Source organism: Poromitra crassiceps, assembly GCF_964638095.1.
Source record: "Poromitra crassiceps genome assembly, chromosome: 2".
Taxonomy (NCBI): domain Eukaryota; kingdom Metazoa; phylum Chordata; class Actinopteri; order Beryciformes; family Melamphaidae; genus Poromitra; species Poromitra crassiceps.
The window spans coordinates 97,803,637-97,875,725 of record NC_139624.1 but is presented as its reverse complement, the minus strand read 5'-3'; the positions used below and the strand labels follow the sequence as shown (position 1 = coordinate 97,875,725).

Below are 72,089 nucleotides of genomic sequence, written 5' to 3'. Positions count from 1 at the left end.
TGCTCTTGGTTTAGCATCATCATGTCTAAGACGTACGTTTTGTCACACATTGATGACATGCCTGTTGAAGTAAATGGGCCATTTCTCAAATGTCAAACGAAAGGCTGTAACCTTTCAAAAGGTTAGGCATAACAGCAAGTGGCCTACTGTACGGTACAAACCCCACTGCTTGACAATCAGTGTGGCCAACACAAGATTAGCCTCCCAGCAAACTGCCAGTAAGATGATCAAGATGCAATATCAGAGACGGCACGGGGAGCGGTCGTAAATTGTCTCAGACGAGTCTTCATCATAATGACAATGTTAATGTCCCCTCAAAGTATCAATAAATCATACATTACGCCAATTTATTATTTAATATTCATGCATAATTCGATTTGACTAAACAGCTGCACAGGGTAATGTGGAGGATTTTACAGGAAGGTGATGGAGTGAGGTCTGGAGAAATCAACATGGTAAGGATAACCAAAGATCGCCTGCAGTTTGATCACAGCCACTGGAACTCCGGTCTGATTTAATGAGTTTTTTAATCAAGGGATATGGTCCAATCGATTCGCAGCCGTCTACCTGTTGAATGGATGCTGTTGTTTTGGAGGGGAAAGAGGATGTTTTAAATGAGATGGGATTAAGTTGCCTTAGTTGAAATGACTGAATGCTGAAGGTCAAATGCTTGCCATAATGCCATTACCCTTCCACTTTCAAAACAAACATGCCTGAAATCATTTTCAAGTGTCATGGGAGATAATTAGGTTTGTTTTCCACTTGATTACAGTGGTGATGCAACGCCTCACCAAAAAAGAATTGTTTCAAAAAGGAGACATCCACCATTTGAGAAATATAGCTTAGGTATAGAATTAGAGTAAAACAATCATATCAGCAATTTTAAGACTTTTCCCCCTACCAACTATACATTTTGAAGCTGTAAACACCTACAGTATCTTTGAAGTAGTATTATAAATTAAGCTACATAAATGATATTATGCAGCATTTTGGAGTGAAACAAAATTTTTACAGCAAATAATCTGTTTCAAATCAGACAATTTACCCAACAAATATAATCACAGCCCTATGATTCACTTGAGATAATCTTGATTATGAAGAACTGATTTTCTGCCATCATTAAAGATCAAGTTTAATCACCAATCATCCAGATGAAGGGCAAGGGGATGACTTGATGCATCGGGGAGTGAGGTTTACTCACGGCACAGCACTACCCGCTGGCTATCGCTAACTTCCCAGTTGAGTTCCTCTTCTATTCCAGACAAACCACTGTTGCTGCTGTGCTGTCAGAGACATCAACGCATATCACATCCAGAGCACAAGAGGATTTTTCCCTGGAGAGACATATCAGACAGCAAATGTAAAAGCTTTCATCCGCTGAGTATAGGCTGAATCACTATTGTCAGACAGCAAATGAGAGTAGCAAAACAGGCATATAGAAAATGTCACAGATACTTTAACTTTAACCAGGACTCACCTTGGCCCAGCACATTTCCAACAGCTAAACTGGCTCCCAGTTCAAAAAAGAATCATCCAAATTAAATTAGGACTTACCCATAAAATCATACAAAATGCAGTTCCCAAATATCTTTACAACTACTTTAACCGTTTCAGGGACATCCACAGCTATGCCACTAGAGGCAGCTCAACTAATATTAGACTTTTTAGATTTAGGACTCTAGTAGGTAAAAATACCTTTCTGTACTCTGCTGCTATTAAGTGGAACAAAGTTCCAGCATCACTGAAGCTCATTGAGGCACAGAGCAGTTTTAAGACGGCAAATAAAAAAAGGCTAGCTTCCAGTCTCTTAGGCCATGTTCACATTACAGGCAAATCCCATTTGCTGCTAAAGTCATTATCTTGATTGGTTTCCCAAATCTGATTTGGGAGAGTGTCCGCACTGCCACAAATCTGATTTGGGCAAGTGTTCAAGTCGGATCTGTGTGTCCAGATACAATGAGGCAATGAGCCAACATACAATGTTTCTGCAGTGTTTGCATGTCTGCACTCTGCTCTTCAAGTCCCCGCCCCGTGCAAAACACACTCTCAAATCTGATTTGGGTGATCAGCACGTCGTCCACACTGAAGTCACATCAGTCGAAAGCAGATTCGAAACTACCTCCATATGTGGTTTGGGACAAGTGACACAAATCAGACTTGGAGCGTCCAGACTCATAAAACCAATCTGGATAGAATCATTAATAGGTCATTAAAGTTCACAAATCGGATTTGGCCTCCTAGTCTGAACATGGCCTTAGAATAGGTAGGTACCTAACACTGTATCAGGGCTTGTATGTATATTGTACTTTGTAACTTTGTACTTTATTATGTACATTTCTATATGTATTTCTGTATTGTGAGTTTGTGCGTATTGTATTTGCATCTGACAATGTTGTCAGCCACCCCCCCCCCCCTTCCCTTCCCTTCCCCCAGAGGACCACAATGGAAATAAGACTGTGGCTTTGTTGTGTTTTAATCCTCAGCAGTTGTTTATGTTTCATAATGTCTGTCTTCTGTGAAGCAGCATTATGTGTGTTTTAAATTGTCAAATAATAATTACTTACTTAAATGATTGTAGCTCAACTGAAATTTTGGCTGACAGAATAGTCACACTTTCACACACTGGATCATATATTTTACTGAATGACAAACCCCCAAGACATTTCCTCCTTAAATGGATATAGGTATCTTGAATCTCTTTGAGAAGTAATTTCAGACTTTAGAATGTTTAATTGTAGTGGAGATAACTCATTATACAGTTGCATCTCAACAGAACAGCTGCTAAATGCCCTGTTGGCTACATGGAGTTATTCAACAACTTTTTTGAGATTCTATGTCGCAGGAAGATGATGTAGTGCATGTCATACTTGATACAAACGTGTCTGAGACATCATCAATACCAATGCAAAGATGTGTCAAGACTGAAAATGGAGCACAGATGGGGTGTTTAACACAATACTTGCATTGCCTTCTGAGGACAGAACTGTTGAAATCCAGTGTGTGCATTGAGTTATATTGTATAGACAAAACTTAATCTGTTGTAGCTCTGAATCTCTGTTGTCATGTGGAGAATCAATAACGATGCTGCTGTAATGGTGTTCTCTTTCTGTAGGTGTTGCACAGTGACAGAAGCTTTTACAAGACTACACTTAAACATCTGTGCAGTGGATTCTGTATCAGATGTCCTATTGATAATTATATTGCCATTGGTGTGTTGTTAACTAACGGCTGCTGAAAGAAAAGTGCGATCAAATCTGAAGGGTTAAATTTCAAAATTGCAACGGGGAAAACTCAGGGACTGGACCCAAATGCAAAAGCCGGCAGACAAGAGAACTTGGCTGAAGCAAAAGGCTTTAATTGAAGAACGGAGGCAGTACAGAACAAAACAGGCAATGCAAAAGGCCAAAAGACACAAACAGGATGGCAAGCGGAGGAAACATAGAATCAAAACCTGGCCGGGAAGAAGTCTTAGGAGACTTTCACACGAAACAGCGCAGGTAACAGAGCAATCCATCAGAGAACTCCAACTGAAGAACACAGACAAAACTAATGTGAAAGAGGGAGCAGCTGGGTGGATAGGATGAGTCCAGGGCCTGATTGGCAGATGACAGGCAGGTGAAGGCAGAACCAGATAGGACTAATAGGCTGATGACTAACAGGTGTGCAGATGCAGGACAGGAGGAGAGAACAGGTGATGAAAGGAGGGAAAGTCCAATGACACCTGGTGGATGTCCAGAGGATGGCAGCACTGGGGAGTGAAGGAGAGGACGACTGGAAACAGAGAAGCGAGCAACAGATTGTGACAGAATGTATGTGAATGTATGTGAATTTGGAAAACGAGTCCTGAAATTCAATATTTAATAAACTAGAATGACCGCAACGCGGACTTATGCCTCCGCCATTAGTTAATTCTACACAAATCGCCATTTGAGGCAAATTGGAAGAAATTCCGTCAAGGCGCTCGTGAGATGTTGCGTTACAGAGCTTGAAAATTGGGTGTGTGAGGTCACAGTGACCTTGAACTTTGACCACCAAAATGTCCTTGAATCCAAGATGTTGGGGCCATATATAACGAGCACAACAAAGTGGACGTTTGAGGCAAATTCGAAGAAATTCCATCAAGACATTCCTGAGATATCGCGTTAACAAGCTTGAAAATGGCATTCGAGAGGTCATAGTGACCTTGACCTTTGACCTTTGATAACCAAAATGGAATCAGTTCGTCCTTGCGTCCAAGTCGATGTTTGAGCCAAATCAGAAGAAATTCTATCAAGCCGTTCTTGAGATATTGCTTTAACAAACTTGGGAATGGCGTTCATGAGGTCATAGTGACCTTGAAGTTTGACCACCAAAATGTAATCAGTTCATCCTTGAGTCCAAGTCGATGGTTGAGACAAATTTGATGAAATTCCGTCAAGGCATTCCTGAGATAGATCAAGATTTCAAGATTTCAAGATTCAAGATATCACGTTAACAAGCTTGAAAATGGCATTCGAGAGGTCACAGTGACCTTGACCTTTGACCTTTGACCACCAAAGTCTAATCAGATCATCCTTGAGTCCAAGTCGATGTTTGAGGCAAATTTGATGATATTCCGTCAAGGCATTCCTGAGATATCGCGTTAACAAGCTTGAAAATGGCGTTCGAGAGGTCACAGTGACCTTGACCTTTGACCTTTGACCACCAACATCTAATCAGTTCATCCTTGAGTCCAAGTCGATGTTTGAGGCAAATTTGATGAAATTCCGTCAAGGCATTCCTGAGATATCGCGTTAACAAGCTTGAAAATGGCGTTTGAGAGGTCACAGTGACCTTGACCTTTGACCACCAAAATCTAATCAGATCATCCTTGAGTCTAAGTGGATGTTTAAGGCAAATTTGATGAAATTCCGTCAAGGCGTTCCTCGGATATCGCGTTAACGAACCTCGTACGGACGGACGGACGGACGGACAACCCGGATCCATAATGCCTCCGGCCTGGCTATCGCCGGCGGAGGCATAATAAAATCACACCCAGGTGTTGCATAGGCATAGACTACTCCTGATTGGTCTGTCCTCTCATGCTACAAATGGACACACATGTCACATATAGAAGCGGCTGTACCGCTTAAAAAAGGATGAATTCCTCTTCAATAATGGTCTGCTCTGTATCGTGACATGAAACACACACTGCTCTGCATCGTGACATGAAACACACACTGCTCTGCATCGTGACATGAAACACACACTGCTCTGCATCGTGACATGAAACACACACTGCTCTGCATCGTGACATGAAACACACTGCTCTGCATCGTGACATGAAACACACACTGCTCTGCATCGTGACATGAAACACACTGCTCTGCATCGTGACATGAAACACACACTGCTCTGCATCGTGACATGAAACACACTGCTCTGCATCGTGACATGAAACACACACTGCTCTGCATCGTGACATGAAACACACTGCTCTGCATCGTGACATGAAACACACACTGCTCTGGCATCGTGACATGAAACACACACTGCTCTGCATCGTGACATGAAACACACACTGCTCTGGCATCGTGACATGAAACACACTGCTCTGCATCGTGACATGAAACACACACTGCTCTGCATCGTGACATGAAACACACACTGCTCTGCATCGTGACATGAAACACACACTGCTCTGTATCGTGACATGAAACACACACTGCTCTGCATCGTGACATGAAACACACACTGCTCTGGCATCGTGACATGAAACACACACTGCTCTGCATCGTGACATGAAACACACACTGCTCTGCATCGTGACATGAAACACACACTGCTCTGGCATCGTGACATGAAACACACTGCTCTGCATCGTGACATGAAACACACACTGCTCTGTATCGTGACATGAAACACACACTGCTCTGTATCGTGACATGAATCACACACTGCTCTGGCATCGTGACATGAAACACACACTGCTCTGTATCGTGACATGAAACACACACTGCTCTGGCATCGTGACATGAAACACACACTGCTCTGCATCGTGACATGAAACACACACTGCTCTGCATCGTGACATGAAACACACACTGCTCTGCATCGTGACATGAAACACACACTGCTCTGCATCGTGACATGAAACACACTGCTCTGCATCGTGACATGAAACACACACTGCTCTGCATCGTGACATGAAACACACTGCTCTGCATCGTGACATGAAACACACACTGCTCTGCATCGTGACATGAAACACACTGCTCTGCATCGTGACATGAAACACACACTGCTCTGCATCGTGACATGAAACACACTGCTCTGCATCGTGACATGAAACACACACTGCTCTGGCATCGTGACATGAAACACACACTGCTCTGCATCGTGACATGAAACACACACTGCTCTGGCATCGTGACATGAAACACACTGCTCTGCATCGTGACATGAAACACACACTGCTCTGCATCGTGACATGAAACACACACTGCTCTGCATCGTGACATGAAACACACACTGCTCTGTATCGTGACATGAAACACACACTGCTCTGCATCGTGACATGAAACACACACTGCTCTGGCATCGTGACATGAAACACACACTGCTCTGCATCGTGACATGAAACACACACTGCTCTGCATCGTGACATGAAACACACTGCTCTGCATCGTGACATGAAACACACACTGCTCTGTATCGTGACATGAAACACACACTGCTCTGTATCGTGACATGAATCACACACTGCTCTGGCATCGTGACATGAAACACACACTGCTCTGTATCGTGACATGAAACACACACTGCTCTGGCATCGTGACATGAAACACACACTGCTCTGCATCGTGACATGAAACACACACTGCTCTGCATCGTGACATGAAACACACACTGCTCTGCATCGTGACATGAAACACACACTGCTCTGCATCGTGACATGAAACACACACTGCTCTGCATAGTGACATGAAACACACACTGCTCTGGCATCGTGACATGAAACACACTGCTCTGCATCGTGACATGAAACACACACTGCTCTGCATCGTGACATGAAACACACACTGCTCTGTATCGTGACATGAAACACACACTGCTCTGGCATCGTGACATGAAACACACACTGCTCTGCATCGTGACATGAAACACACACTGCTCTGGCATCGTGACATGAAACACACACTGCTCTGCATCGTGACATGAAACACACACTGCTCTGCATCGTGACATGAAACACACACTGCTCTGCATCGTGACATGAAACACACACTGCTCTGCATCGTGACATGAAACACACACTGCTCTGCATCGTGACATGAAACACACTGCTCTGCATCGTGACATGAAACACACACTGCTCTGTATCGTGACATGAAACACACACTGCTCTGGCATCGTGACATGAAACACACACTGCTCTGTATCGTGACATGAAACACACACTGCTCTGTATCGTGACATGAAACACACACTGCTCTGTATCGTGACATGAAACACACACTGCTCTGTATCGTGACATGAAACACACACTGCTCTGGCATCGTGACATGAAACACACTGCTCTGTATCGTGACATGAAACACACACTGCTCTGGCATCGTGACATGAAACACACACTGCTCTGCATCGTGACATGAAACACACACTGCTCTGTATCGTGACATGAAACACACACTGCTCTGGCATCGTGACATGAAACACACACTGCTCTGCATCGTGACATGAAACACACACTGCTCTGCATCGTGACATGAAACACACACTGCTCTGCATCGTGACATGAAACACACACTGCTCTGGCATCGTGACATGAAACACACTGCTCTGCATCGTGACATGAAACACACACTGCTCTGTATCGTGACATGAAACACACACTGCTCTGTATCGTGACATGAAACACACACTGCTCTGGCATCGTGACATGAAACACACACTGCTCTGTATCGTGACATGAAACACACACTGCTCTGGCATCGTGACATGAAACACACACTGCTCTGCATCGTGACATGAAACACACACTGCTCTGTATCGTGACATGAAACACACACTGCTCTGCATCGTGACATGAAACACACACTGCTCTGCATCGTGACATGAAACACACACTGCTCTGCATCGTGACATGAAACACACACTGCTCTGCATCGTGACATGAAACACACACTGCTCTGCATCGTGACATGAAACACACTGCTCTGCATCGTGACATGAAACACACACTTCTCTGGCATCGTGACATGAAACACACACTGCTCTGGCATCGTGACATGAAACACACTGCTCTGCATCGTGACATGAAACACACACTGCTCTGCATCGTGACATGAAACACACTGCTCTGCATCGTGACATGAAACACACACTTCTCTGGCATCGTGACATGAAACACACACTGCTCTGGCATCGTGACATGAAACACACACTGCTCTGCATCGTGACATGAAACACACACTGCTCTGGCATCGTGACATGAAACACACACTGCTCTGCATCGTGACATGAAACACACACTGCTCTGCATCGTGACATGAAACACACATTGCTCTGCATCATGACATGAAACACACACTGCTCTGGCATCGTGACATGAAACACACACTGCTCTGCATCGTGACATGAAACACACACTGCTCTGCATCGTGACATGAAACACACACTGCTCTGCATCGTGACATGAAACACACACTTCTCTGGCATCGTGACATGACGTCTTATGTCATCACTTCCAACGACGGAGGGTCTGAATCACAAGTCAGCCTTTCTGGGTTTTGGTGCAAGAAATGTTGCAGCTCCAATAGTATCCTGGGGCAAGTCCGGCTCTCTGCGTGCATTGGTGCATCGTTCAAAATGTACTGCCCCACGAGGTGCGTCACATAAATAAGGAGGTCCGTGGTTGGTCAATTCACATGTCTGTCACATACTTTGTTTTGGTCTTAGGAGGCAGTCGACCACTTTTCTAGAGTTGTGCACCAGATGCAGGTGACCGCCCATAAGGGGGGGTAAAGGGGTAAGCTTCCAGGGGCGTCGCCACTATATCGCCCATCCTGAAAATGCGGCAACTAATTAATTTTTTTGCAAGGAGTCGAACAAATACACACACTGCTTTGCATCGTGACATGAAACACACACTGCTCTGCATCGTGACATGAAACACACACTGCTCTGAAACACACCCTGCTCTGCATCGTGACATGAAACACACTGCTCTGCATCGTGACATGAAACACACACTGCTCTGCATCGTGACATGAAACACACACTGCTCTGGCATCGTGACATGAAACACACACTGCTCTGCATCGTGACATGAAACACACACTGCTCTGCATCGTGACATGAAACACACACTGCTCTGCATCGTGACATGAAACACACACTGCTCTGCATCGTGACATGAAACACACACTGCTCTGCATCGTGACATGAAACACACACTGCTCTGCATCGTGACATGAAACACACACTGCTCTGCATCGTGACATGAAACACACACTGCTCTGGCATCGTGACATGAAACACACACTGCTCTGCATCGTGACATGAAACACACACTGCTTTGCATCGTGACATGAAACACACACTGCTCTGCATCGTGACATGAAACACACACTGCTCTGCATCGTGACATGAAACACACACTGCTCTGCATCGTGACATGAAACACACACTGCTCTGCATCGTGACATGAAACACACACTGCTCTGGATCGTGACATGAAACACACACTGCTCTGTATCGTGACATGAAACACACACTGCTCTGCATCGTGACATGAATCACACACTGCTCTGGCATCGTGACATGAAACACACACTGCTCTGCATCGTGACATGAAACACACACTGCTCTGTATCGTGACATGAAACACACACTGCTCTGCATCGTGACATGAAACACACACTGCTCTGCATCGTGACATGAAACACACTGCTCTGCATCGTGACATGAAACACACACTGCTCTGCATCGTGACATGAAACACACACTGCTCTGCATCGTGACATGAAACACACACTGCTCTGCATCGTGACATGAAACACACACTGCTTTGCATCGTGACATGAAACACACACTGCTCTGGATCGTGACATGAAACACACACTGCTCTGCATCGTGACATGAAACACACACTGCTCTGCATCGTGACATGATACACACACTGCTCTGCATCGTGACATGAAACACACTGCTCTGCATCGTGACATGAAACACACACTGCTCTGCATCGTGACATGAAACACACACTTCTCTGGCATCGTGACATGACGTCTTATGTCATCACTTCCAACGACGGAGGGTCTGAATCACAAGTCAGCCTTTCTGGGTTTTGGTGCAAGAAATGTTGCAGCTCCAATAGTATCCTGGGGCAAGTCCGGCTCTCTGCGTGCATTGGTGCATCGTTCAAAATGTACTGCCCCACGAGGTGCGTCACATAAATAAGGAGGTCCGTGGTTGGTCAATTCACATGTCTGTCACATACTTTGTTTTGGTCTTAGGAGGCAGTCGACCACTTTTCTAGAGTTGTGCACCAGATGCAGGTGACCGCCCATAAGGGGGGGTAAAGGGGTAAGCTTCCAGGGGCGTCGCCACTATATCTCCCATCCTGAAAATGCGGCAACTAATTAATTTTTTTGCAAGGAGTCGAACAAATACACAAAACACAGCAGCAGTAACAAGCTTGGGCAGGAGTGCTCCTGTGGAAAATAGTGCCATTCTGATGTAATCCCCCATCCGACCAGTGCAGTGAGAGGCAGCAATGTGCCGCAAGGCATCTAGTCTGCCGGAAAGCCAAAAAAAGAAGAAGAAGAACAAGGCAGGCTTGGGGCGGACCATTTTGCTTAGGGCAGCAGCAGCTAGAGGGACCATTTATGGTGTAACACACAACACAGACAGGTGATAGCAAACAAAACAAGACCGGTAATAGCAAAATGCCAGGAGCAAAACAAAAGTCAGGATGCCAAAATCGCAAGGCAAAAAAAAAGCGGGAGCAGGCAAGGGCTTTAGAGCCAAATAATAATCTGTTAACAAACTTTTTTCAGTCAGCTCCGAAAGCTGCAGCGTTGATATCTCTCTGGGCGGCCCTGACCAGATGTATATCTATACGGCTGGCTACTACGCAACTAGACTGTAGATGGAAATGGAGTGTAACAAGTTGACAATTGTTTCTGATACGAGGCAAGTGAAATAGCTTCCACTGGCAAAATGAAAATGACCATACAGTAAGTGCAACACAAATGCTCTGCTCTCAGAATAGAGTAAAATCTGTTAGAAAATGAATCCTAAGAGATGGAGTCAATCTAATGTACAGTAATATTACAAGACTTTAATCTGTTGAGTAGATTCAGTAAGGCCACATCCTTTACAGTACTGTGCTGTGAACCATCAAGCTCATATTTCATTTTGCAATATGAACTTAGGAAACTTGGGAAGCTTGCAAAGGTTGGCAGTGTTAGTGATTGTCATTTGATAGATTGTCTACATCTGATTATCTTCCACTCTCTCATTTGATGGCTGATAAATTAAGACTCAAACAGGCGCCCTCACCGAAACACAACATTAATCAATATAACTTTGAGCTGCAGAGTGACTTGGGGATCCAAATTAAAGCTGCCATCAATTGATTTTACCTCTAAAGTCATCGTGATTATGCAGGTCAGACAGATGGATAGGCGACAAATTAAAGAGGGATTTGCAATCCTTGCTACAACTGAGACATTAATTGTGCCAAAGGAGCGCTATTCAATGTGTATTCTGATTTTGCGCCTGTTGATACCTCGTATCGATCTCCAACTTTCTCCTACAGTGTATCCTCCTCCTACCTTGTCTTTGTTACTGGTCATTTTCCTGGATTTTAGTCTCTTCTCAGTGCACAGCCCTGCTCCTGAAATCCATTTTCTCAGCACTCCTCCCTCCCTGGGGTGAGGCCGGCCCCGCTGTGATCATCTTTTCTCTGCTTGTCTGCAGGTGGAAACTGTCCCTCTTTTATCTGCATGGTCCAAGGAGGCATGAGAAATACTCCGTCCCTCTTTAATCTGCATGGTCCAAGGAGGCATGAGAAATACTCTGTCCCTCTTTTATCTGCATGGTCCAAGGAGGCATGAGAAATACTCTGTCCCTCTTTAATCTGCATGGTCCAAGGAGGCATGAGAAATACTCCGTCCCTCTTTAATCTGCATGGTCCAAGGAGGCATGAGAAATACTCTGTCCCTCTTTTATCTGCATGGTCCAAGGAGGCATGAGAAATACTCTGTCCCTCTTTAATCTGCATGGTCCAAGGAGGCATGAGAAATACTCTGTCCCTCTTTTATCTGCATGGTCCAAGGAGGCATGAGAAATACTCTGTCCCTCTTTAATCTGCATGGTCCAAGGAGGCATGAGAAATACTCTGCTCCTCTTTTATCTGCATGGTCCAAGGAGGCATGAGAAATACTCTGTCCCTCTTTAATCTGCATGGTCCAAGGAGGCATGAGAAATACTCTGTCCCTCTTTTATCTGCATGGTCCAAGGAGGCATGAGAAATACTCTGTCCCTCTTTAATCTGCATGGTCCAAGGAGGCATGAGAAATACTCTGTCCCTCTTTAATCTGCATGGTCCAAGCAGGCATGAGAAATACTCTGTCCCTCTTTTATCTGCATGGTCCGAGGAGGCATGAGAAATACTCTGTCCCTCTTTAATCTGCATGGTCCAAGGAGGCACGAGAAATACTCTGCTCCTCTTTAATCTGCATGGTCCAAGGAGGCATGAGAAATACTCTGCTCCTCTTTTATCTGCATGGTCCAAGGAGGCATGATAAATACTCTGTCCCTCTTTAATCTGCATGGTCCAAGGAGGCATGAGAAATACTCTGTCCCTCTTTTATCTGCATGGTCCAAGGAGGCATGAGAAATACTCTGTCCCTCTTTAATCTGCATGGTCCAAGGAGGCATGAGAAATACTCTGCTCCTCTTTAATCTGCATGGTCCGAGGAGGCATGAGAAATACTCTGTCCCTCTTTAATCTGCATGGTCCGAGGGGGCATGAGAAATACTCTGCTCCTCTTTAATCTGCATGGTCCGAGGAGGCATGAGAAATACTCTGTCCCTCTTTAATCTGCATGGTCCGAGGGGGCATGAGAAATACTCTGTCCCTCTTTAATCTGCATGGTCCAAGGGGGCATGAGAAATACTCTGTCCCTTTTGTATCTGCATGATCCGAGGAGGCATGAGAAATACTCTGTCCCTCTTTAATCTGCATGGTCCAAGGAGGCATGAGAAATACTCTGTCCCTCTTTTATCTGCATGGTCCGAGGAGGCATGAGAAATACTCTGTCCCTCTTTAATCTGCATGGTCCAAGGGGGCATGAGAAATACTCTGTCCCTTTTGTATCTGCATGATCCGAGGAGGCATGAGAAATACTCTGTCCCTCTTTAATCTGCATGGTCCAAGGAGGCATGAGAAATACTCTGTCCCTCTTTAATCTGCATGGTCCAAGGGGGCATGAGAAATACTCTGTCCCTCTTTAATCTGCATGGTCCGAGGAGGCATGAGAAATACTCTGATAAATCAGGAGAGTTTTTTAAGCTCCCTCAGGGATAAACTGCAGTCAATACAGCTTGTATACTGATAGAGGAAAGTTGAACATGTTACAGGCTTGCCTAGCAGTGTTGGAGCACCAGCAAGTTCTGGCTGACTGATGTCGGTGTCTGTATTGTAATATTTATGTTGTAATATATTGTATTTGTGATTTAATTGTTGTATTGATGATGGAGTATTTCTATCTTGTAATTTATTGATTATTTTGATTTTTATTGTTTGGACCCCAATATTTTAATATTGTGTCAATACAGTAACTAACTAACTAACTAACTATACACAGAATACACAGACCTCCGTTCTCCTCTGGCAGAATAACTGATTTGCATTACAGAAACCAGTGGTTAGTTAAAGCAGTGGAAGCTACAATATCTATCTATCAATCATCAGTATATAAATGGGAGCTGAGGCTCTGTCTGTCTGTCTGTCCCACTGATGACATCATCAGTGATGTCAAAAATCCCACTGACATCATCAGTGATGTCATAAACCCATTGATGTCTGCCCCACTGATGATGTCATCAGTGATGTCATAAATCCCAGTGATGTCATCAGTGATGTCATAAATCCACTGATGACATCATCATAGATGCCTATAGTCATGAAATTGAGTAAGGGCTCTGTCTGTCTGTCTGTCTGTCCCATCCAACTGAAGATGTCATCAGTGATGTCATAAATCCACTGATGACATCATCAGAGATGCCTATAGTCATGAAATTGAGTAAGGGCTCTGTCTGTCTGTCTGTCCCATCCAACTGATGATGTCATCAGTGATGTCATAGGTTGTGATGTCATAAAAGCAGTTGTGACATCATCAGTGATGTCATAAGAATCCCACTGAAGATGTCATCAGTGATGTCATAAGAGCAAAATCAAGTCCCAGGGGCAGACACTGAAAGAAGGGGGGGTCTACCCCGTCTTCAGCCATGGATAGTTGTATGTTGCCAGCTCCAGGACAGGTGATCCAGCATCCCTGAAGTATGCCATCAAGGAGCAGCCAGGGCGAGGCCCCATAGCGGCCGAGCTGCGTCTGTGAGCTGCAAGGCCAGCTCGGCAAGGTGCAGGGGTGGGCGAGTCTAGGAATCGAGCGCGAGTAGCGCATGAGATGCCTCGTTTGATCAAATTGCCCTGGAAATGATCCAAAATGCCCCCGAAACAAACAATGTGCGGCGGCCGACGCCCAGCTAACACTGCCTGAGGAAGACCTGCGTGGTTGAAACGCGTTGCGTTTTGTTTGCCCGTAGTATATCGAAGATTTATTCTGTTTTGTAACTGCTTGTACACAGATATATTACTTCTTATTAAATATTGCCTTAAAACTCCAAGTAGCTCCCCCTTTTTTCACTTTGAATACAAAAATAATAAAATCAAACTGCTTCATCTCCACTTTAAACTGGATTGTGCAGTCCTACTGATAATCCCATAAAGCACATTAATGTGAACATAACATATAGCCTACATGTTTCACGTTATGCTCTGAAATTATAGCCTACCTGAAGGTTCCTGATTCTGATAAGTTCAACACCACCTCCAGCTCTGCAGGAGCACCTGCTGCAGTGCTAGTGCTGCTTCTGCCTCCTTCTCCACTTTTGTGAAGAAAACCCCAAAAGCAATCCAACCCATATTTTCAGTTTAGCCACTACTGTTTACATTTGACCAATGGGATTTGTTTTATATAGCCTAATGTAAATAAATAAATAAATAAATAAATAAATAAATACAAATTAGTGTTATTAATTTAATTTCTCTCGAATATTCTAGAGGCAATAGACAATTGTCTACCGCTGATATTGTAGTTTAGGCCAAGACACAACATAGGCTCCTTGCTTTCCACCTCTCTGCACCTCTTTTCTTCTCCATTTTGGCACCATTGAACAGCAAGCCCTGCCCACCCACCTGGGGTCTCAGCAGCTTCTGACTGAAAAGTTAACTCATTCCTCCCTGCCTGCCTGCCTGCTATCTGTGCAACTAGGAACACTTATACATACTGGCCTGCTGTTCAGTGGCCTGGCCTGCCAAAAAAAAGAAAAGAAATTGCAGGCCATGCCAGGCCAGGCCACCGGGCATCTGCCCGAAGCACGCGATGGTGCAGTCCGCGCCTGGTTTCCAGTAACCTAGTCCTAGAACACATCTGCATCTAATCCAGAGGATTTTTCCCAAGAAAGATCTAGTTTACTTGTGCTTACAGTAAATCGAAAAACTTTCATGGGCTGGGCATAGGCTTCAGTATTTATTACTATCGATATCAATCAACGACAGAAGCAAAACAGACATATATGACAATGTTGTGAATTGTTACTTGGAGAATACTGTTAGAGCCATTCCCAATGGAAATAGTCCATGGAAGAGGCCAAGAGATGCAGTTTTCAACTTTATTGTGGCTTCTAGGTGTAAAAACTACATTCGAGTAATATACTGTAGCAGCTGCACGATGACAGCATTACAGAGATCATCAAAGGAGTTGCTGGGTGTTTTGGTTCTGTTTGCTTTCTGCCTCTACCCTGTTGAGTGAAATGTCTTTTGATTCCACAAGTTTGATTATTTCTTTTGTCACCGTCGAGGCCTAGTTTCTATGTGGCATCATGCTAGTTTGGAGTTTTGCTTTGATTTATGGCGACGAGACACATGACAAGTAGGCCTATCTATTTATTCAAGCAATCCATTCAAAGAGAAGCACAACTGCTGCAGTCATAGTGGATGATCAAACAATGAGTCATCAACAAAATGCCAACAGCGGTGTAATGATATCTCTGTGGGTGGCTATCTTGAATATTGTATTGTTTATTATGCCTAGAAGCGGCAATAAATATTACTGTTTTTTTTTATTGTCTTTCAGTAGTGGAAAGCTTTGCATCTATCCCCAAACAACTTCATTTCCAATCATTGCCAGCAGAAACATTGATGGCTTCCAATTTCTTTAACTTTCATCTGAAACACTCCCAAAGGACTTGTTTTTTCATCAATGTTCTCTATTATCTTTGCAGTAATGATGCCATTCATGTGCTGAACATCAGATTGCATGCTGTTTATAGGAAGTTGGAGCCTGAACAAAAATAGAGAAAATTTAAATAATTTAAATTAGATTCACAAGCCGGCGAGGTTGCTCAGGGAGGTGCATCACCTTACCTCCAGGCTATGGTCCAGGCAGACTCTCCAGTCAGGTCTCTGTGTTGCCTGTCTCCCTTTCCCTGCGGCAGCTTCTCGGCTGCTCCTGCCCCTCCTGGATCCCCAACAGTACCACGACCTTCCCGCCTCAGTCAGAACCAGCCAGAGTCTCTCCCCATCTTCCGTCCTGAAGCCTCAACAAACACTTCGCATCTCTCCTTTCTCCCCAGAATCACATGCCAGCCAGTCTCCCACAGTGTCCTCCTCTGCTTCCATTCAAAATGCAGCTGTCTTGTTAAACTCTGTGTATATTTAGAGGTAGATCTAGCTTACACCGGGTGCTTACAGTAAATCTAAAAACTTTCATGGGCTGGGCATAGGCTTCACTATTTATTACTATTGATATCAATCAACGACAGATAGAAGCAAAACAGACTTTAATGTTGTGAATTGTTACTTGGAGAATACTAAATAAAACGTTAACTAAATTCAAACTATTATCTTTTTTTGCCACATCACACTAGTTGGACTCACTCAGTGTACAGTATGCATGGTGTGAGAGATGTGTACTGGTACACACATTCTCATGGCCCGTGGATTTGTATTCATTCTGAAACCTCAAAGTGGTGCAGCACACTATCCGTGTGGACACATGGTTTATACATTTGGCCCCAGGTGTTGAAGTAAACAGTGCGGGTTAAGGAGCACGGAGCGCTCATCTGAGAAAATATAATGGAAGCTTTGTGGAAAAGCCATCACATTATTTCTGTTGTTTACCTGTAGAAAAACAGTGACCTCTGCGACCTTCCTATCCCTAGCTATGGCCCTTTTCCCCTAGCCCCGCCCCTTCCTTGCCCCTAGAACTTTTTCACACCGAAGGTTACATGTGCCACAAGGACAAGTGAAGGTACTGTAGGTAGCAAGTTCACTAGCTTAACACGTTTACTAGCTTAACACGTTTACTCACTCGCTGTATTGATTCCACCATTACGATCATTTCTTTGAGGAATGGGAGAGATGCTTTTAACAGCGAGGGAGGAGACCTCGCTGTTGACCTGAAGCTGCTGAAGACCCAGGAGCTTCGTTATAGAGCCGAACTTCACAACCAGCTTAGAGAAGAGGTGAAAACAGCAACATAGTGGTTTATCCTCCTATGTCTGAATGAAATCTCCACAGCACACGTTAGTTTCAGGAGGACTGGTCATAAGGCATCGCTTAATGCAGGTTCAAAGCTTCTTCTTACTGTTACACTAGAAGAAAGGCCTTGCTTTTAGAAGGGATTACCACTCGGGATCAGCTTGAACTGCCATGAGCTGACCTCATTTACATGTTATTCATTTAGCTGATGCTCTTATCCACAATGACTTAGACTAAAATACACTATTACTAAAAAAAATGTTTTAGCAGACTAAAGAAGACACTGCTGAATAATACAAGACAACAACAAAGCTTTCCATGATTAAATATCAATGCACAGACAAACTGGAGGCTAGTAGACCACAGCCTTTCTATTGGAGCCAATTGGAGCTGAGAGATAAGAAGCACAATTTTTTTTTTTTATTATTATTTATTTATTCAGGGAAGGGTTTTGCTGAGCTTGTATGATATTTTTCCGCACACTATCCTGCTTCACATTCATTCATACATTTACATTCATAATTAAACTCCTTGAAGTATACTACCGTTTCCTGCTGTACTATAGGATACTGTACTGCGGCTCCACTGGAACAACTGTGATTTACGTTGCTCAAAGGCACCTTGGTGGCTGTTGATGGAGGAGGGAACATCACTACCGGTTCTTCACTTCCTTGCCAAACGTTTTCCGAGCCAATGCAAGAATTCAACACATTGTGACGCCAACGAAATTATCACAACCCCAAAACACTTTTTGTAACATGCAAATGAGTCTAAACACATGTGAAAGAAGCAATCTGGAGCACATGGTCAAAGTTAAGCAATTTAATAGGTGCAAACAAGCAGACTAACGCTAACACAAAAAGACACGTTTTGCGTCGTAACGTTAGTCTGCTTGTTTGCACCTATTAAATTGCTTAACTTTGACCGTGTGCTCCAGATTGCTTCTTTCACATGTGTTTAATCAGTCCCACTTCTGAGAGGCACTGGTCTGGCATAGTTAATCAGCTGAAGCGTGGATATTCCCTCTGTGAGTCTAAAACAGTGTAAAGAGCAGGGAGTTATGTAAGTAAATTCTGAAATAACAAAGAAACTTGATGACGCTGGTATACCGTGTTATAGTGTACAAAAACACTGCAACCATAAAACAACGCATAAAACATTTTACAATGAATGAAGGAAAATGATGAGACAACTTTCTCTTATGTAGGGATGCACCAATATATCGGCCATATCGGTATCGGCCGATATTGGCCTTGTTGACTGCAATCAGCCTATCGGCAAAAAAGGTGGCGTTCACCGATCAGTTGGGTCACATCATTTCTGCCTGGCTACCATATCGCACCCCTATAAATACAGAAAAAATATTCTCATTGAGTAGGTATATGGTAAAAGACTTCAAAACAGTTCAGTTATTTGTTTATAATGAAGATTTCTTTCTTTCCCTGTCACAAAAGGGGTAATAAAACAAAATCGGTATGGGCTATCGGCCAAATTGTTATTTTAAACATCTGTATCATCGGTCCAGAATTTTGCAGTCCATGCATCCCTATGGGTGCATGAGAAGAATGAAACATCAGTAACAGATCTCATCAAAAATGTTCCATCTTAGCAAGTCAATGAGTCTCAAACGTCTTATCTTATGTAAGAATGCATTTTTCACATAAAACATGCTCAAAGAAAAGTGAGGGTGGAGATCAATTTCAACCAACAGGGTGAGATAGCTCCTCGATTCCAACGCACACAATGCACTTGTTTCAGGGATTTGAGGGAAAATGTGTCAATATCTTCAAACAAGGCAGGAAATCCACAGAGCAAAATAAGATTGCAAGACTCTCATTGCAAGAAAAAGTATACAGCAACTGTTGTGGAAGAGAACGGGCATGTGAATCAATGATTGACAAATTAGTGTCTCTCAAATGCGTATGCAGGCCTATACATACATATATACGTATGTATACATGTACATATACTATGTATGTGTATATACTGTATGTGTTTTTGTCTGTGTGCGTGCATACATGTGTGAAATAAAGAGACAGCCAGGCGGAGACAGGCAGAAATAAGTGTGCTGTGTTTTTAGAAGGCTGTGTTTTTAGACAGTGACATCTGTCGAAGGAGAGGGAGGGGATGTGTGTGTGTGTGGGGACGGGGGGGGGGGGGCAGATGTACTTTGTTCATGCGTCTGACAGCCAGGTACCCAAAAAAAGCTCTCCACCCCATGCATACACTCCTCTCCCAGTCTCCCCGGAGCCGCACGCCTCTCTCCTCTCTCCAAAGCAACCTTCCTGCAGGTGGAAGCTCACCGGCAGCCGAGTGGCGAGCCTGGGATCCTATTAAAAAAGCAAGTCTATTGCTCTGTGTTCTCTCAAGTGTAAAGCCTATTTCTTTCCCGAGGAGCCAAACAGCTTGCAGTGGCTTGACGCTCTGGTGGTTTGTTGCAGATGGAGAACAGAGCTGCAGAGAGGCTGGGGTTTGTTTGTTTTGCCGTTTGGTGCACATCCAGATATGTGACATGCAGTTGAGGGGTTTCTTGGCTCGGTTCACAAATGAGGCACGCACCCAGGCCTATAATCTTCTGTCGATCTTTCCCAAGCAGTGAGTTGAACCAGTTTTGCCCAGTCCCAAAGTTGGGATTTTCTGTTCAGAGAAACTTGAGGATCAAAGATTCAAACGTTTTCTAAAGGTGGAAACTTTCAGAACAAAATCTAAACTTGACCAATCATGATCATTTGGGAATGATTTATTATTTAAAGGTTAGTAAAGCATAAGATTTTAAAGGTTGAAACGTCAATCGATATGAAGCGGTAATCCTCAAAAGATTGTTTGGTGTTCCTCCAAAAGTTTTTGCTGCAATGCACTTCCCAGAGTTCACCTGTCAATCAAACAGTGTGGGCGGGACTGTGATGTCTCTTACAACACTTCTACTTGCAAAATGAAAACAACCTTAAATGTTGTCACCAATGCGATATCTTCCCATAACCAGCCTAATTATTAATGCTTCCAAGAAATATTTCACTGGACACCAACATTTACACGTCGCATCTGTCTGATCAATCCTTCCACGACCAGCAAATCCAAGACAACCAAGAGAAAATTGCTCTGACAGGCTACTGTGCGTTCACCCTTATTAAGAGTTCCACCATCTCAAGAAGACAGCAAAGGAGGATCTGGGAACGACTCAATGATCCCCTTCTAACACTATCACACCTTTGTATCTCACCACACATCGCTAATAAACTCACAGCACATGCAGTGGCTCCCTTCTGTTCTCCTGAAACGTCAACTTTGTGGCTCTAAAAATGGAGAAAACAGGGCCATGGTGAAATTATATTTCTAATTCTAAGAAGTTGCACCATGTCTTTCAGTCATAATGTAAGTTCTGGGGGGAAATACCCAATATCACTCACTCACTGCCCCAAATACCCAATACAGGGTTCAACACAATGTAAAGAATAACTGTTAATAAATGACAACAGAATCTGACAGAATGCAGAATTATGTTATTTCTGAGCCACAAATAAATCTCTTGAGCTTGTGAAATTGTTAGGGGCACGTCGACATATTTGTGACTGCTACACCAGAATAAAATGGAGCAAATAGCACAATTCATTTTTCTACCCCCACAATATGCATTGCCACATTTATGTTTTGTGATATATTTAATATCGATACACAGTATATTGTCCCATCCCTATACCCAAATCTCATGTTGCAGTGTAGTGCAGTAAACCGTTGCAATTGCCATGTCAAGATAACTATTATATCTAATTTTAATACATTTATATTTTTTCATCATGACTAATAGTTTGAATGGCTTTCTGACCAATTGCAACCCATTGAAATCCACATGACTCTTTTACAGAGTGCTCAGCTTTTGAATAGTTCACCATCCAGCATCCACTCTCCTTAAGCCTGGACAGAACAAGTTAAACTTGGCTGGTAGATAACATGTGTCCTTGACACCTAACAGTCCTTTTAAAATGGAGAATGGGGCAACCGCAATAAAAGGGTCTATCAACCTCAAGTCTTTGCAACATCAATGTCCAGGAGAGGCTTGTGCAAGCAGCACACACACACACACACACACACACACACACACACTCGTCTCGCACAGTGATTCTTATTGCTGTCACAGGGAGGAGGGCAGGTGCCGTAACCTTTTGCTGCTAGACCTGTCAGAGTGAAAAAGCCAGCTGTGCAGTGCGAGTGACATACTGCAAATGGGCCTTCAGCCTCTTATTGGCATTCAGTGAGCCTAACACATCTCTGTCCCCAACACGTCACACACACACACACACACTTCCTGCTTGTCACAGTGCATAATGATAAGCCCATCCAGAGCACCATCTTGTGGACATTTTCAACTTTGGTGGGTGTCTAAAATGTCACTTTAGTTTACTTTCAATTAACCATCTGACTAATCAATTTCAATCAAATGCGTTTGGGGGTTTTATTGTCATTTTCCCCCGTTCTTCTTTATGACGTTTTTAATTGCTAATTTAATTTATGATAATCAATTATCTGTTGTTTACTCCTAATTATGGAGCATACAGTAGCATCATTAGTGCTGTGTCGTTGACTGCCTCTCCTGGGCATTTGGTTTAGTGACTGAGAAAAGCTATGACGTTTCTTTATATGAAGTTGAATAAAATAATATTTTTTCTTCTTCTCCCCAATTGCACTTGGCCAATTCCGTTAGCAGGGATGCAAACTGATGCAGAGTGAAAAAGGTGACAGATAACAGGGCAGACACAGGACCACTCAAAAGACAGATAACAGGGCAGACACAGGACCACTCAAAAGACAGATAACAGGGCAGACACAGGACCACTCAAAAATCATTCTAGTTTGCATCCCCGTTAGGATGTCCCGGTTGTTGCTCCACCCCCTCTACCGATCTGGGGAGAGTTGGAGACTAGCACATGCTTCCTCCGACACATGTGCAGTCGCCAGCCGCTTCTTTTCATCCGACAGCGAGGAGTTACACCGGCAGGATGTAGCGTGTTGGGGGATGATGATCACATTACTCCCCCCAGTTCCTCTCCCCCCGAACATGCACCCCGATCAGCCAGAGGAGGCACTGGTGCAGGGACCAGGACACATTACACCGGCTTCCCACCCGCAGACACGGCCAATTATAATTGTGCCTGTAGGAAAGTCTGACCAAGCCGGAAGCTCTCTACCGAATGAAACCCGGTGCTTTTACCACTACACACTTCCCACACGCCCTAAAAGGATTACGTTTCAGATCATGCAGCATAACTTCAATATCTTTTAGGACTTTTTGTACAATAAAGATGAACAGCAACACTCTATGGCCTGCGACACACACACAACCCACCCATGGATCCTGCTACCCCCTACCAGCTCATGTAGATTATTCAAAATTGTGTGTGTGTGTGTGTGCGCGCGCGTGTGTTGGCATGACATCCCCCCCCCGGGGTGTGCAGTGGGTACCACGCTGCTGCCTGTGCTCTGGTGCAGCCATCTGGATCACAGTAGGAAGCACCTGCTTACGGGCTGACACCTTACGGGCTGACACCTTTACCCACATCTGCTACGTTCTCCTTGCTTACCATTTCCCACTGAAAAGCCTTTCCTAAATAAACGTCCCTGCTCAAAAGAAGATTGACATTAACATGTAACACGATGTTTCACAGCAAAGCTGCTTCCCTGTGATTCTCTTTTATTGGTCCTAGAAAGCAGTGTTGGGCTAATTCATGAATTAAGTCAATTCCAACTCAATTGAGGAAGTAGAATTAGGTAAAGAAAGAAAAGGGCAGAAAACGGAACTGGAATTAAATTGCAGTGACAATCTGTGAAATTCCTTGTTTTGTTTTTTCCTTTTGACTGTAGTTTAGTTTATTTGCCCATAGTAAAATCAAGAACAAATGAAAGGAACTAAGTGGATAAAAAGATTGTGCAGGTAGAGACAAGAACTTTATACGAGATAATTTCATCAAATACATACTTTTCTTACCACATATCTGAGATTATGAGTGTTAATATATATTATCAATACTGAATATCATAAAATGTTAAAGGTACCATTCACGTGGAATTGATGCATAACACGTAATCGTAATACATACATTTAAGATTGAATGTATTTGATTTGTTGAACTGTTTTATTTGACTCATGTTTGGCAAGTCAAAACCAACTTGAAATGGAAATTCTGTCATTCCAATTCAATTCACATCGTTTCCTTGGAGATGGGTGACATTCCACTCCAACTGCTGGAACTGAATTGGATTTTTCCATGCATTCTCAATTGTTGCACTTTTTCAGCAACACTATGCTTCACATAAGACAGTTAAATAGGCTACAGTGCATCTTCCCCTATTTATACATAATGGTGGATTAAAACCATCCATTAAGTAAACACAGCACTCATTTGATCTTCATCTTTATTTAACCTTAAAGTCACATGAATGTTTGCTTGTATGTTTTCCTGGCAGAGTGAAGTGTTGGTTTGTTTACCAATCTCACTTTGCTTTTCAGCTTGTTCCAGAATTATTGACCACCTAACTCAGTCAGAAGTCACCACGGAGACAAGCAATCAGCTGGGCCCTGGTATAGCACGACCTCTGATGTCAGACCGCTGCTGCAGGAGGCACCGGCAGCATACTGATAATCAGCTCAGCGGCTCCAGGCACAGCTGCTAAATCTATAGTCCATCCTCAGGTACACTCTAAAAACGATCAGTGAAAACTCTAAACAACGCTCAAACATATCTGTGTGCATGACAAACCAAGAATTAATTGATTGCTGTAAATTAATCATCAACATTAGATACTACATGATTTCTCATTTGTGCTGTGAATTGAGTTTTGAGGAAAATGGGTAACACTGATGCTTGCTAACACTTTCACCATTACAAACGGTAGCCCCAACCATCTCATTGCTGCCTTTATTTGCACTAACTCAGAAGTACTTTGAACCTAAGAAATCCCTGCTATAGGGATGGGGGCGGGGGGATTCCCTCACAGAATGTATCACATGGAGGATATAATATACTGCCAATGGTTATATAAATTGTTTCTATTTTGCAAATAACTGCAATAGGTTACCTTTAAATTAATATTGATTCAAGATAACAGAGACCCAGACAACCATATTAACAACACATTATAATATAGAGAGCAAAATAAGCGTAAGTATAAGATTTCTAAACAAAAGAAATGACTCTTCCATAAAAGAAGAGTCTGCCATCACCTGGACACAATATCACAATTGACAGTAGGCCACGCTCTGCTGTCGACTGATCACATTTCTTTGCATTGATATGCTGCTGGATGCTTCAAATCATTTTACCATCATACATGCAATATCTTCCATTGTTCAGCACATCATCTGCACTCCTCAGTTTGGTTTCAAATGTCCAGATATGTGGCGAGTGAGTTGAAAGTTGTTAATTTAGGACTCTTTCTATTATTTTACATTTCCAACATACAGAGACATCGGTGGTCACTCTGTCCGTCCTCAGTATTTGTGACAGTGCCATATTTGGTTATAGCTGAGAGAAGAGTTGGGCAGCATTGTCCACGTTTACAGATTCTTTTGGTGGCTCTCTGACAACCTAATAAGCCAAAGGTTGACAGAAGATTAAAATGTTGAATGCTCAATATAAGAGTTTCAAAATGTCTGCAATTTTGATGAGGAGGCTCCACCTTTACCTTTGCTGGTTTCTTGGGTTCAGGCGCAACAGATTTGGAAACACTCTTCACATCCCTTTGCACTTCTGTGAACATCTGGTTGAGGCTCTCCACCTTCTCCTTTTTCACTGCATTGATCTGTGAAGCCACAAATGATGCTAGAGTATGTGCAACAACAACCACTATGATGCTAGAGCATGTGCAACAACAACCACTACGATGCTAGAGCATGTGCAACAACAACCGCTACGATGCTAGAGCATGTGCAACAACAACCACTATGATGCTAGAGCATGTGCAACAACAACCACTACGATGCTAGAGCATGTGCAACAACAACCGCTACGATGCTAGAGCATGTGCAACAACAACCACTATGATGCTAGAGCATGTGCAACAACAACCACTACGATGCTAGAGCATGTGCAACAACAACCTCTACCAACAAATGCACACAAAAAAAGACATAACCATTGCTTACGTGTTTGAGTGTTGTCCTGACGGGTTTGGTTTTAGTCTTGTGCTTTGTTTGCTTGTTTGCCACTTGAAAGACGTTCTTCTGTTTCTTCCCTTTTTGTTTATTCTTCGCCATGTTTACCTATAGGGAGAGAATGCAGATCGTCTTGATTAAGTTAAGTTCATGTGAGAGTTTTGTGCTTGCTTGCTTTCTTCCTTTCAGGCACCGTGTACAAATTGATGGCACCCAGCTCACCGCTCTTCTAAGCAAGCGAGACAGATATTGAGGGTGTTCTTTTATTCCACCTCCACTCAGCGGCCACTTCATTAGTTACATACAAACAGGACATCAGCACTCACAGATCAATAGTGTTCTTATTTACTGTGGGCAAAAGGCATCACGCTGGCGATGGCATCATGCTGGCGATGGCAATGGCATCATGCTGGTGATGGCATCATGCTGGTGATGGCATCACGCTGGCGATGGCATCACGCTGGCGATGGCATCATGCTGGCGATGGCAATGGCATCATGCTGGTGATGGCATCACGCTGGTGATGGCATCACGCTGGTGATGGCTTCACGCTGGCGATGGCATCACGCTGGCGATGGCTTCACGCTGGTGATGGCTTCACGCTGGTGATGGCATCACGCTGGTGATGGCTTCACGCTGGCGATGGCTTCACGCTGGCGATGGCTTCACGCTGGCGATGGCTTCACGCTGGCGATGGCTTCACGCTGGCGATGGCTTCACGCTGGTGATGGCTTCACGCTGGTGATGGCATCACGCTGGTGATGGCTTCACGCTGGCGATGGCAATGGCATCATGCTGGTGATGGCATCACGCTGGCGATGGCATCACGCTGGCGATGGCATCACACTGGCGATGGCAATGGCATCATGCTGGTGATGGCTTCACGCTGGTGATGGCTTCACGCTGGTGATGGCTTCACACTGGCGATGGCTTCACACTGGCGATGGCTTCACACTGGCGATGGCATCGCACTGGCGATGGCTTCACACTGGTGATGGCTTCACGCTGGCGATGGCATCACACTGGCGATGGCATCACGCTGGTGATGGCTTCACGCTGGCGATGGCATCACACTGGTGATGGCTTCACGCTGGTGATGGCATCACACTGGTGATGGCATCACACTGGCGATGGCTTCTAGAAACCTGTTTGTTTTTGCCCACAATAAATAAGAAGAATATTGATCCATGAGTGCCAGTGTTCTGTTTGTTTTGATCCTTGCCACAACCGTGCACCCCCGATACAGTTAGGGACCAATATCAGTATCGGTAGTGAAGTTTGTGGCAGTGCCATGCTTGCTCAGGAAAAATGTTAAATGTCAGCAACAGCATCATGTTGTATATTTAATTTGTTACAGTTAGAAAGTGAGGAGGAGCATCTGATGGAAATAAAACATGTTTTCAAAGTCAATGTTATGGTAATAAGTACTCATATCGGTACTCTGTATCGGCAAGTAACCAAAAGTCAATACGTGTACAGTACTTGGTCTGGGGGGAAAAGTGGTATTGGTGCATCCTAACTATTCATAGCTTTCAAGGGGCGTTACGTGCTGCCGGGAACGCCCATCTGACGGTCAAAAAAAAACTTGTTCATTCCGCTGCGAGCCGAGTCGACTAGTTTCTCACGCTGTGTTTGTTCAGCCGTTTGTACACACGTCTTTGCGGCCAACATTTCATCAAAGGTAAGCTCAAGTAACGTTACAATAATGATTAAAATACCCCGTTAACGTTACTTGAGCTTACCTTTGATGAAATGTTGGCCGCAAAAACGTGTGTACTTTGATGGTAGAAAAAAAGCCATTTGCCCTCCCCAGCGACTGAACCACGTCTAATCGCACAAATCCACAACCTCCTCCTGTCTGAGTTTTCTTTCTCCGATGGGATTCTGTAAAAGCACAAGCCAGGCGTGTCTCCTCGTCAGTTAGTGCAACCGATAGCACAACAGGTATCCGGCATTTTGGCTGAAGAAACACAGCGTGAGAAACTAGTCGACACGGCTGGCAAGTTTTTTTTTTGACCGCCAGGTGGGCGTTCCCGGCAGCACGTAACGCCCCTTGAAAGCTATGAATAGATACAGTGTTCAAGATTTGGAGCTGTTGCATATGAAGTATAAAGCATACAGACAGGGATGAGAGGTTCAATTATTGTTTGACTAAAATGTATGTTAGAATACATAATAGTTGTGATTGAAGCGATTTTGAACACGGTGGGATTGCTTGTGAAGTTGAACGGCCAACCTCCTGGGATTTTCATGCATTAACACATTCAGTGCCACGGGGTTTGCCAAAAGGTTGCTATAAAGTGCCACATAGGCTCCAATGCATTTTAAAACAGTCATATAATTTCTTGTGCTGTTCTGATATAGGGAAGCAATAGCTTATTTGAAACTTTGGACCCTTCTGTTTCATTCAGAACTAGAACGACCGCAACGTGGACTTATGCCTCCGCCATTAGTTCATTCTTGAGTCCAAGTGGATGATGGAGCCAAATTGGAAGAAATTGCATCAAGGCGTTTCTGTGCAGAATTGGATATTTGAGCCAAATGTGAAGAAATTTAGTCAAGGTGTTACTGAGATATGGCGTTACCGAGCTTGAAAATGGCATTTGTTAGGTCACTGTGACCTTGACCTTTGACCTTTGATAACCAGAATGGAATCAGTTCATCCTTGAGCCTAAGTGAATGTTTAAGGCGAATCTGATGAAATTCCGTCCAGGCGTTCCTCAGATATCGCGTTAACGAGCTTGAAAATGGCGTTCGAGAGGTCACAGTGACCTTGACCTTTGACCTTTGACCACCAAAATCTAATCAGGTCATCCTTGAGCCTAAGTGAATGTTTAAGGTGAATCTGATGAAATTCCGTCCAGGCGTTCCTCAGATATGGCGTTAACAAGCTTGAAAATGGCGTTCGAGAGGTCACAGTGACCTTGACCTTTGACCTTTGACCACCAAAATCTAATTAGATCATCCTTGAGCCTAAGTGAATGTTTAAGGCGAATCTGATGAAATTCCGTCCAGGCGTTCCTCAGATATCGCGTTAACAAGCTTGAAAATGGCGTTCGAGAGGTCACAGTGACCTTGACCTTTGACCTTTGACCACCAAAATCTAATCAGATCATCCTTGAGCCTAAGTAAATGTTTAAGGCGAATCTGATGAAATTCCGTCCAGGCGTTCCTCAGATATGGCGTTAACAAGCTTGAAAATGGCATTCGAGAGGTCACAGTGACCTTGACCTTTGACCTTTGACCACCAAAATCTAATCAGATCATCCTTGAGCCTAAGTGAATGTTTAAGGCGAATCTGATGAAATTCCGTCCAGGCGTTCCTCAGATATCGCGTTAACAAGCTTGAAAATGGCGTTCGAGAGGTCAGTGACCTTGACCTTTGACCTTTGACCACCAAAATCTAATCAGATCATCCTTTAGCCTAAGTGAATGTTTAAGGCGAATCTGATGAAATTTCGTCAAGGCGTTCCTCAGATATGGCGTTAACAAACATCCGTACGGACGGACATCCGTACGGACATCCGTACGGCCGTACGGACGGACAACCCGGATCCATAATGCCTTCTGCCTGGCTTCGCCGGCGGAGGCATAAAAACCCCTATGTTTATAAACAGTTCCATCTTGGCAATATATGCCTCTGAAAAAGTGTGTTTCAGTCGAAAATTGCATCCAGAAATTAGTTTCCGAGATAAACACATATTTATGAAAAGAAAGGCCACAGAATGAATTCTCCTTTGAGTTGAACATCATGGTATACCTCAAATGAAAGGTTATACTCTCTCCTATAGTTTGCAGAAAATAGGATTCAAAATAATGTTCATTTTATTTTCTACAAATATTTGTAAAGAGGATGGTCCAACAACAAAATGCTCACATTTATGGGGTCATGCTGGATATTGAAGTCTCTATTTACATAGGGAAACAAGATATCACTTTTTTTTTTTTTTTTTATGAAACTACACATTGAAAGCTTTCATTTGATGTGTAACATAATAACAATATTCAAAACACAACATGTCCTGCACTGTTTTATCTTCTTCACATGGACCTTCAAAATAGTTGGAAATCAAGACAACTTTATGTAAACATAGGCCAAATAATGAATTCTCCTTTGAGTTGAACATCATGGTATACCTCAAATGAAAGTTAGACTCTCTCATATAGTTTGCAGAAAATAGGATGTCAAAATAATATTTTGTTTATTTTCTACAAATATCTGTAAACAGCATGGTCCAACAACAAAATGCTCACATTTATGGGGTCATGCTGGATATTGAAGTCCCTATTTACATAAAGAAAACAAGATATCAAAAAAAAATTTTTTTTGATGAAAGTACACTTATCTTTCAATTGCTGTCTAAAAAATATGCAAAGCACGACAGCCCACCGGACTATAAACAATAGACCTCATCAACTTTTTTTTTTTTTGCGGGGGTGGGGGAGGGAGTGGGATGGGGGGGGGTGGGGAGAGGATGAAACTGTCACTGTGCATGATACTCGAAGTAGCAGGGGTACAGGCAGAGAGGGAGGTAGTCACATTTGGGGCAAACATATTTTGTCTCTTTTCTATGTCCTTTGGCTGCGCAGTGGGCACATCTCCTGTACGCCTTGTCCTTTGTGGGTGGCACTTCCACTGGCAGTGGCACATGTCCATCGAAGTCCACAGTCAACCTCGCGGAAGCGGACCGTTTGCGCGGGTGGATTGGCGTGGCTTGGCGAGGAGGAGGTTGGTCATCTGCCGCCGGAGGAGGAGGGGGGGGGGGAACAGATGCCTCCGTCCAGGACTTGATCACCGACAGGGTGAAGTCTTTCAGGGTTTTGCAGCTGGCCGTTGGGTTGCGTTTCCTATATATGATGAAGGCGTTGCTCATCGCGATCTCCATCAGGTACGCCACGAATTTGGAGCTCCATTTCGCTGTCTTCCTGATGAATGGGTAGTAGCTGATCTTCTGGTCTAGCCGATCTACACCATTCATATACTGGTTGTACTCAACCACGCATGCTGGTTTTCTTTGGGGGACTCTCTCACTTTGCCCTTTCTGTCTCACCTCTACGGTCCTCATCTCATCCGTGTGGAAGGTGGTGATCATCCTGACGATCCGCTTGTCTCGCCACGCCAGGACCATCACTGCATCGTTGTGGAGAGCGCGTCGTTCACCGACTGCCAGATCCGACATGGTTACCTGCCGGATTGACGGTGGTTCTCCCCTGTTCACACGGAGTGTGCCGGCTGAGTCTATGTGGAGGCTGAGGAGAAGTCGACACATGGACTCACTATTGTAAAAGTTGTCCATCCAGAGGCGGTGGCCAAAACCCTCAAGGCCGTCGACCAGGAAGCGCACGGTGTCCTGCAGTGTATTGCTAGTTCCACAGTATGGCTTCATGGAATAGCAATAGCCGTTTTCAGAATCACACAGGATGTAACTCTTGATCCCGTACTTGACGGGTTTTGCAGGATTGTAGACTTTGAACCGCAGTCTCCCGCGCCAGAGAAGCATGCCCTCATCCACACTGATGTTCTGTGAGGGCCGGTACATCTCCCTGAATTTGCAGAGGAGCAGGTCCAGGACGAGACGCACTTTGTGCAGCGGGTCGCTGCCATCGACCTCCCGGTTGTCACTAAAGTGAATAAAGCGCCAAATTAGCTGGAACCTGTTCCATGGCATTGTTTTCCTGAAGTATGGCGTTTCAAGTGCCACATCAACAGACCAGTATTCTGCAATGCTGGGTTTCTTTATGAGGCCGGTGAGGAACAGCAAACCCAGAAACCGCTTCAGCTCTACCACCGTCAGCGGTACCCAGGCATTTACCCTGGAGAATGGGAGACGCAGCTGATGGAGGACAGCGATGCACTGTTCTGCATAGGTGTTTGTCTGCTCAACAATGAGCAGCAGCAGCTCCTCGCAGAGGTAGAGCTCCAGGAAGTCGACAGGCTGGTCGGACTGGAGTGATGCCGCGTTGCTGGGACCTGCCACTCCAGTGAACGGCAAGCTCTTGGGGCTCCAGTCACCCGTTTCCCGCCAGCTTGGAGGATCCTCCTGATGACGAGACTTGCCAGCTGAATTAAAATAAAATAAAATAAAAATAATATGAAATAAAAGGTTTTTCTTCAGACAATTGTGATATGTAAACAAGCTGTCTTTTTGACAAAATCCAATAATTAGAAGCCTTGTGTTGACAAAAATAAACTGAATAAAAAAGGTTCCCACCTCTTTTGCGCCCAACTGCACTTGAAGAAGAAGGTGGTGGTGGTGGTGGTGGATCCTCCGACTCTTCTGTCGTAAAAGTGAATTTATAAAAATATGAAATTGAAATTTCTTGAAGGAAAAAAGTTTATGTTTTCATTCACTATCAGATTGAATTGGAATTCTAAAATGGCCTTCATCTCACCTTCATCACTGGACTCCAAACGTGCAAGACGTGGGAAGCTGGAGGAAGCCCCTTGCTCTTCGTCATCCTCAGAGTTGTCCTCCAACTCTGAAATTGTATATTTTACATGGTATTAGAATAGGCTAAATAATTCAGGATTGTTATTCTTACCAAGCTTTTTTCTCCTGCTTCTTTTTAGACACAGTACTCTTGTGTATGTTTAGCTATAAGTTTACATTGTTCTGTTTGTCCTGAAATGTAGATTTAGCTGTATACCTGACACATGAATTTCCTGCAAAGGATCAATAATAACGTATCTATATCTAGGTTCTTACCTCTAGAAGACGACGCCACTGGGAACTCAGGGGTCTCCTCCTCCTCATCTGTAGCCAAAGTGAGAGTTTATAAAAATATGATATATATGATTGAAGGAAAAAAGTGTTTTCAATATCAGATGATCGTAAATCGATCTCACCATCGCTGGAGTCCAAAAAGGCACAACTCTTAGGTGCAGGCGGTTGCCAGTCTGAATCCCTGGTGTCGTCGTGTTCAGACGAAGAGACCGGCTCGTCGGAGTCTGTCTCCGGGAGTCCTCTCGACTGAACAGCACGATTCAGGGCTTGCTGTAACGTGAGCTGCCCAGCTGCAGGCTGGGGACGCTTGCGCCTGGGCATCCCTACCAGCTAAACTAGCTCTAGACTAGCGTTAAAACTAGCCAACTAAACACACACACAACACACAGAGACAGACACAGACAGACAGACAGAGACGCACAAACACGTATTTTTGGGTTTTTTTTTTTTTTTTTTTAAACACACACTACACTAACTAATTACTATACACTAACGCTACTACTGCTGCCTGCTAAACTAATCGACCTAACGCTATCACAAACACTCACACACACCTCAAATACACCAAGCACTCACCTCAAATACACCAAGCACTCACCTCAAATACACCAAGCACTCAACACTCACCACAATCTCACAAACTAATCTATCTGATGCTATTGATCTATCTATCTATCTACCTATCTGATCTAAATCTACCGCTAATAACTATATGCTAATGCTCAATGCTAATGCTCAATGCTAATGTTCGCTAATGCTATCGTATGCTTACCGTATGCTATCGCTCTATCCCAAGGACTGAAGCGATCTCACAAACTCAAGACAAAGGAGTCGGGGGGAGGGAGGCGCGCTTTGATCACGTCGATTTTTTAAGGTGGCGCCGTGAGATCCACGCCATTTGGCGTCGCTGGCACTCAATGTGTTAACGGTGTCTGTCTGGAGTTTAAAGGAATGATGCCATAAACAAAATAAATACCGTCAGCTGTGCGGTGCTGTGGGTGGAGGTGCTGTGGGTGGAGGTGCTGTGGGTGGAGGTGCACAGCTGGGCTCAGAAGACACAACTCTTTAAAGATGCAAGAAGCAGGTGGGCTGCAGCAGCAGAAGGTCACGCCGGCTTCCACTCCTGTCAGCTGAGAACGAGAAGATGATGCCAAATTAGATGACTTAAGACTGGTGCATCCATTAACTCATTCAGGGCCAGTTTAGGACTGCCAATATTTAGCACAGGCCAAAGATTTTCATAATTGTTGGTCATCTTTCAAGACCCACAGTAAATTATCTATTAGCACCAGAGTGATTTGCAATACCTCAAAATGAAGATGTACGTCTCTGGGTTCACCAGGGAAAAAAAAGTGAGCTTTTAGCATGTTCTGTACTCTACTTATAGCCATTTATATACACCCTGTTTTCACCCAAAATGTCTCTCTGAGAAAAGAAATTGCAGAAAATGGCATTTATGTACACAGCACACAATATCAGGCAGAACTCGCTCTCAATTCTTTTATTTTGAACTGTATTGACATCAGACATGTAAATATTATTCATTATGACACAAATGACAAAAAAAAAAATATATATATATATATATATATATATATGAAGTGCTTTTTTTACATTCAACAATACAGTTTGCTCAGTGTGAGTGAGTGTACAGACAGACACACAGACAGACAGACACACACAGACACAGACACAGACACAGACACACACACACACACACACACACACACACAGAGAGAGAGAGAGTTCTCTCCACAGCTGCTGCTAGATCGCACCTCCTTCCCCCTCCTTCCCCATCAGCGTTTTGCCTCCTCTGCTGCTCGTTTCCCTCCTCTCGCTGGGACGAATGCTGCGACACACACAGGAACGGGTCCGCGGCTTGGCTTTGAACAGGCGCTGCTGGAACCGGATCGATCATGTTCGTCACGGGTTTGACTAGGCAATCCAGGTTCGCCCTGCAGCAAGGCTGGCACATAGGAACGGGGTCCAGGGACCAGGATCGATCATGTTGGTCACGGGTTTGACTACCGCGGTTTCGATGTCCGCTGCAAGTCGATCAGCTCTGCAGCGCGGCGAGGGGGCATTTCAATGGCGTTTCTCCTCTGCAACAAGGAAGCGCGTTTCCTTTCCACCTTCTTCCTAATTTCAAACAACAGCTGCGGTATGTGTTTGATAACGTGCTGTCGGCTTGACTTTGAGGTTAGGGACCCGAAACTATGTCACAGGCTGGGTAAGTGTTTCAACTATGCGCTGCACTCATAAAAACAAAAACACGTCAAACACGTCATTGGCGGGGAGGGCTATTTCTGATAACACGTCAAAGACGTCATTGGCGGTGAATGAGTTAATCGCCATTAAGAATTTGATCGATCAAACATATATTAACCAATTAATCGACAATGTAGGCTATGTGCTATTTTATTTTTTGCTGAAATGATTTAACACCACAAGGGTGAACTTTATCTTTCATTGCGTATACAGAGAGGAAGAACAAAGCAAAGCAGGCAGGCAAAAAGTCCAGTGTAGGAGCATTACACCCAAAAAGACGACGGTATTCATTGTAAACATTGTAATACAATGTTGAAATACAGCACGTTTACAAGCACAATGAGAGCTAAATACAGGGTGTTTTGTTCGTAGATTTACTTGTCGAGTATAGGCCTAAAGACAGGTGTAAAAACACATATGTCCACACGGAGACGGAACCGATCTTTTTTTTCCGTTTAAGAAAAGTTTTCCATAAACACGGAATTGTTTCAAGAAATGTGTGTATCCACATGAAAAAGACAAATATGCGCACATCCAAAAAACGTACAGGTTCTGGACAAAAGGTAACTATAACAAAAAGTGCTTGACAAAGATCCTGTGAAGATCGAAACGTTGCAAATAAAAAACCATTGATGGAGCCTCAGTGTGCGGACTTCATCTTTTTGTATCCACATGAAACCAGTGAAACCGCTATGCCAGGCTGGTAAGTGGCACTGTAACGCTGCCACAAAGTACACCAAAAACAGAGAATAAGACAATCTCGTCAAAAATGCATTCAACCACTAGGGGCGCAGAGTAATTCCAGCCTTGTTGCAAGCCATCAGAAACAACATACATTAAATCTATGAATCCTTCCTGGCCAGATGCATTGCTTTATGGTCACAGTCTATCCTGTTTCAAATGGATATGTCCAGCAGGACCACCAGGTCATGAAGACGCAAAGGGTCTCAGGATGGTTCAGGAACATGATAGTGACTTGACTTCACTCTGATGACCTGCACAGCAGTAGCAAGAGTACAAAGAGTATTAAGTTGATTATTTTATTGATTGATTGATTTTATTTTATTACAAATACAGCAGTTCTGCATATAAAATTGATAACACAATAAAGCACAGAGGCTTATTTCCATTGTGATCCATTTATACATATACTAGGCATCTCACGCACTACACGCACTCAATTCCTAGGCTCGCCCGCTACTCTGCCTCGCTTGCCCTGCAGCTCGCATACGCAGCTCCTTGATGGCATACTTCAGGAATGCTGGATCACATGTCCTGGAGCTGGCAACATACAGCTGTCCATGGCAGAAGACGGGGGTCCACTTCTTTTTTGTGACATCACTGATCACTGATGATGTCACAGTGGGATTTATGACATCACTGATGATGTCACACATCACTGGGATTTATGACATCACTGTTGATGTCACAGTGGGATTTATGACATCACTGATGATGTCACAGTGGGACATGGGACAGACAGAGAGACAGAGAAACAAACAGAGCCCCAGCTCCCATTTCCTTATGATGATGACTAGGTATCGATTCCTAGGCTCGCCCGCTACGTGGCCTCGCCCGCCCTGCAGTCTCCCAGCTGGCCCTGCAGCTCGCATACGCAGCTCGGCCGCTGCGTGGCCTCGCCCTGGGCTGCTCCTTGATGGCATACTTCAGGGATGCTGGATCACATGTCCTGGAGCTGGCAACATACAGTTGTCCATGGCTGAAGACGGGGGTCTTAAGCCAGACTCCCACTTATTTTTTGTGACATCACTGATCACTGATGATATCACAGTGGGATTTATGACATCACGGATGATGTCACACATCACTGGGATTTATGACATCACTGATGATGTCACAGTGGGATTTATGACATCACAGTGGGACATGGGACGGACAGAGAAACAAACAGAGCCCTAGCTCCCATTTACAATGATGATGATACGACGAATCAGCGTGATGTCACTGCCACCCAAAAATGCGTAACCCTGCGGCAGTTAACTAGTATGAGTTGTGCCAAACAAACGCTAATATCTCAAAAAGTATACATCACATCGCTTATATTTTGACATTCTGAGTGAGAGAAGAATTAGCTCAAGATGATAATATATGCATGCGGTGTTAAAGTTGTGTGAACTGTTGCAGTTTTTAAATTGTAAACACAGTCAGCCGGCTAGAGTCAGACGCTCAAACTCAGGCTCCATAGGGTTCCATTCCCGTTGCCACCCAGTGACGCAGTTTGTTTACTAAAATGCTGCTAACTGGGTCAACACTCAGAGCAGCATGTCTAACAAGAAGGCCACACTGACACCTGAGAGAAGTGCAGTACTGTGAAAGCAATTAAGGGTCAAGTAGCTATACTTTGCCTTGAAGAAACTGATAACTTGCAGCAGTAACAGTAACATACAAACTGGAACCAACAATACCAACAATTGTAACAGAAGATTCAAGGAAAAGTGGTGAATTGAGGATGTTCTGAAAGCAAGGTGGGGGTATGCCTAAAAAAGTGACCACTGAGTAGGCTAACCCCAGCCTTATGACCTGCCTGTTGGAGAATACATTCAATTGAGTCTACCTTTATCCCCATTACTTTGAATATGGGGGGACTAAGTTAGTCAGCCAGACAGCCACAAAATTAAAAAGGTTAGCTAACTAAGTTAACGCAGTAACGTTATGATAAACGTTACGTGCATATTATTATTGTGCATGGATCATTAGGTAACGCTAGAGCAGCAGTGTGTACTGTGTATTGTATTGTAACGCTACCCCTAACGTAACGTTACTACCAACAGTTTTTGATAAAGTAACGTGAAATAATATGCGCGTGTGCTAATAAAATAAAAACGGACATACCTTAGTAGGGCCGGCTCACTTGTGTTCAGAGCGGTGTTCTCATCGATATCAGCGTGTGGTGCAGTGTGCGTGGCGCGTTATGACCGCGTGGCCCATGCCACTTCATGACGTCATTTGCATGCGACCGTTCCAACAATACAGTGAGAATTAGAAACTAAATATTGTATGAAAGTTAAAACGATCTATTATATTGATTCTCGTTACTTTCGACAAGATTAGCATACAAAAAAAATAGGAAAAGGGGTGCAGAAGGAAGGAATGTTGTTGGAACACAGTCGATTAAAAAAGAAGCGCTTAATATGCTCACAAGGGTGCGCCGCGCCGGAGGAGTTTGTAGTTGGATGATATTATAGAAGACCTGTAATTTCATGGGTAAACAGCAGGTGGCAGCTTCACATTGCCGCAGTGCGCAGACTGACTCCTTCCTTGTGTGTTCATCACTTCACTCACTGTAGTGTCTGTCACCTTGTGCAAAACCGAGCATAATAGGCGTCAGATCATTTCTCATAATTGATTAACACAGACAAAGAAGATTATAATTTTTAAACATGTCACTACCCCTTGAACTAGGAGTAAATTCTTCTGTGGGTTGTAGAATATACCTTAGCACTCGCCCGGCTAGCTCAGTCGGTAGAGCATGAGACTCTTAATCTCAGGGTCGTGGGTTCGAGCCCCACGTTGGGCGGTAATTCCTTTTCGGCCATAGAAATAGGAGAAACCGTTCTGAAGCGTGAACCCAAATACAGTGATGGCAGAATTGCACTGAAACGAGGGGTATCAAAGTCATAATTATTTAGCATTAGGCTAGCCTAGCCCTAGAACATAGCTAGGCCTAAGTATGAGGACTGTGTGAATTAGCTGTTTATTTTAGGCTATTTATTATTTCCTTTTCCACTCAAACAACTTTCTTAATAATGAAACAAGAAATCAACGAGTAATCCAAGTTGTGTTTTTCAAAAGCAGGATGTCCTTAACAATCCAAAATGTATAAACATGACTATTATACTAACTCTGTAAAGCCCTGAGACATGCTTCTGAATTAGGGCTATACAAATAAACTTCACTTGATAAAGTAGATAGAGAGTGCTGCATTGGGTCAATGAGCCAGAGTATGATAAGATACCCTGATGAAGACTTTAAGTCGAAATGCGTTGGTTTATTAATATCCCTGCTGTATTAAAGGATTTTTAAAACTACTTCAGAGTGCATCGGATGCCTTTCTCCTGGCTGCCTCCAACACCTGTGGACCTCCTTCACACTCTGGACAGTCACTGTTTTTATCTCTGTTAAACTTCACTTGACTTTGACGATAACCTCACTACTTAAAAAATAATAGGCTAATAATGATGTGATGCCCCAAGCGCAAAGCTGTAACTGATAGGGATCATCTGCCTTCTTTCAGGGCAGTTCTACTGTATTTGAGTTGGAGTGCTTCAGCTAGGCTACAGCACGATTTCTTAAATTTCTATAGGTGACATTATGGCCAAAAAACCACACCGCCCAACGTGGGGCTCGAACCCACGACCCTGAGATTGAGAGTGTCCTGCCGCACCGCCCAACGTGGGGCTCGAACCCAGGACCCTGAGATTAAGAGTATAGGATAAGTAGAGGATGAGACTCTTAATCTCTGGGTCGGGGGATCGAGCCCCACGTTGGGCGGTGTGGCTTTTGGGCCATAATGTCACCTATAGAAATTGAAGAAATCGTGCTGTAGCCTAGCTCATTGGTTCCCAAACTGTGGTTCTTTCAGAGACTGCAGCAGGCTCAGTTTTAAAGGCAGAGTGAAGTTTCTGGCATTGCTACATCATCAGTGATGTCATAAGAACAAATGTGATGTCATCAGTGATGCAAAGTTGTGACATCATCAGTGATCATCAGTGATGTCGTAAGAGCATGTGAGCCCGCACAGCGGTCGAGCTGCAGGGCGGGCGAGGCCGCACAGCGGGTGAACTGTGTATGTGAGCTGCAGGGCCAGCTCAACGAGCTGCAGGGTGGGCGAGCCCGCGCAGCGGACGAGCCTAGGAATAGAGTGTGTGTGTTGTTTATGTTGAGGGTTCTCTAATAACGACACCGTTGTTTACGACTTGAAGTACTTTACTTGGTATTGCTGGTAAACAGGTTACAGGCATGGAGAGTAGTACGGCTCTGTCAGTCGCTTCCTGACAGCTTCTGAATGACCCCAGTGCGCATGCCCCAACTGTTAGGCTTGCAAGGCAGATCTAGCAAATGCCTATTTGCACTTATCATTACATCTCCCTTTCTTGAAATAAAAGTATTTTACTTTTATGAACATAACATTTTCTTTTTTAGAATTAGCTTATGCCTCTTTAGCTTGAACTCTTAACCAGCTTAAATTTCACTATTAATAAAAATTACTCCCCACTTCAGTGTGCAATTATAGTAATACTTAAAGAGAGATTATGACAACATAACTTTACAACTACTGTAAACAAGTGTCCTTAAATCTGCTCAATAAGTCTCTCAGGTGGTTTCACTTGTCTTGATGATCTTTTGAGAGTTTGTTCTTGAACTCGGGCTGGTGCCTCAGGTGATGGACTCTCAATTGTGGGTTGTACAGCAGCATTGGTCCTCTGTTCTGTTGTGGTTGGTCCCATGAGAAGATCTCGACGATTCCGTCTCAGAACAGCGCCGTCTTCTGTCTGTATGGTGTATGACCTTGGTTGAACTTCACTGAGCACTGTCGCTTTCTGTGCCCACGTGTTTGTTTTGTCCTTGAACCTCACTTGGTCACCGGTATGAAGTTCAGGTAGGTCATGTGTTCCTCTGTCATAGTAGAACTTCTGCTTTTGTCTTTGCTGCTCCTTGAACCTCTTCACCTTCTCCCCCTCTTTTGTTTTCAGCAGGTTCTCTTGGATGGGAAGGTTTGATCGCAGTCGACGTCCCATGAGGAGGTGTGCTGGCGACATACCACACTCAAGCGGTGTTGTGCGGTACACTAGCAGGCTCTGGTAGAAGTCCGCTCCGCTGTCTTTCGCCTTGTGCATCAGCCTCTTCACTGTCTGGACTGACTTTTCCACTAACCCATTAGATTGCGGGTAGTGTGGACTCGATGTTGTGTGCACAAAGTTCCATTCTTCTGCAAAGTGTCGGAAACTTGTGTTGGCAAATTGCGGGCCATTATCACTGAAGACCTCGCTTGGAACCCCATGTCTGGAGAATATGGCTTTCATAGATGTTATCACTGCAGCTGCTGTTGTAGTGTGCAGTCTACAGACCTCTGGATACAGGGAATAGTAGTCTGTAACCACTATGTAGTCTTTTCCTCCAGAAACAAAGAGGTCAGCGCCTACTTTCTGATAAGGTCTGTCTGGCACTGGGTGTGGCTTTAGTGGCTCAGCTGGATTGCTTGCTTGATATTTCAGGCATGTGGTGCAGTTTGACACTTCATTAGTCACATCCTGATTGATCCGTGGCCAGTACATCACCTCGCGTGCTCTTTTCTTGCATTTCTCTATCCCAAGATGTCCTCTGTGGATCCTCTCCAGCATTTCTTTCCGCAGACTCTTTGGGATAACTATTTTACTCCCTTTGTAGATGGTGTTTTCCACTACCGACAGCTCCGCTCTGCAGTTCCAATATTCTCTGATGTCGGGCGAGCAGTCTTGTTTCATGTTTGGCCATCCATCCATGATGGTTTTGCTCAGTCTTTGTAGAGTTTCATCTTTATCTGTCTCTGTCTTTATGAGTTCCATTTTTGCATCTGAAACCGGCAGTGCATTTGTGATCATATGCACATAAGCGTCCACTTCTTCATCGAGCTTGGTGTTCGCCGGCTCCTTCGGGTCCACCGCTCTGGACAGCGTGTCTGCTGTGTACATCAGTTTACCCGGGGTGTACATCACTTTCAGTGTGTAGCGTTGTAGCCGGATCATCATTCTTTGAATTCTCAGTGGACAGTTATTGAGTGGCTTCTGGAACAACGCTACCAGTGGCTTATGGTCAGTTTCGACACTGACTGTCTGTCCTGACACAAACTGGTGGAATCTTTCACACGCATATGTAATGCTGAGTAGCTCCTTTTCAATTTGTGCGTATCGCGTCTCAGCGTCTATCATTGAGCGTGACGCGTATGCGATCGGTTGCCACCAGTCGTCATATTTCTGTAGAAGAACGGCTCCGAGCCCACTCTGTGATGCGTCTGAAGAAATCTTGATGGGTCTCGCCGGGTCATAAAACCTAAGAACCGGTTCTTCTGTGAGCAGCTTCTTCATGTCGTTCCATGACTTCTCATGCTCATGTTCCCACTCCCACTCAACTCTTTTCTCTGTCAGCTGCCTTAAGGGTGCCATCTTTTCTGAGAGGTTGGGTATGAACTTCCCCAAATATGTTATCATTCCATTAAACCTCTGTACATCCTTTTTGTTTTGTGGCCTTGGCATGTTTTCAATTGCTGACACTTTTCTGGGATCAGGTCTGATGCCCTCACCGCTCAGTATGTCTCCCACAAATGTCAGTTCTGTCACTCCAAGCTGACATTTCTCTTTATTCAGCTTTAAGTTAGCTTTTCTTGTAGCTTCCAGGACATTCTTCAATCTCATATCATGTTCAGCTTTCGTGCTCCCCCATACTATGATGTCATCCATTGAAGTGTCCACTCCTTCCAGATGTTCATATATCATGTGTACTGTCTTGTGGTACACTTCAGGTGCTGAAGCTATGCCAAATGGCAATCTGAGGAATCTGTACCTGCCATATGGACTGTTAAATGTGCACAGTTTTGTACTTGCATCGTCCAGCTTGAGTTGCCAAAATCCTGATGATGCATCCAACTTGCTGAAATATTGTGCATCTGCAAACTGTGCCATTATCTCTTCTCTTGTAGGAAGTTTGAAATGTTCTCTTTTTATTGCTCTATTCAGATCCCTTGGATCCATGCAGACTCTGGGCTTTCCGTTCTTTTTTTCCACAACGATGAGAGAACTGACCCAATCAGTCGGCTCATCGATCTTTTCAATGACTTTCAGGTTTTCCATCCTATCCAACTCTGCTTTCAGCGGCTTCTGAAGAGCAAACGGCACTTTTCGGCATGGATGTATCACAGGCGTCACTTCTTCATTCACTCTGATTGTGTGTTCTCCAGGGAGGCAGCCGAGACCCTGGAACAGGTCATTGTATTCCTTCATGAGTTGATCATAGTCTGTATCGTCTTCATTTTCTATGACGAAAACTCTTTTTACTAGGTTCAATCTCTCACAGGCAGATAAACCTAGTATGGCTTGCACGTTCTTTGGCACCACTATGAATGCGAGTGTGTGCTCTTTGCCCTTGTGTGTCACTTTAACCCTGCATTTTCCTTTCACAGGTATTGTTGCTCCTGAGTATCCTTTCACTTTTGTGTTTGTTGCTTGTATTTTAGGTCTGGGTCTGATTTTCATGAACTCAGTCTCTGATATTACATTGGCTTGAGCTCCAGTATCCAGCTTCATGGGAATATGAATATCATTCACTTTCAGTGTCATTATCCAGTCCGCTTTCCCTGTTTTGTTTTCTGTCACTGCATCCACATAGAATTCCTCAGTGTCACTCTCATCCACTGTATGGACTTTGCTCTGTTGGGCTTGAGATTTACAGCAACGGGCATAATGGTTATCTCTGTTGCAATTATTGCATGTTTTGCCATATGCCGGGCACTTTCTGGGAGGATGCTGTGTGCCACATCGACTACATGACTTCCCTTGTCTGTCTCTGTTCTGTGGTTTCACTCCTCTGTTCATTTCGGGGACAGTGCTCTTCTTTCTGAATGCTCTGTGTGCGTCTTGTCTCACTGCATCCACGCTGCAGCTCTCACTGAAGAGTTCCTTTGCTTGTGTTTTCACAGTCTCTGCTGCTCTACACAGCGTTATTGCTCTTTCCAGGTTGAGATCATGTTCCCTCAATAGCCTTTCTCTCAGACTATTATCTGGAATCCCGCACACCAGTCTATCCTTTATCAATGAGTCTGTGAGCCCTCCGAATTCACATGTTTTACCTCTGTTCTTCAGCTCCGTCACATATTGATCAATTGTCTCTCCTGTTTTTTGTACGCACGTGAAGAATCTGTGCCTCTCAAACGTCACGTTTCTCTTTGGTATACAGTATGCCTCAAATTTTTCCAATATTTTACTCAGCTTCATCTTGTCAGCAGCAGCAGCAAACGTGAAGTTATTATAAATCTCCAGCGCTTCATCACCCACAACGTGCAGGAACACTGATGCTTGCTTTTTATCAGTAGTGTCAACATCAGCGCCGATTGCAGACAGGTACAACTCAAAACGTTGTCTAAATCTCCTCCAATTCTCAGCTACGTTACCCGTCAGCTGGAGGTTGGGTGGTGGGTGTAGTCCTTCCATTTTTTATTTTATTTTTTGTTTCGTCTTTTGTCCTCCTCTTCCTGGGAAACAACGAGACTCTGCTGACTGCGTTAGCTTGATGCTAACGTTGATGCTAACGTTAATGCTAACGTTACACACCGCGGCTTATTTTCTTACTTCAAGACCAACTTCTGACACCATGTGTTGTTTATGTTGAGGGTTCTCTAATAACGACACCGTTGTTTACGACTTGAAGTACTTTACTTGGTATTGCTGGTAAACAGGTTACAGGCATGGAGAGTAGTACGGCTCTGTCAGTCGCTTCCTGACAGCTTCTGAATGACCCCAGTGCGCATGCCCCAACTGTTAGGCTTGCAAGGCAGATCTAGCAAATGCCTATTTGCACTTATCATTACAGTGTGCATAGCTCGATTCCTGGTAATAATACAATAACATATATCCGTCTTCAGATTACAGTGATATTATCTGGTTTCTAGTTATGTTTTGGGGTGCACTAGTCTTTTTTAGGAAGTGTGTGTTTTCTTCAAGTGTGTTTTTGTTCCTCGTTTTTTAAAGGTTTTATTTATTTGCACCATATGATATCAAGTGAGTTATACAGTGCACAGCCACTTGGATAAATATACAATAAATAGAATATACAATAAATGTATTTTAAATTGTAATCCTGCCAGTAATCCAAATTGTTTACTAAATGTAGGCCTAACTGTAATCTTGATTACCTCTTTTTTCTGTAACTGTAAGGAGTTACCTTTGTATCCTGATTACAGTAACCGGATTACATTTAATCAGTTACGTCCCAAGCATGGTGTTAGCCTATAATGTGCCTTTTCTGACATCTGTTTACTGTTTAGCCTATATCATCCTAAATGTTTTCCATTAATGTAGGCCTACTTGGCTGTCAGACGGTTAGGCTACTGTAATCCCTATAGGCCAACATAGCCCATTTCAATGAAGCCTATAATACACAGAGAGAGAGAGAGAGAGAGAGAGAGAGAGAGAGAGAGAGAGAGAGAGAGAGAGAGAGAGAGAGAGAGAGAGAGAGAGAGAGAGAATGTTCGAATTTATGTTTGGATGTGCTTTGGCAACATCATCAACGTGCACATCATGTAGCCTCCGGCTTCCCATCATCCTCCTTGATTTGAATTGAACTGAATTGAGAGGAGAGAGGAGAGAGAGAGAGAGAGAGAGAGAGAGAGAGAGAGAGAGAGAGAGAGAGAGAGAGAGAGAGAGAGAGAGAGAGAGAGATCCTCATTGATCCACAGTGTTGCAGTACTGCGCCGCATCTAAACTCCTCCCGGTCATTGCGCGGGCATCATGTTGGCGGAGTCCAGCAGCCTGAGCTGATCAAGACACCGGACTCTATATAAGCCGTCAGCTGTCAGGTGGAGGACACTGCCTGTTTCGCACCAGGGACGACGCACATAGGGGAATTAGGCTTACAGCTGAGCTCTAGATAGGCTATCCTAGATCCAAACTGTAACAATGTCTCACGCATGGGGATACGCAGCGGACAACGGTGAGGCACTATAAATACGCATAGTTAGTGGGTTACCATGCACCATGTAGGCTACCGGGCAACTGCTGAATGAATGGAAAAACGAGTCATTGCAGAGATTTTAATTCATTTTTGGGGCTTTTATAATTTTGCGCATTCACCTCACCATCCCACAAACTCTCTATTGACCTGATAAATGAAATCTATATCTTGACAATAAACATGTCATCCTCATGTCGTTTTAGGACCAGAGAAATGGTGTGATAACTTTCCTATTGCCAACGGACCCCGCCAGTCTCCCATTGACATCGTACCGGGCGAAGCATCATACGACGCCGGGCTGAAGCCGCTCAGCCTGAAGTACGACCCCTCCACCTGCCTCGACATCCTCAACAACGGGCATTCCTTCCAAGTGACCTTCCTTGATGAGACCAACAGCTCAAGTTAGTGTGACATTCATATTTTATTTAGTCCTTATGAGGTGGTCTATCCGCGCTCTGATTGAGAATGCGTTATTGGCGCATCTTCATATTTTCTGTTGAAATGGTGTCTTTCCTGTAGCCCTAATTACCGAGTAGACGGTAGCACATTGTTTTTTCTCTCTCGTTCAAAGTCAAAGTTGCTATTATATGACTCAATTATAAATGCAATCATCCCCATGATGATTATGTGTAGCCTATAGGCTACAATGCGTCATTCCATTTTACTGTCAGTCAGAGTCAGTCAGTTTATTTGCCATCTGCAGTAGAAACTGCATTGGAATTGGGGTGCTACAGGAGCTTAATAACAAATCGTTTAAAGTGCAAGATATTAAAGTGCACATCAATAAGAAAAATAAAGTGCCTATGCATAGAGACAGCATTGCCTGGTCAGACAGGTAGGCTATAAGACATCTTATACAAAAGAAAAGCAACAGAAAATAGAGCATGGTCTATAGTGTTTGGAATTGAGATGGTTCAGCCTATGCACTGCACTTGGATGGCTGTTGTGTGTTTGGTCTGCTGCAGACAGATCCATCTCAGGAATCTACAGGCTCAAGCAACTCCATTTAGTGCAATATTAATATTAATGCAGGAGACAGGAATGCATCCACCCCAAGATAACATGGCACCATAGGACTAGAGCAATATTGAGCAAATAATGCAATAATGCTGTTTTATCATTTTTATTAGCCTATAATATGGCATCGGTTTAATAAAAGAAAATTGCTATTACAGATGCATCATGGGAATAGTGGAGGAGATCCATTCAAAACCCCCACACAAGCCCTGTAGACAATAGTGACTGAATTGGTAATGTAACCCCTAAACCTTTCCCAGGCCGGCTCTTTTGACTCCCAATGAGGTCAACAGCTGAAAAACGAAGGTTACTTCTTGCAAACAGATCTGAGTTAACCATTAATGTGTCAAGGGTGCATGGGAATGTGTTTAGTGACCGTATAAAACAAGTGTGATCCAACTCTCCTTTTATGTACAGTATAATGAAACTTGCACGATTAAATTTGCAGTCTGTCCATCGTATTTAGATTACAGTGTAAAATCCCTAAGCAGCAGTGCAAAGTGAGGAAAGATTACTGATTTCTTTTTGGCATAAACAGCAGGGGTATAGCTTCATACTGTTAAATATTAAGTGGGGTTGTTATCATGTTGCTGGAAAGCATGTCCTTAGCTGAACTGAGTTAGAATATTGAAAAATAATGTTGCACAATGGTTGCTTTATAGTGGATTAAAAAATGCATGAATTTAACTAAGATCCTCTGAGGGCTTCCCTGAAAAAGAGGTTATGATCTCCATGGGACTCACTGTTAAATAAAAGATAGAAAATAAGGTGTATTTGTCATCCTTTATTTCTCATGAACTTCCCAATAAGAGATAGGCCTGCTGGTCATAGTCATGCTTCCTCTGTGTGCACATAGTGGAAAGCAGAATGTCACAGCTTTCAAACTGTTCACACTGCAGTTTCACACTGCAGTTTCACACTGCAGTTTCACAGTGCAAACTAATGGCACTTAAGACATGCACACCCTCCTGCTGGTTTGTGATGAATAGTTTTGTTATACAGACAAGTTTGTTGTCTGTTTAACATTTATTTAAGTCAGTTGAGAATAGGGATGTTCATTTTGAAAAATTTCCATAATCGAAAATCGGGAAAATTAACGATCAATTATCGATTATCGATCATTCTTTTAATATATATATATATATATTTTTTACAAAATGAATGCCTATGGCAGAAAATACGAAAGACAACGTGTTCTCCTCAATGAACTCTTTATTTCAATGTGTCTCCTCTCCAACACTCTGCTGTCCCCGGCGCATGCCGGTGTGAATTCCCCATGTTTAAAACTGTTTTGTTGGCACAAAGGCCCGTGCCCAGCCAGAAAACTAGAGACTATATGAAGCTCCACCTCACGTTAGTCGGCTGTGCAATGGAGTGGGGCGAGGAGGAACGAATTCCACCCAAACCTAGTCCGCAAAAAAAAATAATAATAATAATAATAATAATAACAATAATCGATAAAAATTCCACATGATCGATTCCATTCCTTAACGATCAATTATCGTTTTTCGATAACTGATGAACATCCCTAGTTGAGAACATGTTCTCATTTACAATCACGACCTGGCCAAGAGGTCGAAATAGAAGGCAAGTCAGTACAAAAAAAACGTTAAAGCAATATGTAAACAACATTAGAGAACTTTAGTTGATTTGGTGTTCTGCTGCATGCTGCATACTGCATGGAGAGAAGTAGTATATCATAGCAAAGAGAACGGTGCAGTTCTCTGACAAGGGTCAGACTAAGCAGGCTTATATCTTCAAGGACAGCCACCTGCAGTGCAAGCCTCTCCCCCTGCTATTGCACGATGGTGTTTGAGGATGTTGTATAAGTGGGTGTGTGAGCAATAAGATCTTATCTATGCATGACGGTCATCAACCCTCACAAGAAAGCACATGATAATCAATACATTGAAATACTACACACATCTCTATACAGTCTGCTTCATGATCAATTCTCCACTTTGCTTAACAGCCATGCAGCTGTTAAGCAAATATCCTGTTTGGAGAGGACAGTGCATTTCTGGCATCAGCATTCACTGACATAGGGCTGGAAATAGAACATTATAAATAGAACATTATAAAGGATGATCTGCTACTGCATCGACTATTTGGTATAAATAGATCCCTTATGTAACAGAGAGGGGAGGTTAGATGATAACAATACCTGGACATCATCTTGGACAGAATTGAACCTTCAGTTTGACCAGACATTACACAAGAGGAACGGGGTGGGGGATGGGGGGTTCTTGTTCAACAGCTTTGTGTGGTTTGAGATGACCATGCCTTGCTTCTGCAGTACAGTAGTTGTGGACTTCATCGTTTTTTTTCCTGTCACCTTGCTCAAGAAAACGCTTCCTTATCAATATTTTTTCCTCTCAAAGTCTAAAGTGTTGCTGTTACTGTATTTAACTTGTTGTTGTTGTTCAAAGTCTAACAAAGAATTGCTCTATCAATGCCTGTAGCCTATAACAAAACTCAACGCAATCAAGCCCCTCTAAGAATGAAGATCCACGCTGATGATCTGAGGGAGGCTGTTCTAAATCAGTGTGGGTTTAATGGAGGGGTGTTGTTTGTTTGGTCTGCAGCTCTGACAGACGGACCCATCTCAGGGGTCTACAGGCTCAAGCAGTTTCATTTCCACTGGGGAGCGTGCGACGACAGAGGCTCTGAACACACTGTGGCTGGGACCAAGTATCCTGCTGAGGTAGCGGCCCACTCAACCAATACTACAATGAATGAATGAATGCACGAATTAATGAATGAATTAAGTTAATGGTATATTCACGATTCATTTTTTTTTTTCTATTTTGTCCAGAGTTCCTTATTTTGCCGTCCAAGTTTGCCAGTCAGTTAATCTGCACTGGGTTTTTTTCATTCTTTAACTTACGGAGGTTTAGCTTTATTGCTGCCAGTAGGGCAGCTCTGCCTCTAAGAGATGTTTGCAGAATTGAAAGTCCAATCTGCAAGTACATCTTTGCGTTTCATTTGTTTTTCTAATCTACAATTTTATTAAACAAGTTCCAAAAATGGTGTTTCAAGTCATTTTGGTCTTGCACCTTCAAGTCTTTTCCCACTAGCTTTAACCAAAAAAGCACAGTTGGAGAAAAGTGTGATTTCTTTCTTTGGACAAAACTCATTTATATCCACATAGGCTATCTGCAAAGCAGAATAGCACTGAATAGAAGCCTTCAGGCGTGAAACTCTACAATTGGTCTAAACCGCTCTACAAAAGGTCCTAAAGCTCCGGGAACAGCACTCACCCAGGCCTCTGAAAAGGGACAAATCTTGAAATAATCGAGTTATGAACGGCTTTGTCCTGTTTTCTTTTCTTCTTCTCCAGCTCCATCTGGTGCACTGGAATACCAAGTACCTTGGCTTTGGTGAAGCTGCCAGCGAGCCTGATGGCCTTGCTGTTGTAGGTGTGTTTCTCCAGGTCAGTATTGGTACTAGAAGCCATTTCAGTATTACATTAACGCATTGCATTACTGTGATTTACTGATATGTCTATTAACTAGAATCAGTAATGCAAATGCAAAATATTCTAGTTTAATTAAACTAGGCATCTCGCACGCTACGCACGCTCGATACCTAGGCTCGCCCGCCCTGCAGCTCGCCGAGCTGGCCATGCAGCTCGCATAATGCAGCTCGGTCGCTGTGCAGCCTCGCCTGCCTTGCAGCTCGACCACTGTAGCTCTTGCTCTTATGACATCACTGATGATGTCACAAACTGATGATGTCACAACTTCGCCTCACTGAAGACATCACAATTAATCATTATGACATCACTGATGATGTCACAATGATGTCACAATGCATAATTGCTGAAGTGACATCACTGATGACATCACTTCCGGGACCAAATTGAAACAGAGAACATTGCCCACATGCTCCCTTTTTATAATAAAAGGACAACATGGTAATTTTGATCATAATTGACTTTTGTATGTTTGTTTTTCAGATTGGTGATCAAAATGACAAACTTCAGAAGGTTCTTGATGCTTTTAATGACATCAAGAGCAAAGTAAGTCTATGAACTCTTATGCTATTGATGCTGAAGTTGTTTGCCTGAATCACTCAGTAATAATACAACTGCAGTCTGCTCTTGTTGACTTTCTGTGTCTTGTTTCCAGGGCAAGCAGACCACCTTCACTGACTTCGACCCTGCCACGCTGCTCCCAGACTGCCTAGACTACTGGACGTATGACGGCTCTCTGACCACGCCCCCTCTGCTGGAGAGTGTTACCTGGATTGTCTGCAAAGAGCCAATCAGTGTCAGCCCTGACCAGGTATGACTGGTCACATGACCCCTTTCACTTGTCCAAGAGGGATTTGACTCACTCCCCCCCTCCCTCCCTCTCTCTCTCTCTATCTCTCTCACTCTCTCTCCCTCTCACGCTGGCTGTGTGCCCATAGTCATGCCTCCTCACAGTAACCCATGTTGTAATCAAACTTCACACAGTTCTAATCATGTCTCCTCACAGTAACCCATGCTGTAATCAAACTTCACACAGTTCTAATCATGCCTCCTCACAGTAACCCATGTTGTAATCAAACTTCACACAGTTCTAATCATGCCTCCTCACAGTAACCCATGTTGTAATCAAACTTCACACAGTTCTAATCATGCCTCCTCACAGTAACCCATGTTGTAATCAAACTTCACACAGTTCTAATCATGCCTCCTCACAGTAACCCATTCTGTAATCAAACTTCACACAGTTCTAATCATGCCTCCTCACAGTAACCCATGTTGTAATCAAACTTCACACAGTTCTAATCATGCCTCCTCACAGTAACCCATGCTGTAATCAAACTTCACACAGTTATGCCTCCTCACAGTAACCCATGTTGTAATCAAACTTCACACAGTTCTAATCATGTCTCCTCACAGTAACCCATGCTGTAATCAAACTTCACACAGTTCTAATTATGTCTCCTCACAGTAACCCATGTTGTAATCAAACTTCACACAGTTCTAATCATGTCTCCTCACAGTAACCCATGTTGTAATCAAACTTCACACAGTTCTAATCATGTCTCCTCACAGTAACCCATGTTGTAATCAAACTTCATACAGTTCTAATCATGCCTCCTCACAGTAACCCATTCTGTAATCAAACTCCACACAGTTCTAATCATGTCTCCTCACAGTCACCCATGTTGTAATCAAACTTCACACAGTTCTAATCATGTCTCCTCACAGTAACCCATGTTGTAATCAAACTCCACACAGTTCTAATCATGTCTCCTCACAGTAACCCATGTTGTAATCAAACTCCACACAGTTCTAATCATGTCTCCTCACAGTAACCCATGTTGTAATCAAACTTCACACAGTTCTAATCATGTCTCCTCACAGTAACCCATGTTGTAATCAAACTCCACACAGTTCTAATCATGCCTCCTCACAGTAACCCATGTTGTAATCAAACTTCACACAGTTCTAATCATGTCTCCTCACAGTAACCCATGTTGTAATCAAACTCCACACAGTTCTAATCATGTCTCCTCACAGTAACCCATGTTGTAATCAAACTTCACACAGTTCTAATCATGTCTCCTCACAGTAACCCATGTTGTAATCAAACTTCACACAGTTCTAATCATGTCTCCTCACAGTAACCCATGTTGTAATCAAACTTCACACAGTTCTAATCATGGCTCCTCACAGTAACCCATTCTGTAATCAAACTTCACACAGTTCTAATCATGGCTCCTCACAGTAACCCATTCTGTAATCAAACTCCACACCGTTCTAATCATGTCTCCTCACAGTAACCCATTCTGTAATCAAACTTCACACAGTTCTAATCATGTCTCCTCACAGTAACCCATTCTGTAATCAAACTCCACACAGTTCTAATCATGGCTCCTCACAGTAACCCATGTTGTAATCAAACTCCACACAGTTCTAATCATGTCTCCTCACAGTAACCCATGTTGTAATCAAACTCCACACAGTTCTAATCATGGCTCCTCACAGTAACCCATTCTGTAATCAAACTTCACACAGTTCTAATCATGCCTCCTCACAGTAACCCATTCTGTAATCAAACTCCACACAGTTCTAATCATGTCTCCTCACAGTAACCCATTCTGTAATCAAACTCCACACAGTTCTAATCATGTCTCCTCACAGTAACCCATTCTGTAATCAAACTCCACACAGTTCTAATCATGTCTCCTCACAGTAACCCATTCTGTAATCAAACTCCACACAGTTCTAATCATGGCTCCTCACAGTAACCCATGTTGTAATCAAACTTCACACAGTTCTAATCATGTCCCCTCACAGTAACACATTCTGTAATCAAACTCCACACAGTTCTAATCATGCCTCCTCACAGTAACCCATGTTGTAATCAAACTTCACACAGTTCTAATCATGCCTCCTCACAGTAACCCATGTTGTAATCAAACTTCACACAGTTCTAATCATGGCTCCTCACAGTAACCCATTCTGTAATCAAACTTCACACAGTTCTAATCATGGCTCCTCACAGTAACCCATGTTGTAATCAAACTTCACACAGTTCTAATCATGTCTCCTCACAGTAACCCATGTTGTAATCAAACTTCACACAGTTCTAATCATGTCTCCTCACAGTAACCCATGTTGTAATCAAACTCCACACAGTTCTAATCATGTCTCCTCACAGTAACCCATGTTGTAATCAAACTTCACACAGTTCTAATCATGTCTCCTCACAGTAACCCATGTTGTAATCAAACTTCACACAGTTCTAATCATGTCTCCTCACAGTAACCCATGTTGTAATCAAACTTCACACAGTTCTAATCATGTCTCCTCACAGTAACCCATGTTGTAATCAAACTTCACACAGTTCTAATCATGTCTCCTCACAGTAACCCATGTTGTAATCAAACTTCACACAGTTCTAATCATGTCTCCTCACAGTAACCCATGTTGTAATCAAACTTCACACAGTTCTAATCATGGCTCCTCACAGTAACCCATTCTGTAATCAAACTTCACACAGTTCTAATCATGTCTCCTCACAGTAACCCATGCTGTAATCAAACTTCACACAGTTCTAATCATGCCTCCTCACAGTAACCCATGTTGTAATCAAACTTCACACAGTTCTAATCATGGCTCCTCACAGTAACCTCATGCTTCCTCACAGTAACCCATGTTGGTGTGGTGCAAGCAGGAAATGTTACCATGCCACACAGACTGTAGGTGCAGATGGATGCACTGTGGTGTGTGGTTTGAACTGGAACTGAATAACCACAGCATACATCATACCTGCATTTCCAAACTATTTACTTGCTCAAATATGTAATCCTACCAGTCAAATGTTATTTTATTTCTGCCCTCCTACTTTGCCCAATTACAGTAAGCCCACAGGGTCTCCTCTCTCAGTCCTGAGCTTTGTAGCTGGAGAGTCTTTTGGCCATGTGAGAATTAACACTGCCTGGTGAAATGTTTATTTCAATGGCGGCGGGTCAGTGTCTCAAGGGTAAACATGGGGAATGTGTTCATGACCTTTAGACGTTGTGCCATATACGGCTGCTGGTATACAGCACATAATGACAAAGAAGTCATTCATGCACAGTAGAAGCCATTAACCGATAACACTTAAACCAAAGCATGTAGAATCAACTACAGTAATTATTAGAAGGTACACCCCAAAATATCCGGAATTAATTTATGATTAATTGTTACTCGCTGTGTCCATTAGGAGGGCTTTATACATTAGATTGAAGTGGCTGAAGCTGTCTGTAAACCTATTGCCATGGACTTGTTCATTAGCCAAAGTTAATGACAAAGCGCTTAAATAGGTCATCTGATACCATCCTGTTGCTGCTATTGCAATGACCTGTTCGTCTTGCTCAACCAGAAAAACAGAAGTTTCATCAGACGAATCAACGTGCAGAATGTGATGTGATGTGATGTGATGTGATGTGATGTGATGTGATGTGATGTGATGTGATGTGATGTGATGTGATGTGATGTGCTGGGTGAGTGAGTGACAGTCACAGGAGGTCAGCAGGAATGACTAACTCTATGACCGTCTTCTTCCCTCTGACAGATGGCCAAATTCCGCAGCCTGCTCTTCTCCGGCGAGGGCGAGTCCGACTGCTGCATGCAGGACAACTACCGCCCTCCTCAGCCCCTCAAGGGCCGCAACGTCCGTGCTTCCTACCAATAATACCCCCACTTCCCCCCTGCCCCTTTAGCCCCTGCTGCCCTCTCCCTTGCCCCTGCCCCTTTAGCCCCTGCTTTAGTGATACTCCCAGAATTAGCTCTCTTCCAGTGAGCCACAAAGCACAACATATCTCTCCGTCCAGTTTGTTTTTAAAAAGAAAATGTAATTCCTGTCGCCCATTCCTACAAAGCTGGGCTGTCTTACTGTGAAATGGAGCGCGTGCAGCATCAGCCGTGTTTGTCTGTATGATAAGAAACCAGCGGAGACATTTGGGTGTGGACGAAACAATCATATCTCCATCTGAGAGGAGGTCAAGGTGCAAGGCGCCTGCACATCTGAGAGGAGGTCAAGGTGCAAGGCGCCTGCACATCTGAGAGGAGGTCAAGGTGCAAGGCGCCTGCACATCTGAGAGGAGGTCAAGGTGCAAGGCGCCTGCACATCTGAGAGGAGGTCAAGGTGCAAGGCGCCTGCACATCTGAGAGGAGGTCAAGGTGCAAGGCGCCTGCACATCTGAGAGGAGGTCAAGGTGCAAGGCGCCTGCACATCTGAGAGGAGGTCAAGGTGCAAGGCGCCTGCACATCTGAGAGGAGGTCAAGGTGCAAGGCGCCTGCACATCTGAGAGGAGGTCAAGGTGCAAGGCGCCTGCACATCTGAGAGGAGGTCAAGGTGCAAGGCGCCTGCACATCTGAGAGGAGGTCAAGGTGCAAGGCGCCTGCACATCTGAGAGGAGGTCAAGGTGCAAGGCGCCTGCACATCTGAGAGGAGGTCAAGGTGCAAGGCGCCTGCACATCTGAGAGGAGGTCAAGGTGCAAGGCGCCTGCACATCTGAGAGGAGGTCAAGGTGCAAGGCGCCTGCACATTCAGAGAGATGCAGATCCACAGGACACACACTCATCCTGCCAGTCTGTCTAATCTCTGACCGCCTGCCTGCCGCAGGGTCACTGCTGCTTAATCAAACATGGCGGCCGCTTCCATCACACCCGATTGACTCTGAAAATCCCCCTCTGGCACACACACACACACACACACACACACACACGCACGCACGCACACACACACACACACACACACGTCACACGTACTGTCTCATGCAGACATGCCTATAGGCACTGACCTGCTTATTGATTTCCATTCTGTGTACACCATAGCAACATAGGACATGCTGCTGCTCGTGCTAGCTACTGAGCTCCATCATAACAGTTTATTTCTCCATTTTAACAGCCATCTTCAAAGCTTCCTTTGATGTGTTGTCATCCCATGTTGTATTTTTAGTAACATCATGGATATATTTTTTAGTTTGACAGCTTATGCAAAAAAAGTGATTCCTGATTTTGATTTTTTTTACCGAACACTCCTCTGTATTTTTTGTTGTCCTGATGATAGCACAATAGAGGGGATAGGCTTAAAAAGCACAGTGATGCCATAGTGGCTAATTTAATGTAATTGCACAAAGCCAAGAAATAAATTGACCTGCCAACCGATAAGCTTATAGTGTCACCATGCTGTCAGGCCCTATAAACAAAATTAAAAGATCACGTGAAGTCACCTTCAGTTTTGGGACCACAGAATCTTGCCCTGTCAGCATTTCTAAAAGAATGATGAAGTTTGACAAAAATCATGTACTTCCAGAATGGATAATTGTGCTTGATAATTAAACTTTAAAAAAGGGGGGGACGCCTTATGCCAATTGTTGTAAGGGCCATCCTGGGAGTATGTCTTGTTGTTATGCTATTTTGGAAGTGGACATTTTATTAGTTAAATAAATATATTTTATGAGTAATCTGTGTCAGCTTTATTTTGTCTGCACTCTCGTGTTTCTTACATCTTTACAATCCAGTAAACTCTACACTATTTTCCCCCGCAGTGAGTAGGAGATAGCTAGGCTATAATTCCTACCTTATCCATTGTATATGTTATTTTCCTTTTCTTTTTCGTAAATATGCTTTCAGAGATAATGAAGGTATTGTATTCTATAAGTGTTTCTCTTTTAGTAAGTGACATTGTATTAATTATTAAAAAAAATATTATGGTATTATTATTATTATTATTATTATTATTATTATTATTATTATTATTATTATTATTATTATTATTATTATTATTATTATCATTATTATTATTATTCAATTCTATTCAGTCTGTACAGCTAAAAAGCTTTGCTTAGCACTCAGTCAGCTGCTCTTCCCCTTACTTAGTGACTCCATTTTGACCCCTGAACCCTGACCAGCAACAGAGTCACATGACTGCATGATTAACGCCTAACATCTGACCTCCACCAACTGTCCTCTGAAGCATGACCCAATTTTTCCACCAAAATAAGGGATTCTGGATCCCACCCCCTTTTGGTTTAATAGTGGAGCAAAATGATTTTTTTGTAAAAAATAAAAATAAAAGCTAATTTTTGCTTTGTTTTGGAGGGTTGTATGATGCAATTCTCTATTTGTTGAGGTGGATTCTGTTTAGCTTAATTAGCTTAGCATTCCAGCTTTTTGTGGCACAAAGATAAACGGATGCCTGCATCATGGATGTTTGAGAAATATTTTGTTATAAATTCAGTAATCTGATAAAATATGTAATACATTTGTCAATTACACTTCCATTATTTCGCTCATTTTACAGTAAGAATAGAACAATTGCAAATGTTTCCATTCATTTTTCACAATAGAAAAAAAAGAAGAGAAATGGAAGAATTATTCACATAGAATCAGAAAGCTCCAAAAAGAGGACTTGAGAGGACAATGATGCACATATTAGATGTTAGATGTTTGACAGCACCAATCAGATGAGGGGTGACGGGTGATGATGTTATACCACCCAGATGGAGGCCAGTAGGAAGAGGAGGTGATGGGCTGCTTTCACCTCAGTGTATTGAAGACTCCAATCAGCAAAAGCATTTCTCCCTACATCAACCATGGTCACACATCTCTGATAAAAATAAAAATTGACAGGAAGACGAGACAGATTCTAATCAAAGAGGTGTCAAGTAACTTCCACGAAGGTGAGAGCTTCTCAATTTCTTGGTATCTCAGCCAGGCTTCAGTCTCTCCTGAGGAATGTGTTTCATTTGAACACACAAAGCCCTGAATAGAGCTGGCCTCCATTCAGCCCCCAGTAGAGCTGGCTGGTCCCCCGTGTACCCTCAGTGCTCAGTCACCCCAAATGTAGCATACGTCCACAAAAAGGAGTATGAGCTATGGCCTACTGAGAACATACAAGTTAATTCAAGATTCAAGATTCAAGATTCAAGATTTTTATTGTCACTCCGTAGTACAAGTATCACGTGTGAAATTCTTGTGCTGTGAACTCCGTTTACAACATAGTACAAATATAACAGGGCATATGAGTGCAAAAACAACAAGAGACACAACAAGCAATAAGGCAGTATAGTGATAAGACAAGTCAGAGACAGTGGCATATTCACTGCACATAGGTGCACATGTCCTGTGCATACTTTAGCCGTGCTTAGACATTTTAAATTCGGCGTATTTGACGTACAGGTGCAAATAGCATATACCTAATTAAACATACAATTAAACATTAGACATACATAATGGTAGCATCTACAGTGCGATACAGTACAGCTACTACACTATTTGTGTATGTTAAGGAGTCTTGTGTCCTGCGGGAAGAAACTGTCCCTCAAGCGATTTGTGCGTGCTTTTGGGACTCTGTATCTCCTCCCTGAGGGTAACAGGGAGAACAGGCTGTTGTGGGGATGGTTTGTGTCTTTGATGATCTTCAGGGACCTCCTGAGGCACCGCTGGTTATACAGTTCCTGCAGTTCTGACAACTCACATCCTGTTACGTGCTGGGCCGCACGTCTCAGCGGCAGCGCCCTGCGGTTAAACCTCCCTGCCTGATAGAAGAAGTACATGTATGAATGTGCACATGTGGGTGTACACACCTACAGTCTGTGTCCTTCTGCATTTTCATTTTGGGTTTCTCACTGCCTACCCAAGCAAACAAAAAAGACACATGGATTGGACTCGCTATAATAGCTGTATTGGACAGAGTTTTGTAATCAAGCAAAGGTAGATTTTAGTGTGGTGTAACCAAACCAATTCATTTCCATTCCCTGTTGCTTTAAGCATGATGGACTTGTGTGCACTCTTTGCCATAACTTACCTTTATAGCAGTTCAAGAACACATGGAGAAAGAGCTGAATATGAGTAGGCTATCAGTCCAGACTGCAGTTACCTTCGGTTCATTTTGGTATGTTAGCCTTTCCGCCGAGTAACTGCTAGCTACAGGATTTCAACATTCGTCCCCTTGGACCCATAAAACCTTGTGTTTTTGGGTTGTTTCCTGTAGTTCGTATTACATTCTCAATCCTAACGAATGCTAAAGTTTCCTTGGAAGAGGAGGACCAAGTCCGAACTGAAGGCGTAAATGCTCCAAACACCCTTGGTATATGAGCTGTATCCATTATCCTCCCCGCTGGATTTTATAATTAAAAAAAAATCCCTCACATTGATCTTTTATCCCCTACTGCCATTTCAAAATAGCTTCCCTCTTCCGCGGGTTAGTTATCTCACCGCTGCCGGCTCTTATTGTTTCTTTTCATTTCTCTTGTGTTGTGACAGCTGGGCAGGAAAGATCCTGCTGGCTGCCATAAGACAACAGTGGCCAGCCACACTTATTTGCATGTTTTGTCTCCTCCATCACATGCCCCCATGACATGATGAGAACATAACGTTTTGTCTCCTCCATCACATGCCCCCATGACATGATGAGAACATAACGTTTTGTCTCCTCCATCACATGCCCCCATGACATGATGAGAACATAACGTTTTGTCTCCTCCATCACATGCCCCCATGACATGATGAGAACATAACGTTTTGTCTCCTCCATCACATGCCCCCATGACATGATGAGAACATAACGTTTTGTCTCCTCCATCACATGCCCCCATGACATGATGAGAACATAACGTTTTGTCTCCTCCATCACATGCCCCCATGACATGATGAGAACATAACGTTTTGTCTCCTCCATCACATGCCCCCATGACATGATGAGAACATAACGTTTTGTCTCCTCCATCACATGCCCCCATGACATGATGAGAACATAACGTTTTGTCTCCTCCATCACATGCCCCCATGACATGATGAGAACATAACGTTTTGTCTCCTCCATCACATGCCCCCATGACATGATGAGAACATAACGTTTTGTCTCCTCCATCACATGCCCCCATGACATGATGAGAACATAACGTTTTGTCTCCTCCATCACATGCCCCCATGACATGATGAGAACATAACGTTTTGTCTCCTCCATCACATGCCCCCATGACATGATGAGAACATAACGTTTTGTCTCCTCCATCACATGCCCCCATGACATGATGAGAACATAACGTTTTGTCTCCTCCATCACATGCCCCCATGACATGATGAGAACATAACGTTTTGTCTCCTCCATCACATGCCCCCATGACATGATGAGAACATAACGTTTTGTCTCCTCCATCACATGCCCCCATGACATGATGAGAACATAACGTTTTGTCTCCTCCATCACATGCCCCCATGACATGATGAGAACATAACTTGTGCCGGAGTTTTGCCCAATTCTGCATCTGCGGCAAGATTTGCATGTCCATCATATTTTGGGCTGTTTTTACTTAAAAACAGGGAGATGCAAACTTGGCAGGTACAAACCGCCAAGATTTGCATCCCCCTGAAGAGACCCCGTGGCCTGGAGGTCACCTCTACCCAGATTTTAAGCACCAAAGTCGGCCTCCATGAGCCAGGAGAGACTCCCCTGGCCTGGAGGTCACCTCTACCCAGTTTCTACGCACCAAAATCGGCCTCCATGAGCCAGGACAGACGCCCCTGGCCTGGAGGTCACCCACAAATGAAACACTAAATTCGGCCTCCACCCTCCACCTCACCCCGATTTAAGTCAAAACTACCAAAATATGATAATATGATGAAATAAAGTTAATAACTATAAACATGAGATCATTTCTCATCATTGATGAACACCCACAAAGAATATGATATAATTTTTAAACAGTATGTTGCTGTATAATTAATTACAATGTGCCCCCGAGGTGGGGATGCAATTCTCACCGGGGATGCAGAATTCGCCACACTGGTCATTTCTTCTGCAGTGTTATAAACCCATTTTAATATGTTAATTTTAATGTCCTATAGTATTCTATGTACTATAGGCCTACTAATATATTTGTCTATGTTCTTATCTGTATTGTATTTTAATGTTTCTGTACTATTTCTAATCATAATGTTCATGTGCGTTCTGTTTTAACCCCAAAAGCCTAGAAGGCTGCAAATTTGCCTTGGCTAGAAACCTGCATCTTACATAATGAAAGAACGTTTAATGCATTTGTCCCTGTTAAATAAACGAGTAAATGAATAAATAAAAAATGTCAAGGTCAGAAACAATGCCAGGCTCATGTTGGATTGACTGGCCTTGGGGCAACACTTAAAATGCATGAGGATGATTGCACAGTTTTTTAAATAGATTGTATTGAACTTAACATGAGGGGGGAGTAAACAAATTGGGGCTAACAAGTCATGTCGTAATTCTTCAAGTGCTTTGCCCGATTGTGCAGCTTGTCACACAATCTGTGACTAGTGACACATAATAACCAGAGAGGAACTATGCACACATTCACACTCTAGTTGCCAACTGTCTCTCTTACGCACACACAGAGAGAGGGGGGAAACCATCCGCATGTGGTCAATTGGTCTGACGTTGCACTTCTGTGTGATTAACAACCAGTGGGAAATACAAGCTGCAGTCAAGGACAGCTGCAGTAGGGACAGGGACAGGGAGAGGCCTTTTCCCCAGACGCAGAGATCAGCCTCCAGCACTGCAGCAGAGACACAATATCACCCGCTTCATCAGGGATAATATAAAAACATGTTCATGTTCATGTTCATGTTCATGTTCATGTTCATGTATTGTAATATCTTACCTTAATCTCATTGTGTGGATCATGAAAATGCTTCTATGAGATTATTTTCTCCACACTAAAAATTCAATAGTATTGAATATGGTAGTGTATGTATGCAGCATCGATTACAAGCCGACCCTGATTTCAGATTTCCGCTTGAATCAATCGTATTTCCTGCTGTTATCTTTGACACTGCTTCAAAGTGTCAAAGCTAGATGAACACCATATTCATATCATATCATTGCTTCAAAGTGTCAAAGCTAGATGAACACCATATTCATATCATATTGTCACAGGTCGAGATGTGTGAATGATACCCCCTGTTTAATTTGTTAAGTGATTTATGATTGCACAAGATTATCACACAGGAAGTTGGAGTTGGCTTGATGATGGTTTATATGACGGCATTTCAGGTGCAGGCCCCCTCTCTCCCCCAGACCTAGATGAAGCAAGCCACGGATTCTCTGTCACCCCTGTCTCTAGAGTCTTTCATTTGTTTTCATGTAGGGGTGTGAATGTGTTGAGATATTCTTTTGTCCATCACCAAAGCTGTAGACGGAAGCTAATTCTAGGTAGCCTCCACCCCAGAGACTGGGCTATCCAGTGAAGCCAAGGTTCTGCCTGTCATCGCCCCGACCTGTCCCAGGTAAGATAATTCCCGTTTGTTGACTTCTCATATGATAACTCTTGTGTTGTAGCGGGTCTGGTTTGTCTAGACGCAAGCTTGATTCTATTTTGAGAACCGATCTTGTTACAATATGAATTGTCACTGTATTTTATCATGGCTACCTTTTCAGGTCAAAGGAAGATGACTCCTTCATTTCCCCCCAGATTATTATAGAGCAGGTATTATTTAGTATCAGCAATATACAGCATCAAAGCATGTTGTGTTGCGTGGTATTCTCAATGAGCCCCAGCATACTGAGCATCACTACCTGTATTTAACTTCTTTGACATGAAATGAAGCCTGCGTTAGTTCATTCAAGACATGATGTCATAGGCTACGCCCCAGCTGTACCAGCTGACAGCCTCTGTTTGGTTCACCGTTTAACCAATTCTCCAATCACAGTCATTCTCACAACAAGGCGGTCCGTTTAAATATGGCAGCCTCTCACTCACTGATCTGTTCCCCACCTTGCTGATCGTTGCGGCTGCTGGCAAACGCTTTGCCCCCTCCACCCCAGCCTCCACCTTTTAGATCAATGCTATCATGTATTATAGCTCTGGAGTCTGCATGGCTCAAAAAATGAATATGTTCCCATGTCTTGCTTTTAGGCTCCCTCTTTTACTTCTATGGTTTAAATGTATCTGGAATATTTTATTCCCATGGGGGATTCTGCTTGCTCTCCCTGCTCGGCGTAGCATGCTGCTGAGCCGAGTTCAGGGAGAATTAAATTAATTAAATATTAAATTAAATATTAAATTAATTATAAGAGCGGAGCCTTCAACGCCAAACATAATTGTATGCATTGTATTCATAATACAATAAATGGTTAATTCTATGACTTGAGTGTTCTTGAATGAATGAGAAATAGAAGAAGATGGAGTTGTTGTGGACATGCTTTATCTCACAGGGAAATGGAAATGTTTGACTTGCAAGCATTGTCACATGTCATTGTCACAGTAAACTTCCAAAAGTATATTGAAAAAAAGCCATTGGCTGAAGGTCAACATTCAATAATTCTAAAATACAGACACTTATTTTGTCAGCTGAGGACTTAAGTTATCTTCGATTATATTTGTGGTATGGAGAATCAACATCACTTTTTGCAAATGGTGAAAATCTTATCTTGCAGCAAAACTCCTCGAGTCAGTTCAACGGCAGTATTCAGGATTGGAAGCTCTGTACTTATTAAAATAGCGAATGACGAATCTGTCATTTCCTGTCCTCACCCCGCATTGCCGTTCATATGAAGCTCAGCGGAAGTTCAGACAGAGAGACTATAATGTGTTGCACATTTCATTTTAATACACTATACTGCTCTGCACATTTCCCTTGCATGCTCTCACATACCCACTTCAATGGGTGTCAATTGACTCGTCAGCTGCTCACATCCTCTGGTCACTTCTATCCAATAGCATAGGGCCACACCTCCATTGCACACCACCATGGTAGCCAATCATCACACTGCTGTCATTTAAAATATGTGTCTGTCTACCCACTCTAGTCTGCACAAACTTTATGCCACTGTCAATGCAGCGAATGCACACCCCTCCACCTCCCTCTCTCCACCCAGTCTTCACAGATCCATCAGCTTCATCAGCTTCATCAGTCACAGGAGAGTCATCAGCCATCACCACCACCAGTGTCTAGACTCTATGAGGGATATATCTATGCCCTTCGATTACAAAATCTCCCTGCAGAGTCTGAGCGACAAAGACGTATTGAGCATAATTAAATTGCATTATAGCATCTGCATTTCAATGTATCCTCTGTATAATAAATCATCATTTTACTCATTCACTGTCTCTCCTGATTGAAATAAGCTTCAGTCTCAACACTCCCAACCACTGTGTGGTTTCACAGAAATATTTGTATGACCTGCAATCCACTGTGATAACAAATGTGGCACATTTCATTTTCTTTTTCCGTTTGCTTAGGAAATGAATGTTAAAACACACATTGCCCTTTAACCTGGCAACATAAAGCATGAGACATTTCCAATTTAAACAAATTTATTATACCACATAGGCCTAATCCTTAGAACATTGTGTAATTATGTTTCATAGCCAATGAAATATTATGGGCAAGGTCTAAAAAGTGTGAGAAGTTGGCGTATTTCATTAAATTAGTTGAAGATGAAAGAAAATGATCCATCAAAATAATTATGCATGGGTACATTTTCATTACAAGTTTAGAAATATAGCTACCGGTATGTTGCGTCCACCAAGCCAGCTGCTGTGGTAGCCAAGGGCATGTGCGGACAGTAGGATATGTGTCTCTTGTTTTTACATGTTAATCCATGGGAATGATACGGATGGCAAGAAAATCAACCCAACCAGAAACGTACTCTCTGTCAACAAGTGAAAAGAAAATGTTAAATATTTGTGGAGTGACATTTCATTCATAAACCACTCTATTAAATTTCTCACGACAATAGCGAATAAGGAAAGGGAATTTACCAACTGTAGCTGTATTCATAGATCATATTTGTATCTTCATTAAAGCTGCAGTAGACAGTTGTAAACAAACAACATCAATGCAGAGACAATGCAGCAACATAGCAGAGAGTAGAACCCGAATGGTCCTTGTTTGTGTACTGTGATTGGCTAGTTATGTTCTAGCTAACCCTGATTGGTTGTTGGTTTTTTGTCAGACCTACCACCAAAATTAGAATGAAATAATATTGCCTACTCTGCATCTTTAAACAGAAGCCTAAAAATTAATCGCCTCACATCCTCTCCACTCAATCATTGACATACAATCAATGGTCTCAACCGACTGTATTGAAGTGCTGTGTTGTAAATGTATTTAAAACTAACTGATTCCCACTACAATAACCCATAACTTAAGATCAAATAGCTGGTTGAAATTCAAAGTGCCAACTATGCGAACAGAATCTGGAAAAAAGAGTCTCTCCTACTTTAGTCCCTGGTCGTGGAACGACCTGCAGTCCCGTTTAAAACTGGTCTCTTCCATTCCTCTGTCCAGTTTTAAACATGCTCTATCTGAAGTTCTTACTGCAAGCTGCTCCTGCAGTAATGTCTAGTTTTACTTTGCCCTTTTTGACCTGTTAATTTTGTTTTTAGGCCATATGTTTTTACGTTCTTGATCCTGTGTTATTTATTACCCTTGAATGTGGTATTTTATGATGTACTTGGTTGTCCTTGCTTTTTTTAAATGTTTCAGCTCTATAGCCCTGTTTTTATGTTTCCTTTATATGTAGGCTACTGTAGTAATTTATGTTGATTGTAACCTGGCTTGTAATTGCTGCCTTCTTGGCCAGATCACATTTGCAAAAGAGATCTTGTATCTCAAATGTCTTATCTGGTTAAATAAAGGTTAAATAAAAATAAACAATATAAATAACAATGAGAAGCTATTTCTTTCATAAGGAGCACTGACATTTTTTGTAGAAAGTTTGATATTCTTGATGTAGAAGAAATAGAAGATAGAAATAGGGGAAGGCTGTATTCGACCACTCACTATAGTAACATTACAACATTACGTATGATAAGTCCACAGCTGTAACATTAATGAGATCATTGGATAATGGCTGTTAGGTGGAGGGTCACTCTACTGCTGAACCAAACTAATGCTGTAGCGCTATTATCTCCACACAAGAAGACTGTGCTCTGAATGATTGCTCAGTTCATTAGAAACTGTTATAATATGGGCTGTACAACACACATTGCTCAACATCTTTCTGATATTGTTCATAATTTGTTTTAATAATTAATCATTCATGCTGTGGATACAGGATAATTAGTTAATTAGTTTAGGTTAGGCTGTACATTAGCTACAGACTAACTGTAGGCTGTAGATGACCAGAGCTGAACCTCTGAGCTGTTTCTTTTTTATTGTTATAGTGTTCAGGCTAAGATTAGATTAGCTTAGATAGGTCAGGACTAACCTCGCGGCACCAGAGAGCCTGGAGAGCCTGGTACGCGTTACCACAGGCAGGAAGACAGAAAAAGACCCGCCCCCTCTTCCCGATGGTCCGCAGTGTTTTCGTTCCCCCATAGAAATGCAGCAGTAGGCAGCCTAACCTCACCAGTCGCTATGAGTAAGAAGCATGGACATGGACATACCAAACGAAATATTCAAAGAAGTACTTGAAGAAACTTGTCGGATCCATAACATAACGTCTAAACGGAACGCAAGAATTAAGCTGAATATTTTCCACAGTCTTCCGCCCATAGCCGGAAGACTGGCAAGGTTTTTCCATCCAGGCTAGGTCAGGACAGGGCAGTCTAGACTTTAGATTCGTTAGATTCCTTCTGTGCTAGTTAGTTCTGGTTAATGGTTAGAGTAGTTAGATTGTCTGCAGCCGCTCCGCTGCCGGTTCTAGTGTGCCGCTGCTACCTTGGCCATTTTCTGGGTCATCTATGGACGACCCCGACCTAAAGTTATCAAAGGATTTTGGATACGTCAAACCGTTTTGAAATGATAAATGTCTAAACTTATATCGAAACACGCCCTGACACTAAATTGGCCATAACTCATAAACCGTTGGTTGAGTCCTGCCCATTCTTTGACTACATGTTCCCCATATGGCTTTACCGTAAAATACATACAGAAGTTTCAGTTGTACCACTAGGGGGCGCTACAGCTGTGAAAAGTTTATATCTCATTATTGGCCAGATGTATTCGTACGAAATTCGATTTCCATCATCAACGGACATGAACAAGTCAATATCTAAAATATCGTAATGAATGATTGAAGTGGGCGTGGCTTATTACAACAAATAAAACATTTCCTATTTTGCAAACTCCTCCTAGACCGTTAGGCCAAATCACCACAAACTTTGTCTGGGTCATCTCTGGACTACCCTGATCTAAAGTTATCAAAATTATTTGGATACGTGAAACCGCTTTGAAATTATAAATCTCTAAACTTTTGATGAAACACGCCCTGACACTAATTGTCATAACTCATTAACCGTTCATCAAATCCTGCCAGATTTTTTTTACCACATGTTGAGCAGAGTTGCTTTAACTTAAGGACACACAATTTGAGAATTGTAAACCCAGGTCACCAATGTTTACATTGCAAAATGTATCACCAAGGCATTTTACATGAAACAGAAGTGGGCAGGGATTGTAATCCTGCAGTGTGACTGATAGCACTCTGTAGGCTAGCTGTACCAGGTGCACTCAATCAATCAGATGAATGGAGATGGTGCAAGACAGTTGGCAGTGTAGAGGAAAAGTGTTTAACATCCAATTCAACCTTATTTTTGAAACCTCTGAAAGCCAAATCGGTGAGTATAAAGGGAAGTTTACACAATCTGAAATATATTTTCATTGTTATGTAAAGGGCCGGTATGAAGGTAATTTTAAGTGATAGTAATGTGTTGATGTGATTTGAAATGTATTCCTATCCTTGTGTGTTTAATTAATGCCAACTAAGAGATGTTAAGAGTTTTGGGCTGAAAGGGACAACAATGTTGATTTACTTTGCACATAATCTCACACAGCCGAAAACTGTAAACAGTTTTGCAGACATTAATTTCGTTTGACAGTTATTATTTATATCTGCGTGTTCCTCTGTGTGTTCCGTGTGTTCCGTCTGTGTGTTCCACAACGCCCTGACTGACCACAACACCCATACTGACCACAACACCCTTACTGACCACAATGCCCTGACTGACCACAACACCCTTACTGACCACAATACCCATACTGACCACAACGCCCTTACTGACCACAACGCCCTTACTGACCACAACGCCTTTACTGACCCCAATGCCCTTACTGACCACAACACCCTTACCGGCCACAACACCCTTACTGACCGCAATGCCCTTACTGACCACAACGCCCTACTGACCACAATGCCCTTACTTACCCCAATGCCCTGACTGACCCCAATGCCCTGACTGACCACAGCACCCTGACTGACCACAACCCCCTGACTGACCACAACACCCTTACTGACCACAACACCCTGACTGACCCCAACACCCTTACTGACCACTACACCCTTACTCACCACAACGCCCTTACTGACCACAATGCCCTGACTGACCACCACGCCCTTACTGACCCCAACGCCCTGACTGACCACAACCCCCTGACTGACACCCTTAGTGACCACAACACCCTGACTGACCCCAACACCCTTACTGACCACTACACCCTTACTCACCACAACGCGCTTACTGACCACAACGCCCTTACTGACCACAATGCCCTTACTGACCACAACACCCTTAGTGACCACAACACCCTGACTGACCCCAACACCCTTACTGACCACAATGCCCTTACTGACCACAACACCCTGACTGACCACAACCCCCTGACTGACCACAACACCCTTAGTGACCACAACACCCTGACTGACCCCAACACCCTTACTGACCACTACACCCTTACTCACCACAACGCCCTTACTGACCACAATGCCCTGACTGACCACCACGCCCTTACTGGCCACAACACCCTGACTGACCACAACACCCTGACTGACACACGATGCCCTTAGTGACTTGATAAAAGCCTTTAAAAAAGGGTCTATAGAGTACAACAGGTGGTGACATCACGATCAGCCAATAACAGGCCATTTCTTTGTCTGATCAGCCATGGCAGCTATGCTAACACAGTTATTCTGTTTAAAGCGCTCTTGCTGCTGTTGGAAAAGTAAGTCCTGTGTGTGTTACTGTGTTCCTTGCTTTGTCTTCTCAGCCTAATAATTTGTGTATTTTCAAGTTAATGTGTGCTTAATTTGTGTGTAATATGCGGTGTGTGAACTGCTAAGGTGTATACAACAGAAAATTTGCAAATCTAAAAGCTTTCATGACCTCAATGTAGTTTGAATTGCAAATTGTGTTAAACCAATCAACAAAGCAAAATGTGAAAATGTCATAGACAATCTTTTATCCAGCTGTTTGGTCTGAGGTCACACTATCTCCTGACTATCATCGCACTATTTTCTATACCAATAACAGAAAGAAGGGGGTTTGACCGATAAAAGAGGGGTTTGATAGCAGAAGGGTGCGGCACCTTCGGAGGACACCCTGTTCCCTCCGCGGTGCAAGAATAACCGTATCTAGGTCACCTACACCACTGCCACCTCCTCTCCTGGCCACGTTGATAAGAAAGCGTCTTTTCAACGAGGCTCTCGGACAAGCAGTTTGGATTGTGCCAAACCTCTACCAGTCCCAGACATGTCTTTGTCCATTCAATTGCCTCTCTCGTTCTCCCTCGCTCTCTTTCTCTCACAAGGAGACTTTTTGAGGCGGGGAGATGTTTTGCCTGAATACATAAGAACAGTCGGTTTATTCACTTTCCCGTCCCCTCCTTTGTCCCCACCTTCCCATTCACGCAGGGCTGAACAACCTTGCATGACTTCCTTATTCACTGTCTCCTCTCATTATCCTCTGATACCCCCATCGCTTCACTTTTTGAGTAAAAAGTCAGTAATTTTGCTTTTATTTAAGTTAAGTCAAGTCAAGTCAAGTTAAGTTTTCCTTTATTATCCGCATGGGGAAATTCATCTGCATTTGACCCATCCTCGGAACCTTCCTAGAACTAGGAGCAGTGGGCAGCCACAGTGCAGCGCCCGGGACGGAGAACCAGGAGGAAACCCACACGAACACGGGGAGAACATGCAAACTCCACGCAGAAAGTATACTTTGGTTTTACTGAAGTATTCTGTGTCACACATTTTAAAAGTCATCCATACAAATGTTGTGGCTCTCCATAAGCAACAGCAGTGGAACAATCGTAAATTGGTCAATTGTTGAGCCATTCACATGAGAAGGGTAACCTGGTTTTACGGTACTTTGTTTGTGGACTTTATTTCCAGATTTCCCAATTAAAAAGAGTCCATTTTGAGCATTGTCCTCTCGCCATTTTAGAATTGCATGGGAAAGATCACAGCTAACAATGTTGTCGTTTCTAAAAGTAACTCAGTAGATTTTACTCTGAGTCCATTTTAAATGAGCTACTTTTTACTTTTACTTCAGTAGATTTGTACACCATTATTGTAATTGAGTAAAACATCACCAAACAGTGCTTCTATAGGATATTAGCTTTCCACCACCGCTCCTGACCACTGCTTGTCCGACCCTCCAGTTCAGTTTTCCTCATGCTCCCCTGCTCTCTCGGTCGGTGGTATGCTGGCTAGCGTTACCCAGGGAGTAGAGTTTCCTGTAGAGCTGCAGGAGGTCAGCTCTCTCACATTACCACCTGTTGGCAAGCGCTTGTGCTGCATTTCCCTGCATTCAACACATCCACATACATGCAAAGGAAAGTGGAAAAGTAGAGATGCCGACGTTAAGGCAAATTGCTGTTCATCAATCACTCTTTATTTATATAATGACTTTCTAAAACAAGGATAGAAAGATAGAAAGTGCTTTAAAGGAGATAAACGAGCCGTAAAAGACCATACGGTGGAATCGAAGGACATATATAAAATAAATATATAATATATAAATATAATATATAATTTTTATTATATATACTGTATATATATATATATATATATATATATATATATATATATATATATATATATATATATATATATATATATATATATATATATATATATATATATATATATATATATATACATATATATATACACACTGTATGGTCAACAAAAGCATTTGTACTTTGTAAAATGTCTCTTTGCTTGATGGTGTCAGAACTTTGATTATGTTTGCGCATTAGGTTATTTCAGGAGAGAATTGTTAATGATTCATAGTAGGCTAATCAAATTCAACTGGTAGACCATGGCCACTATCAGTATCTAAAGGTGTGTAGGTATTTGTTTTACATTACGTATTAAAGGTCTCGTGTTTGGTTTAGAACTCTCTTGTTACCTCCACCAAGGCGCTTACGTAGCCTATTCGGTGCCGTTTCTTTGTCTGTTAGTTTGTCTGTTTTTAGGCAGGATTACAGAAAAAAACTACTAGGCTAGTTTTCATGAAACTTTGTGGAAGGGTGTAACATTGGCCAAGGAACAACCCATTACATTTTGGAGCAGATCTGGATCCGACTCACGAACAACCCTCACAAATAAGCAATTGACCTTGGCGGAGGTCAGTGCTCTCCGACTATGAGTGCTGTTCTAGTAGCCTGTTGCACCAGCTATCATGTAGATGTAGCCTGGCAAAACCACATTTGAGACTGCTACGGACTCGAAAAGAAGCTTGCTCTAATCTACATTTTACCACCATTCCTCCCTGAAAACTATTTGGCTACAAGTAAAATCGAGCTAAAACCAGATCGCCTAAGATAAATAAGTCAGATCTTAATCCTCACAAACAAAGAGATTTATCAGTGTAAGATGGGCGCCCTAAGATGCTGTGAAACGATGCAGAGTATTATGGTGCCAAACTTGCATAACATGTTGCATAAGAGGTGTAAAACAGTAAAATATGAGATTGGGGCATTTTCCTTTTCATTGATTGATTTACAGTACAAACAACAAAACAGGCAGATGTGCTGTATATTCAACTGTCCCACTCTCTAATTACCTGGTTACTTTGTCAACTAAACATAACCTTTTGTCAACAAAACATAACCTTTTCGTAGTGAAACGTCATGCATTGTTCTCCGCTGATCCACAAATGGATCACCATTTGCAGACACAAAGCAAAGATAAGTAATCAAATGTTTAGCACTCACATAATG

The 72,089-nt window shown here is 43.2% G+C and overlaps 2 protein-coding genes across 2 annotated transcripts; one reads left to right on the top strand and one right to left on the bottom strand.

Annotated features, from left to right (window-relative positions):
* Positions 1-23,742: 23,742 nt before the first annotated feature.
* rbis (ribosomal biogenesis factor) lies at positions 23,743-37,882 on the bottom strand. Its single transcript, XM_083658601.1, has 5 exons — positions 37,790-37,882; positions 33,645-33,798; positions 25,935-26,051; positions 25,475-25,591; positions 23,743-25,377 (listed from the first exon to the last, which is right to left on the bottom strand). The coding sequence occupies exons 3-5, from the start codon at positions 26,043-26,045 to the stop codon at positions 25,309-25,311; spliced, it is 297 nt and encodes a 98-aa protein (XP_083514727.1). The 5' UTR covers positions 26,046-26,051; positions 33,645-33,798; positions 37,790-37,882; the 3' UTR covers positions 23,743-25,308.
* A 7,553-nt stretch (positions 37,883-45,435) lies between these two features.
* LOC310797189 (carbonic anhydrase 1-like) lies at positions 45,436-56,629 on the top strand. The gene is made up of 7 exons (XM_083659535.1): positions 45,436-45,637; positions 45,862-46,059; positions 49,261-49,379; positions 50,016-50,108; positions 50,634-50,696; positions 50,806-50,961; positions 54,733-56,629. The coding sequence occupies exons 1-7, from the start codon at positions 45,604-45,606 to the stop codon at positions 54,850-54,852; spliced, it is 783 nt and encodes a 260-aa protein (XP_083515661.1). The 5' UTR covers positions 45,436-45,603; the 3' UTR covers positions 54,853-56,629.
* The last annotated feature ends 15,460 nt before the right edge of the window (positions 56,630-72,089 follow it).

Bases quoted from the DNA above. Each gene is read 5' to 3' on its own strand.
- rbis (XM_083658601.1), bottom strand. From the start codon at position 26,045: ATGGCGAAGAATAAACAAAAAGGGAAGAAACAGAAGAACGTCTTTCAA. The intron at 25,592-25,934 runs GTAAGCAATGGT...GTGGCTTCACAG, and splicing joins TCAGGACAACACTCAAACAC to ATCAATGCAGTGAAAAAGGA. The intron at 25,378-25,474 runs GTAAAGGTGGAG...TTGGCTTATTAG, and splicing joins AACCCAAGAAACCAGCAAAG to GTTGTCAGAGAGCCACCAAA.
- LOC310797189 (XM_083659535.1), top strand. From the start codon at position 45,604: ATGTCTCACGCATGGGGATACGCAGCGGACAACG. The intron at 46,060-49,260 runs GTTAGTGTGACA...TTTGGTCTGCAG, and splicing joins TGATGAGACCAACAGCTCAA to CTCTGACAGACGGACCCATC. The intron at 50,697-50,805 runs GTAAGTCTATGA...TCTTGTTTCCAG, and splicing joins TTAATGACATCAAGAGCAAA to GGCAAGCAGACCACCTTCAC.